This window comes from Dipteris shenzhenensis, chromosome 16, assembly GCF_047967505.1.
Source record: "Dipteris shenzhenensis isolate YYH24624 ecotype China chromosome 16, Dip_SZ_1.0, whole genome shotgun sequence".
Classification (NCBI taxonomy): domain Eukaryota; kingdom Viridiplantae; phylum Streptophyta; class Polypodiopsida; order Gleicheniales; family Dipteridaceae; genus Dipteris; species Dipteris shenzhenensis.
In genome coordinates, this window is record NC_141611.1 from 35,011,405 (window position 1) to 35,083,493 (window position 72,089).

At 43.6% G+C, this 72,089-nt stretch overlaps 1 protein-coding gene across 1 annotated transcript; it reads left to right on the forward strand.

Annotated features, from left to right (window-relative positions):
- The first annotated feature begins 12,689 nt into the window (after nt 1-12,689).
- On the forward strand, nt 12,690-48,992 carry LOC147892882 (large ribosomal subunit protein eL20z-like). The gene is made up of 5 exons (XM_087387235.1): nt 12,690-12,825; nt 13,520-13,610; nt 36,422-36,545; nt 40,210-40,327; nt 48,733-48,992. Exons 2-5 carry the CDS (start codon nt 13,568-13,570, stop codon nt 48,784-48,786), a joined length of 339 nt encoding a protein of 112 aa, XP_087243361.1. The 5' UTR covers nt 12,690-12,825; nt 13,520-13,567; the 3' UTR covers nt 48,787-48,992.
- The last annotated feature ends 23,097 nt before the right edge of the window (nt 48,993-72,089 follow it).

Genomic DNA, 72,089 nt, shown 5'->3' on the forward strand with positions numbered 1-72,089 from the left:
TCCTTATGGGAAAGGGAGTTTGGGATTACATCAGTGGTGAAACTGCAGAACCAGTTTTGGGTGCTGCTTCCACTCCTGCTGAATTGAAGGCCTTTAAAGAATGGCATGAAAAAGCCAAAAAATGCTTGTATTGGCTGTCTGTTAGCATTTCAGATTCTATGATTGTGCATATACAGGATGTAGAGACGCCTAAGGAGGCATGGGATACATTGGTGAAGCTGTATAGCACAAATACCAAAGCACGAAAGATGCAGCTAAAGCCGGAGTTGCACAATGTGCAAAGGAAAAATATGAATATAAATGAGTATTCCTTGAAGGTGAAAGGCCTTGTAGATTCTCTTGCCTCCATTGGAGGACCTGTTGATGATGAGGACTTAGTGTCCGTGACCTTGAATGGTCTTGGGAAAGATTATGCACAGTTTCGGACATCCATTGGAGTCCGTGAAACATTTCCTGATTTTTAGGAACTTATTGCTCTCTTGCTGAGTGAAGAGCAAAGGAATGGTGGTTCAGCCACCTCAACTTCTCAAGAGACTACTTTCTACTCGAATACAGGTAGAGGCAGGGGTAGAGGAAGAGGCCGTTTTGGTGGCCGTGCAGGAAATCAGAACCAACAGCAACAACAGGAAAACCAGTCCTATGGAGGAGGACGTGGTAGTTCTAGAGGCAGGGGGAGCCAAAGAGGCCGTGGTTCATGGCAAAGGAACCAGCAAGTAAATAGCAGCACAGAATGCTATTATTGTGGAAAGCTTGGACACAAGGAGAATACATGCTATAAAAAGCAGAATGACATCAAAAGTGGGAAGTTGCAGCAAAGCAACTATGCATCATCAAGTGGGCATGGTGACGACAGAAATGAGCACCTTTTTGTGATGTAGCATATGGTTAACTCCATGTCAGGAGATGCTGCAGCTTGCAATGATGTTTGGTATGTTGATTCAGGTGCCTCTAACCACATGACCAGTCATGGTGAGTGGTTTCATGATGTTAGAAATTTGGATAAGCCAGGTTATGTTGAAACAGACTGCACACCCAATTACGCAGGTTGGTAAAGTGCCATTGGCTATGCAGGATGGCAAAACGAAGTACTTGGCAGATGTACTTCATGTTCCAAAAATCACTAAGAACCTGGTTTCAATTGACCAGATGGTTGAGCAAGGTCTGCAGGTTAGATTTAATCCTGATGGATGCTTTGTTGAGGACTTGAAAAATAAGTGCCGCTTGGTTGCAAAAGGCAACAAAAATGGCAGAATGTTCACCTTGGATGTTGATATGCCTGAGGTGAAAGCTGCTATGTTTGCGCATGGGAGAGGTGTCATTGTAGATATTGAGATATGGCACAAGCGCATCGGGCACGTGACTATACAAAGGCTGAAATCTATGCAAACGAAAAACATTGTTGCAGGTTTGCCTAAATTCAGAGTTGAGGGAATGCAAAAGGTATGTGAAGCATGCCAAATGGGTAAGCAGGCCAGACATGCATTTCCCAAAAATGCTAAGGTGAGCAGAAGACCTTTGGAAGTGATCCATTCAGATGTTTGGACAACCAAAGCTGCTTCTATTGGTGGATGCCATTACTATGTGACGTTTATTGATGACTACACTAGGAAGGTGTGGATTTATTTTATGAAGCACAAAAGTGAAGTTTTCAGCCATTTCAAGGCTTTTAAGGCCATGGTTGAAAAAGAGAAAGGTGTGCATATTAAAGTGCTAAGATCTGATGGAGGGGGAGAGTACTTTTCAGAAGAATTTTGTGAATATCTGAAAGAACAGGGAATTTAAAGGAAGTACTCATGCAGGTCTACCCCACAGCAGAATGGGGTTGCAGAAAGGAAGAACAGGCATATTGCAGAAGTAGGACGGGCGATCCTAAATGAGAAAAACATGCCTGATTATTTTTGGGCTGAAGCAGTAGCAACTGCTGTTTATATTATGAACAGAACCCCCACTACAGCTGTCCATGGCATGACGCCTGAAGAAATGTATACAAGCCAAAAACCAGATATTTCTCACTTGAAGGTATTTGGTTGCATAGCTTATGTTCATGTTCCTGATGAGAAGAGAACAAAGCTGGATCCAAAGGCAGAAAAATGCATCTTTATTGGATATGCTCTGCATCAGAAAGGGTATCGCTGTTATAACCCTTCCACCCGCAAAATGCAAGTGAGCAGAGATGTTGTTTTTGATGAAATGAGCAGCTGGTATGCACCAACTGTTATGGTAGGAGATGCAGATGCAGGAAATGGGAATGCTGCAATAAATGCAGAGCAGCAATCTCAAGCCTTGAGTGGACCCAGAGAGTCCTCTACTAGTGGATCTAATGCATGGACAGGGAGATTGAGATCTAGTGAATCGTCACATGGCAGTCCTGATAGTGTTGTGCAGATATCACATAAGGGAAAAGAAAAAGTAGACAATGCTCCAGTGTTTGATGTGTCTGCTGGTAGCTCTCATGTTGATGGAGAGTCAAGTGGCTCTGAAATGAGCCTTGATGAGGAACTTGGGATTCCTTCTGTTGTTACACCTGGTGCAAGGAAAAGCAGGCATGATTTAAAGACTCCTGCAACTGATCCAGCTGTACGGAGGTCCACTCGTATTAAGTATCCACTTGACAAGCTGAGATATGATGGGTATATAGCACATCACTATGCTTATATGGTCAAGGTTCTAGAGGAGCCAGAGCCCACATGTTTTGAGGATGCAGCAGGGCATAAAAATTGGGAAGCAGCTATGGATGAAGAGATGGCTGCCTTGGATGCAAACCACACTTGGGATTTGATGCCTTTGCCTCATGATAAGAAGGCTATTGGCTGCAAGTGGGTTTACAAAGTAAAGCACAATGCTGATGGGTCTGTTAGCAGGTACAAGGCAAGATTGGTTGCCAAAGGTTTTGCGCAGACATATGGAATTGACTATGAGGAAACTTTCAGCCCAGTTGCAAGGATGGCAACCGTGAGAGCAGTAATTGCTATGGCTGCTGCAAAGGTATGGTCTTTGCATCAGATGGATGTGAAAAATGCCTTCTTGCATGGTGATTTGCAGGAAGAGGTTTATATGATGCAGCCAGAAGGTTATGAGGATAATTCACACCCCGATTTTGTATGCAGGTTGCGCAAAGCCTTGTATGGCTTAAAACAGGCGCCAAGGGCATGGTCAGACAAGATAGGGCAATATCTTGTCACTATTGGATTTCAGATTTCCAATTCAGATTTTTCACTTTATGTGAAAAGGACAAACAGAGGGATTGTGCTTATAGTCATCTATGTTGATGACTTGATTATTACAGGTGATAGTGATGCAGACATTAATGAAGTGAAGCTGCTGTTGAAGCAGAAATTTGAGATGAAGGATTTGGGAGAGCTGCGTTACTTCTTGGGCATTGAGGTTATTAGATCCCCGAGTGGGATATGGCTGTTGCAAAGGCAATACGGTTTGGACATGCTGTCCAAATATGGGATGACAGGCTGTAAGCCTATCTCTATTCCATTGGAGCAGAATGTGAAGCTCAATGCAGAGACAGGTGAGCTTCTTGAAGATATTACTATGTACAGGCGCATAGTAGGTAGCTTGATTTACATGACTATAACTAGACCAGATTTGAGCTATGCTGTGGGGCTGGTGAGTCAGTTTATGCAGGCACCGAGGAAGCCACATTTGGATGCGGCTAGGCGCATATTGCGGTATGTGAAGTCCACATTGCATTATGGACTGTTTTATGAAGCTGGGTGTGCATTACAGGTACATGGATACACAGATGCTGACTGGGCTGGTAGTGTCTCAGACAGGAGATCTACTAGTGGTTTTATGTTTTCCCTTGGGAGTGGTGCCATCAGTTGGAGCAGCAAGAAGCAGCCAACAGTTGCCTTGTCGAGCACAGAGGCTGAGTACAGGGGTGCAGCAATGGCTGCATGTGAGGTAGCTTGGTTACGGAAGCTACTTGCAGATATGGGACAGTCAATTCATGCAGCAGTTGTCATTCATTGTGACAACATTAGCAGCATCATGCTTGCTAATAACCCAGTTTATCATGCTAGAACGAAGCACATTGAGGTGCATTATCACTTTGTGAGAGAGAAGGTTCTAACTGGTGAGATTGATCTTGTCTATGTCAGCACTGAGGAGCAGGTGGCTGATATTTTTATGAAGGCATTGGGTACCGAGAAGCTTCGCAGATTTAGGAGCTTGCTTGGTGTACGTGAGATGGATTTGAGCTTGAGGGGGAGTGTTGAGATATCAAGCTCTACTCCCGATATATCTCCTGGATGACTATCATTTATGTCACCGCCTATGTTAGTTGTACTCGTGGTGTAGGTAGACTACCACGTATGTTTTTGGTTTGGGTTCACATATGAACCACGTATTCTAGGGTTTGACATATAGGGTATTTCCCTCTTCTATTGTATTGTTGTTGTGTGCAAAAGTGAAGAAAGGCTTCACCCTCCAACCGTGTGTCCTGTCTCTTTTGTGTGTTGTGAAGAAAGCTGCACTTGAGTCTCCTATCTCTCTCCCTTATTCTTTACATCATGTATCTCTAACTATTGATAAAACTAACTCTAAAACCTTTGCAAATTATAAATTTATGATCATCATGACAAGAACGTGAATCAATACTTATCAAATAGATGTATGATTATCATGACAAGAACATGAATTAATAATAATTCTCATTTAAAAAATCATTACTATAATAATGATGTTATTTATTATAGATGCAATAACTAAATATCCCTGGAGGGAGAAGCGATGGTGATGGTAGTGCAGTAGATGGCAGCCACTTGTTAGGAGACCACCTCCACTATACCCCTTCTCCTAAGTTTCAGGCTCTTAAAGCCCACTATGAATCATAGACAGAGGACAAAGATGAGCTCATCTTTGGCCAGCATAGTCATGCCACTTCATTTAGGATTCTACAACTAGGGGGGCAAGGGGTACTACCTTTCTCCCTATTTGATGATGATCTACCATTGGTTGACAAATATGCTTTCCCCGCTCTTGCAAAAGACAAAGCCCAATAAGATTTTGCCTCAATCTCTTTCAAAGATGACACCTTGCCTCTGTTGGCAAAACGGATACAAGTCATTAGGATTTCAAGGTGGAAGAGGAGGGCATTCATGCCCCACTTACTCATTCATGACTCACAACGAGGGGCTTCTTTTTTATCCCCCGAGGATCGTGTGCTCCTTCTTGCCCTATCTATCTAGATGGGCCCCTGGTTGAGGGAGTTTTACACCACTTTATCTCTCATCAATGAAATGGAGGGGAAGACCATGCCATGCATAGAATATGATAAGCCCGTAGCAGATGCCCATGATCCAAGCTCCAATAGAGCCGTTGTTGCAAGTGAAAGAATTCGCAAGCAACAATGGTGACAATAGAGACATAAATAATGGGAATGGAGGAGTTCAAAACAAAATCAAAAATGATGGAGGAAGTCTAGTAGATGAAGATCATGGAAATCCTCAGTAGACCAAGATCAGCAAGGATGTACCCACCTCTAGCTTGTAAGAAATGTATGGCCAGAAGCAAGGATGACCAAGGAGCAAGAAGAGACGAGAACAACTACTAAAAGAGCACACAAAGTTTCAGGTGAGGGTGAGGGTGCACAACTTAATTCAAGTAAGAGTATCATGGCCTTCTTGGATGACAAAACTACTGACAAATTCATTGAATTATCTTAGCACCCATGCTCTGGCAATTCATCTTCCTAGGGTCCACCTTCTTATGGATTATCTAGAAACCTTGATTAGAACCAATTGGGTTAGAAGGGCATGAATGTTATCAATGTAAGATCTTGAAGAAAGCTTTTTTCTTTTTATTTTTGAAAGACCAAAAGTGGCTACTAGAGCCTTACAGTATGGGCTCTAGACAATAAGGCACCAGTCTCTGTACTTGAAATGGTGGTCTCAGGATTTCTCTCCCAATGCACCCAAATACACTAGAATTCCACTGTAGGTTGAACTCCCAGATTCACCTTTGTCCCTATGTAATCAATTTCCTTTCTTATGTTTTGGGTTAGGGGAAGGTCTTGGAGTTGAACAAGAGAACTTTATTAACCTCAGGGGAATCCTTAGATCTACATTAAGCTTGATATTGCAGAGGATCTTCCCAAACCCCTTGTCAGAAACAAGAATGGGGGCCTCTACAGGTAATAGCCCCCTTGCTGTATAAGAATCTAAATAATGCATGCTTCCTTTGTGGTCTTTCTAGCCATGTGGTTAATAGATGTCCCTCAAAGAGGAGCAAGCCCAAGAAGGCAGCTGCTCTTGCACCCAAGCAGCCCACTCCTATAGAAAGGTGGATACCCAAGGCTCTAGCAAATATTGAGAAACCAAGATAGGAGGTGGTCCCTCCCTCTAATAGCAATGTCACTTCAGAAAAGAAAAAAGAGGTTGTAACCACTTCCTTTGCTTCCAAAAAATCTTTTGAAGATTTAATGGATAGGAGATTGAGGAATGGATTAAAGAGAATCAAGGAATTGAGGATGATGTTATGGTTGAAGTAGGATGGTCTAAGGAGTTTGAGGAAGATGTTAAGAGAGAAGATGCAATGGAAGGACACAGGTTTAAATGATGAGGAATCATAACATGAGTAGCCAAAGAGTAATGCTGGCATTAAGAATTTCACTGTTCAAGGTAAGGCCTTTACGACTGTGCAAAACAAAAGAAGGAAATCTCAAGCAAAGGTAGTTTCCCCTCAGGTAAATAGCACTAAACGTAGGGCTAAAAAGGGGCACAAAAACAATGCCAAATAAAACTTTGTTTTTCTTGACTCTTAATGTTAGGGGGCTTATTGATCCTAGTAGGGGTGATGAAATAGCTCACGTGCTTAGAGCTAAATCCTTCTCTCCTACTTTTCTAGCATTTCAAGAGGTTAAGATTTATGGTTACAGTTTAGAGAGTAGACTTATAACTATTGACAGAAGGAGAAATTGGTATTTCACTTCTCATGATGAAGGGCAGGGGGCACTACCAATAGGGGTTCTATCACACTACAATGCAGGTGTACTTCAGTTTGTAGCTGATGCCTAGATAGATGGATAATGGTCAAATGCTCAATGAAGGACCATGACTTTTCAGTTCTCTCTCTATATGCCCCAAACTCTGTTGCAAAGTATTCTCTTGATGTTTTAGAAGGCAATTTCTTTGCCCTTGGAGACTTCAAAATGGTAGAAAGGAAAAGAGACAAATGGCTAGAAAAGGTAACAGTGGATAAGAGTATCTAAACTAGAGTCATGGGAAGAGTTTAAAGAACATATTCAGCTATTAGAGACACTGATTTAGAGGGTGACTTTACCTGGTGTAATGGTCAAGTTTGTGAATTTAGAAGGGAGGCTAGACTTGATAGATTCTATGTCACCCAGGTGCTCTTAAGTAGCATGAGCTCCTTGTGAAAACTCAGGCACACTCTTCTTTCACAATGTCAGATCACAAGCCTGTTTCTCTCCATTGTGATTTTAGTTTTGGCCAAAGGTGCTCATCCTAGACCCAAAGCTAATTACTTTAAAGAGTGTTTAGTGCAAGGTTAAAACAATTTGGGATGAGGCCTTCTATGAAAATAGGCCTGTCTTAGAATCATGGGCATTGGCTATAGTAAATACTAAGAATATTCTTAAGAAATCCAGGAAGGACAGGTAAAAAATCAAAGCTTAGAAGATGAATAAAATACAATACCATATAAAGAAACTAGAGATGATAGCCAGAGAAGAAGACTCTTTGACATAGGTTCACTTATAAAACCAAAAAATGACCTTAAAAGACAAGAGCAAATAATACTAAAGGACACTAAGGTGCTTTAGAGATTGGTGGGTAGGCAAGTTGGATAGACTAACCAAGGAAACCTTCAAGCTGATAAAAAGAAAGAGGTCTAATGAAGAAGTCCCTCTAATTGAGAGAGCTGACAACACATTAGCTAACCAACAAGGAAGAAAACATCAATATTATATAGAGCCACTTCCAATCTCTGCTTTCCTCTACTATAGTACCAAATGAGGAGGTGTAGAGGGCTAGATATCTCTGCTATGCTGTGAGAGAGAACACTATGCAGAGTTTTGATATGGTCTTTCTAGAGAGACCTCTAGGCTCTCTCCTTGGAAGAACTTAAAGAGGCTACTTCTATCATGATGGGAAAAACCTTGGAGAGGATGGAGCCTACTGAGTTTTATAAAACATTTTGGGAGGTGCTTAGGCCTTATATTCTCCTCCTCTGGCAAGAAAGTGTCAAGAATAAAGCCATACTAACCCATATCAATGGAGGGGTTATCAAGCTCATTCTGAAAGAAGGGCCTAAGGATGAACTTAGGAATTGGAGACCCCTCGCTATGCTTAGCTGTAGTTATGAAATCTTTTCCAAGGCTTTAACTCTTAAAGTTCAAAAGAAGATGAATGATTGGACCTTGTAGGAACAAAAAGAATTTATTAAGGGCAAACACCATTATCATTATATGGGAAAGCTGTGGATATGCCAAAGAGACTAAACATGACATATGTTTCCTTAAGGTAGATTTTGATAAGGCCATGGGACTTTCATATTTAGTCTCTAGAAGATATGGGGATGGGACTTCTTTTTGTCTCTTATTTGGACGCTCTTGCTAACTAATGCTTTAGCCAAAATCTGTATCAATGGTGAAATGAGCCAACCTTTTCCTTCAAAGATGTCTCAATCAAACAAGGATGTCCTTTAGCTCCCTTGCTTTTTGCAATTGCAACAGATGCTCTACGGTGGCTGCTTAAATACCAAGTCAAGGAAAGGGGACTTGGAGGCATAGAGTTAGCCTCTAGCAAGCATTTAATATGTCAACAATTTGCATATGAAACCACCCTCACACCTAGAAATACAACACAATATGTGGAATACACTATGAAATGTCTTGACATTTTTTGCAAGGCTTCTGGATCTAAGATCAATCACACCAAGGCTGGTTATTCTACTCTCCATGGGGGTGAACAGGAAATTGTTAAGGGGCTTGAATGCTATAGTATTAGCAAGGGAACCATTTTCAAATTTCTTAGAATCCCTATTGGCTTTGATATTTCTATGAAACAAAGGTCGGACTGGTTTATGGACTAACTCCAAAAGAAGTTAGATAAATGGAGGAGCTTTCAAGCCAATCTTGTAGGTAGAAGGTTGGTGCTCAACCATTGCATTCATCCTATTTCAATTTTCTACCTGTCCTATTGGGCCCCTCTAAAATTGGCCTTGACAAATTCATTGAGACTTGTAGATCCTTTTTCTAGAGAGGTAACACTAGAATCTCCAAGGTGAGATGGTCCTATTGCACCAACTCTAAGGAAGAATGGGGTATAGGAGTGGCTGATATAGCCATAGCTGCCATACAATTATCTACAACTTGGGTAATGAACCGCAAATGTGATTGGGCTCGACTACTCTTATATGAAACTAGTTAGACCTATCAAGGCCCCCAAGTGGAAGAATTATCCCACTCTCTCAGCCCCTATGCAATCCAGAACCCTACAAAAAAAAGGGAGTCCCCTTTGGCAATCCATTTGGAAGGCATTTGAGGAAATCAAGGCCTATATGCTATTCTCTAAAAAGGAAAGGGGGCTTTATGGATATTGATTCTATTTGGGTATCCACTATTTTTAGAAGTGATGAGGGGGTCTTACTGGCTAGCACCATGTTAAAGAAAGGGCTTCCAACTTGGGGACAACTATGGAATAGGGAACATATTAGATGGAAGGGAATTTGCTTTAAACAATCAATTCCAAACTTTAGTGCTAAATAGATTGGGGTGTTGACAAGGTGGTGGAAGGGAGGCACTTTCTTCATTTATTGCAGAGAATTCAGTTGGATGGGCAGCTCAATCTTTTTCCAATTCACTCCTTCTTCTGACATTGCTGATATTTTCAGAACTCTTAATTCAAGATAGTCAAATGGAAATAAAGATTTAGAAAACTATGGAATACCAAGATACCAAAGAAAATACCTTGTTTAACTTGGCTCATTATTCACAGAGATGTGTGGACTAATGCAAAAGGACTTAATATAGGGAGAGGAGATGGAAGATGCAGGAGGTGTATTGGGTCAATTGAAGACATTTTCCACCTCTTCATTGCTTGCACCCATGCTAGAAAAGTTTGGAAATGCTTTTAGATAGCAATAGGGGAGTTGATAAATTGGGAAGCCATTCTACTAGGAGATGCCTTCAGGACAGAACAAGAGATTTGGATGCAAATCAGAGCACATGAATTGCGGTTCATCTGGATCTCCAGAAATAATTTTCAAATTAATGATGTTGTAACTGATGCCATTTTATGTCTTGGTGGGACAATGAAAAAGAAGATTTGATTTGTAGATAAATGCTTACAACAATGAACACACTAAGCTCTTGGCTACATGATGGGGATCCTTCTTTTGCTCATAAGAATGATAATTTGATAAAGTTGTCTGATTTTACTCTTGTGGTTCATAAGATGGTCATGGTACTTTGGGTATGCTTCCAATAGGATTGATCATGTCACTCTTTTCCTCCTATGAAGGGGAGGCCTAAGATGTATAAAGCATTTATAATATCGATATAAATATCTATTTTTTGGCCCAAAAAAATAAAAAAACAACCATTCATATGGATGCATAACTGTGATTGCTAAATATTCAAAAGACGTTTCTTAGTATGAAAGACACGCAAGGTTAAATTAAGTAAACAATAGGTGTTATTCTTATATTTTTAAGTGATATTTGAACGTCAACATCTCATTTGATACTCTTACTATTTGTGATGGGAGATTGGAATTTGGGCCACACATGGAAGTTAATAAAATGACACGATAGATATCAAGGAGTACTAAGATTATGTAGGACATAACTATATTACATAAGGGTACATGAAAAGCTTTTCAAGCTCTTCATGTAACACATGAGGGGACATTAAGATCTTTTGAAGCTCACAAACCTATGGACATGATTTATGCTTGCATATTTATGAGTTCTTTCAAATACATGCTTCTCTCCTTTGCGTACTTAGAATGCCATAACATGAAACTACTTCATTCTTATCATATTTATGAGTTCTTTTATACACATTCTTTTCTCCTTTGCCTATTCTCCTATTAGTCCATGCACATGCAAGTTCTTGTAAGAGTTAGAGTTTTATTTGCTATCCTCGTTTTATATTATTACAAAGTTCGTGTAAGAGTTGGAGTTTATCTTCTATCCCTCTTTTATGTTGAGTAGCTATAATGATAGGGGAGTTAATGGACATGAAGCTTGAATTGCAATAAGTACAACCATTGTTGGTTATGCATTCTTAGATGATATTAAGCTTGAATTGCAATAAATACACACCATTGTTGCTTGGGAAGCTTGTTCCCTTTAAGAGTCCAAAACCAGGTATAGAGAAGATTGTGGCTTAAAATGAAGCTATTGTGATAAGAGTCCCTGCTTGGTAAAAAAGTGAATGTTCCTTAAAGCATTGGTGCATTATTGGTGTGCATTTAATGTTTTACAAGTGCAAATTATAGATTGTCTATAATTGCAAGGGCATGCTAGGCCTTTTGTAACTTTATGCATATGAATGAAAAAGAAAGATCAATAAACAAGGGGTCTTGCCATATATTCAGTAAAAAGGGGTGGATATGGGAGGCATTGCTCGTTGAGTGACTAGCAAGGGGCCCTAGTATTTGATCATATTGAAACCTTAGGATGGAACTTGCATAGAAGTGATGTGTTGTGTAAACAAAGGGTGTAATTGGTGACCAAAGGTTGGAGTAGATACACGGAGTTTTTCATTTAAATTATCTTCAGGGAAACCATCAAGTTGGTGCACCTTATCAAATGTGTTGAGAAATGGAACTTGAAACCTCTTTTGATTTTATAGAATTTAATTACCACCTTTCGATTGGCCAACTAGAGAGTAGGGCTCTTTGAGTAAGGCTCAGAATACATTCTTTTGGACCCACATTCTTTGTTGGCTTCTAGGAAAAAACAAGAAGTATAGCAAAGCCTTTATAATGGGAGGGGCCTCTAAGAGAGTTCAAATTTCATTGTTGAAGAGATTGACATAGGAAGGGTTGAGTGGGAAACGAGCAAATGACTATGAGAGTGGAAGAAACGACGATGATTCGGGTGGGTGATGGAGACGTGTAAGCAATGATGGGGATGTGTATGTAACCTGCTATTGGTGAGAGGTGGGATGTGGAGACGCAAGAGAAAGTCACAACTTACAAGGAGAAGATCTAAAGATATAATGCAATGAAAAACAAGGGGAATGATAATAAATCATTCATAAGGTCTGCCTGAGATCCAAATAGCGAAAGAGGGTGGAGATGATGAATTGAAAGCGAAGAGAGAGAGAGCGAGAGAGAGCGAGAGGGAGAGAGAGAGACTCTAAAAACGGGGAGGATTTCTAGAGGGAAAAATAGCAAGTGGACCAATAAAAAATCGAGATTCTTTTTGAAAATAAAAAATGGAGATTTTTGAAGTCTTCTTGAATCGCCTTAACTTAATTAGACCTACCCATGGATTCTTTGCAAAAAAATTAGACCTACAAAAAATTTGGAGAAAATCTATGGGAAGATATTTATTAACCCGAAGTTTATTTAATTGAGAATGATAAAATGCACAAAATCATGAGGGGCCGGAATAGGCGGTTTTGTGGTGAAAGTCAAAACCGCTTATTAGGGGGTTATAGTGCTTCCGTTGCGTGCCAGCTCTTCTTTGTAAAAATCTTCTTCTTTTTCATCTTCTTCTTCTTCATCTTTCGTGTTTGTGTCTGTTTCTGTTTTTCAAGCTTCCCATCCGCCATAGCCATCCATTTCCCTGGTTTCTCGAGTCCTCTGGCGCCTCTCCAGCCTTGGCGTTCATCCCGAGGTCAGCTCCTCCCCTTTCTTGCTTTCATTGCCCCTACATATCTCGCAATTTCTCGCAATTTCTCCCTCTCTTCCCCGCCGGCCGCCCCGCTTTTGGCTTCTCGCTTCTTCACTCCCTCGTCGCTTTGCCTCCTTTTGCTTCCTCTTTGGCATCCATCTCATGCTGTATTGTGACTTCTGAACACACAGGCCCATCTCTTGAATTTGGAGTCGCTTTTAGAACTTGTTATCGGTATCCCCTTGCCTTGCCAACCCCCCATTAGCTTCCCCTCTATTTGCCGACGTTTTGCTCGTGCAGATTGTTTCATTGGAGAAGCAATAATGTTGTGACTTCTTTGTAATCTTCAGTTTGTGGGAAGTACGGAATGCTAAGTACAATTTTTCAGTTATCCGCTTCAATCGATACCGATCTTCCAATTTAATCTTCGACTCTAGATTACCTCATCCATTTTGTTGTTAAAAACTTGCCGAGGTATCATAGTCTGCGGTGAGTTTTAAACGTTTAATTTTGGTTAACCGAACTACGGACGACGTACGTTTGTAATCTCGAATTTAGTCCCTTTACCTGTGGATAGCGAACGACACTCGACGGGCTTCGTAGATCACGCTGGATTAATCGTCAATGCTTTGAAACCAGACTGAATGCAGTTCAACGTATTGATTTTTGATAAACTTGTCTTTGTGCGTCGTCTCAGATATCGATCCGCAAAATGATGTGATCAGAAGCTTCGAACATGTAAAGCATGAGATCTGTTAAGCACGAAACCAGCATGGTGAAAGCAAAAGGTATCTGATCAAAGCTGTGTTGATAGTCCTAAAACGCCGTTTTCTTCTTAGTCCAAAGGGTTAATTGTTGGAACGAATTGCGGAAGTTCCATGCTTTTGCACAAGCGTTTGAATTTCGTCATTGTGCTTTTGAAATGTTTTTGTACTTTGGTTCTTCCTTTTTGCTGTCGAAGTCTTTGTTGTTTGGTTGGGATTTCAAAATTTAGTAAGCAGTGGGTTTATCCAAGAGATTATGGAATCTTTCGAACCCAGATGGCAGCTTGTGCCTGGGTATTGAAGACTGAAAAAGCGTAGTAAGTGTAGCTTTGCGTACTAGGTTATTATTTTCCTCATTGACTCATAATTTTGTCTAATGTCGCTTACAAATTCCCTCCTTTTCTTTGTTCTATAAAAGTTTTAATTTGTAAGATTGGATATATTCTAGTGTGATTAAGTTCTCTTGCAGCTCAGTCGTGAGATTGCTTTGTACGATCTCCAGCCGCACTGGACACGCTGAACTGTCTTGGTAGGGCTGATTAGATTAGGTGACGTTTGGAACCAGTCGCTAGGATGCAAACCTAAGCACTGATAAAGGAATTAGGCTGAGCGCTGAACTGTCCGGCTACCGCTGATCCGACCAGTGAAAATCGGAACCAGCCTCAAAGATGCACCTATAGTAAGAAATATCGGCATAGGGAATATCTGGCTGACTAACAAAAGGAACAACGTTGATGGTTTGTTCCTCCTAGTTATCGAGACACAAAATCATCACATCGAGATCGCAAGCCATAGAAAGGAGCACTGTAGAGAGAAGGGCCTGTTGAGATCAATGCATAAGTTGTCTGTACCGATTTGGTAGTAATGCAATTCCTATTCACTCTTGCATACCACGTAACATTTGACTTTTGTTTTATTGGGGTTTCAAAGCCGCAGTCCAGGCTATGTTGCTTTTGGAGGTCATTGAATTAGCAAGGTTTTGATCTGCATTAACTCCTTTCCAGAAAGAGCACAATATGGAATCCAGCAGGTAAGTATAGTCCACATGTTTCCAAACCTTTTCAGCTGATCTAGATCTTTTACGCTAAAAGAGAGTGCGTTAGTACATGGCCTTTGGGACCTAGTGTGGTAAATTAGGTTACAAATTGGGTCTTTAGAAACCCAGTATAGATGCTTACGCTTGGGCACTGATGATGACATAAGCATTGCTTTGCTTGCTAGGTATGTCTACGTTTTGCTTTTCAAAATTTTTAGTTAGCTCATTTTTCTTCTCGTACGCTCTTTTTTTCTGCACTACTTCCAAGGTGGTTCCTTCTCATTTTTCTTGGCTGCACCTCTCTCAGCTTCTTGCTCACCTTTTCAACTCACTATCAGCGCCGCGGCTCTCCTCCATTGCTGTGCAAATGTGCCGACACTGTTGTACTACTTATGGCCCCTTTTGTAGCATACACTGTACATTGGGTGCTATGTGCAGCATGATCAGTGGCTAGGTTCAACCTTGGCTGTGATTTGCTGCAAGCCATTGCCACCAGGCTAGAGTTGCTGGACAGGGTTGTAGCAAGAAGGTTCTTTCTCCCCCACATGTTCATCTCACTGAGAAAAGCAGAGCTTGCACTAGTAGCAGATGTCCAATATGCCCGCCTAGTACCACTTATGGCCTAGTGACTTGACTAGATATCTCTAAGCTCAATACACGTCCAATTGTCTTCTATTTCTAGTTCAGACTCAGTGTTATTAGGTCCTTGGGGGTGTCAAGTTCACTTACAAGCAGGTTTGATTCATGATCTATAGGCCAGACCTTAATAAACCTGTGTCTGTCTGTCTGTCTGTCTGTCTGTGTGTGTGTGTGTGTGTCTCTCTCTCTTTCCTATATAAGACTACAATGCAAATATTTGATTGTGGAGCTTGTGGAGCCACAAATTGTATTAACAAGGATGGCATAGTTAGTCTAGGACTTATCTTGGGGTGCTTCTTGCACAAAATCACAGTTACATTGGAAACGTTGTCATGAAATTGCTTGGTTCAAATTATGCATTGTGATGTTGCTATAAGGCTATCTAGAGCTCGCAGGTCATGTGTCTAGCCTTTAGTCTTGCGTCTCTGAGGATTGGGCTTTTCCTCCCAAGTCCTGGGCTGCTCACTGATGTAGGCCTTCTTGAAAAGAAATCGTTGTCATGAAATTGCTTGGTTCAAATTATGCATTGTGATGTTGCTATAAGGCTATCTAGAGCTCGCAGGTCATGTGTCTAGCCTTTAGTCTTGCGTCTCTGAGGATTGGGCTTTTCCTCCCAAGTCCTGGGCTGCTCACTGATGTAGGCCTTCTTGAAAAGAAATCGGTGAGCTTTTGCGATCAGGATTCTTGTCTGGTTGCGAGCCTTGTGTAATGGAGGGAAAAGTTAGTGAGGCTCTGAGTAGGGGTCCTTTCAACAATGATAGAGAGTGTGAGGGAGAGATAGAGTAGGGAGTAGAGAGACACACTCACAGTAGTCACACACCAGTGGGTGGGGATAAAGGAATGAGTGGTACCTCCCCAAGTACACACAAGTATATATATATAGATAAGACTAGGGTCACTAAGTACCTAAGTACAATGTGTACTTAGTGTACTTAGTAGTACTAGATTAATACTGTTACAAGGGTGGCCAGTGCCTTTACCCCAACAACCTCCCACTTAAAGGCAGTGTGCCCATAAGAGAGAGTAAAAGAAAAACAGCAATATACATCAGCATGTACAGGACCAGTTGGTCTGCTTATCCTATACCCATAAGCCGTCTGCAGTGTGCAAACCGCTCAGCAGCCAATCCTTTTGTCAACAGATCTGCTGGATTGTCATCAGTGTGAACTTTCACAAGCTGAAGTTGCTTGTTCTCAAGCACCTCCCTGATAAAATGATACTTCACGTCGATGTGCTTCGTCTTTGCATGAAAAACAGGATTTCGTGCCAACTGTATGGCACTCTGACTGTCACAATGCAACAATGGAGTATCACTAGAGTAGCCCAAATCTGCCACTAGCCGAGATAGCCATATAGCTTCCTTGCACGCCTCAGTGGCTGCAATATATTCAGCTTCTGTAGTAGACAAAGCAACGCATTGCTGCATTCTAGATACCCACGACACTGCACCTCCAGTGAAAGTGAAAACATAGCCGGTAGTAGACTTCCGGGTATCAGGGTGACCGGCATAATCAGAGTCTGTATAACCCTGCACTTTTGCATCTTGACTGCCGAAACATATACACAAATCCTGTGTACCCTTTAGGTATCTCATGACACCTTTCACTGCATTCCAATGCTTCTTGCCAGGTTTAGCCATGTATCTGCTAACCACTCCCACTGCAAACGCAATATCGGGCCTGGTTGCAACCATAGCATACATGAGACTGCCACAAGCTGATGCATACGGAATCTTTGACATCTCAGCTCTCTCAGCATCTGTCTGAGGGCTGTCCAAAGCGCTGATTTTCACATAAGGAGGTAATGGAGTACCAATACTCTTCCCCCCCTCCATGTGAAATCTCTGCAAGACCTTGCCAATGTATTCCTTCTGAGACAAGTATAGCAACCGCTTTTCCCTATCCCGAAGTATGCGCATACCCAATATATGGTTGGCATCACCAAGATCCTTCATATCAAAGGCTTGGTGCAAGCTCTTTTTCAAGGCATTCATTTCCTTATGAGATTTTCCAGCAATTAACATGTCATCCACATACAAAATGAGGATAAGTAAACTGCCATCGGAAGCTTTCTTGGTATATAAGCAGTGATCAATGTCACTTCTCGTGTAACCCTGGGTTCGCATGAATGTATCAAACTTATGATACCATTCCCTGGGTGCCTGCTTTAGACCATAAAGACTTTTCTTCAGTCTGCATACAAGCTTCTCTTTGCCCTTCACTGTAAAACCCTCTGGCTGCTGCATAAAAATCTCCTCATGTAAATCACCATGAAGAAATGCTGTTTTGACATCCATTTGGATCAAATCCATATCTGCATGTGCAACCAATGCTAATACAGTTCTGAGTGTTGTCATCTTGACAACGGGAGAGAATATCTCCTCAAAGTCAACACCATATTCCTGCTTGAACCCTTTGGCAACCAGTCTGGCTTTATGCCTTGGCTTTTCACCAGGTGTGACTTTAAGTCTATAAACCCATTTGCATGGCAGTACCTTCTTACCAGGAGGCAAGGGTACCAATTCCCAAGTGCCATTCTTGTGAAGACTGTCCATTTCAGACTTCATAGCAAGATCCCATTGAACCTTGTCTACCCTCTGCCTAGCCTCTTTGTAGCATGAAGGCTCTCCACAATCAGTGAGCATCAAATAATCAATGCCTGGAACAAATCTTTCAGGCTGCCGCGTCTGTCTGGTTGACCTTCGAACCCAAAGACCATCATCTTGAGCTGGCTGTCCAGCCTGGTCATCACCCAGATAAGGTGGCTGTTCCATGATTCCTGGCTGCATTTGCATGTCAGGAAGATTACCTAACTGTGCCTCATCCATTGGGATGTTTTCTGCCATAACTGGCTGTCCATTAGGATCTGCTGCAGCATCATTTAATGGCTGATTATGCTGCTGTTGTGGCTGATTTACAGCCTGTCTGTGTTGCCCATGATGCCTGTCATCATCAATAGTTACTTTTAAAGGTTCCTGCTGTACAACAGGTTCCTTGAACATGATGGTTTCATCAAACACGACATCATTGCTGCGTATAAGTTTTCTGTTCTTGGGATCCCAAATCCTGTAGCCCATCTCACCTTTGTCACCGTAACCTAGGAATATGCATTTAAGAGACTTTGGATCCAGTTTAGTTCTGTCCTCCCTGCGTACATGCACATACGCGACACAACCAAAGACCCGTAGGTGTTTGTAAGACGGAGGCTTGCCCGTCCATGCTTGTTCAGGCACACCACCACATAGTCTCTTGTTTGGTGACCTGTTAATAAGGTGCACAGCTGTCTTTACAGCTTCAGCCCAAAATGTGTGGGGCAATGCAGCATGTGACAACATGGATCTGACTTTCTCTTGAATGGTTCTGAACATTTTTTCAGCTGTACCATTCTGTGGAGGATCATATGGTGCAGACAAAACCCTTTGGATACCCTTTGCCTCACAGAATTCTTGAAATTCTTTGGACAAGTACTCTCCACCATTGTCAGATCGTAAGGCTTTCAGTTTTTTGCCTGTCTCATTTTCAACCAGTGCAACAAACTTAGTGAAAGCCTTGAACGTATCACTCTTCTTTCTGAGAGTGTAAACCCACACTTTGCGGGTGGCGTCATCTATGAATGACAGTAAGTACTTTGAACCTCCTAAAGAGAGTGTAGGCATCTCACACACATCTGTATGTACTAGCTCCAAGAGCTGTAATTTCTGATTTGACCTTCTCTTATGAGGTATTTGTACTTGACGACCGTAGAGACAAAATTCACATTTCTGCAAATCTGAATATTTTAGACTCGGCAAGTAACCAAAATGAGCCAATTGCTCCATTCCCTTAATACTCATATGGCCAAGCCGGCTATGCCACAATGAAATCTTTGGCAGCTCGGTGGCATTTACATCAGAATGCGGACAATGTCCAGCATGAAGTGAGTACAAAGTATCAACCTTAGGACCCCTGGCAATAGCCATTGCCCCTTTGCTGATTTTCCATTTCTGACTTCCAAAGGTGGTATGATAACCATCGTCATCCAACAACCCTGTGGAAATCAAGTTTTTCTTCACCTCAGGAACATGCCTGACCCCTTTGAGCATTAACTGCCGGCCATTTTCAAGCACAAGTCTGACATCACCTATACCAATGATAGAACATGCATGGTTATCACCAAGAAAGACAACTCCCTTCTGCCCTCCTGTATATCTGACAAACAGATTTCTGTAGGATGTCACATGAAAGGAAGCACCTGAATCTATAATCCAGGAAAACATATTTGATCCATCACCAGCATGAAGTGTATGAGCCTCCAGTGAAGAGGTGAAACATATCTCATGTCCACTGTCACTGTCACTCACATAAGTAACATTCAGCTCTTCTTTTTCTTTGCCCTTAGATTTGCCTTGAGCCTTGCCTTCTTTGGCTCTCTGGTCATTCTTCTTTTGAAAACACTTTTTCTCAATATGTCCCTTCTTGCCACAATAGTTGCATACAAGATCACTCTTAGAACGGGACTTGCTCCTCTCTCTTTCTTTGTCTTTACCACGTGTTTTGGACCTGCTGCGTGCATTCAAAGCATTTGACTTCCCAATAGCATTGTTCTTTCTGTTCATCTCTTCTTGTAGAAGAGCACTTTCCACATCTGCAAATACCAGAATGGTTTTTGAGTTGCTGGTAGAAGTCCTGAATGTGTCCCATGACTCAGGTAGAGAACATAGGATGAGTGTAGCTTTCAGCTCATCATCGAGCTTCAACCCCTGGTTGATCACCTGGCTGAATATGCTGTTAAACTCAATAATATGAGTGGACATAGCTGTCCCCTCCTTCATTTGAAGACCAACAAGCTTTTTTAGCCAGTAAGCTTTTCCTGTGGCACTTTTCTTGGCATAAGTATCCTCAAGACGTTGCCACATCTCCCACGCAGTAGGTTCATCCCTGATGCCTACAACCAGTGAATCAATAACTGTAAGCATAATGGTCGACCTGGCCAAGCCATCCATCTTCTCCCACTGCTCATCAGTAATGTTGGAGGGCTTAACACCCTTCTCCTTTATAGGTTTGTACTGGTCCTTCTGCATCAACACATTGTAGCACTGTGTCCTCCATATGTCGTAGTTTTTAGCTCCTTCGAGCTTCTTTATCTGGAACAAGGACGACACGTCGCTGCTGGAACTCATGGTAAAGAAAATAGAGTTTGACTCCCTGTAGTCGTGCAATTTTTTTTTTTTCCGAAAAAAAACAGTTCTAATTATATTACTTCGAGAACAAGATACAAGAGGTCAGCTTATAGCTGACGGGCTGCGTACACAAACCGGACGCAGCCCAAAAGGTAGCATAATAAATCATACTCTCACGGAGGAATATGCTGAGTGTGAATGAACAGCCATCGGGGTGGTGAGTAGTGCCACCGAAGGCCCTGCGTAGTCTGCTCGAAGAAGAGGCTCTGTGAATCCCAAGCCTGGAGGAAGCGTCTCCGCTTCTCCTGACCAGCCCGGGAGTCTCCCTGAATCTGGTCCCACTGGCCTCTGAGGGTATGAATAATCTCACTCCAAATCTCCGCCATGATCTGGGCAGTCGATAAGGAGGTGCCACCGAGGATCTGCGCGCAGCGCGAGGTCCAGATGTGCCATCCTGTAATGCTGCTGATAATCTCCCAGACTGGCTGCCTCTCCCGAACTCCTGTATCAGCCTCTGCTAGGTGCTGTGGGATACCCTCGAGCGGCCCCCACGTCCCCTGTGTGATAAGGAAAGTGGGGTCCTGCTGGCATGCCTCGAACAAGTGATGAAGACCAGGTGCGGTGCTGCACCAACAGAACGCGCCCCAAGTGATCACTCCTAGCTCTGGTGCTGCACGAGTAAGAAGCCCGAAAGTCCACCTCCACACTTCCTGGGCGCGCATGCAGCTCCACAGGCAGTGTTTTGGTGACTCCTCATCCGCATGGCAAATCTGACAGCAACCGTCCTGGCCTATCTGCCTCAACCAGCTCCCCACTGGAAGACCTTTGTGGGTAAGAAGCCACAGGAAGTACGAGATCTTCCGCGGCCGCCAGCTCTCCCACAAGGCCTTCCAGAAAGCCTGCAAAAAGAACCTGGAGATACCCTGTGCGTACCAGCTAGGACGCTGGGTGGGGGGGCGGCTCTGCATCCTCCCGAGAATTCGCCTGCCCAGAGTCGTGCTGTAAGCGAAGAAGGAAGTCTGCCCCTGTCCTGTCACAATCTCTGGCCACCACCACTCTCCTGGGTCCCACTCAAGCTCTGACAAGGCCCGCCCCTCCCAGAGCCAAAGACGCCAAAGCTGCAACTGGTCCTGCTCGATACTAGGGTCGGTATGCCAGACCTTCCCCAGAAGGCCTACGACCCTAACCCTCTGCCACGGTAGTAGGGGGTCAATGAGCGCATCCTCTCTCCTGAGTCGTCCGTCCCCTGAAACCGCGAAGAAGGCGATAGAGGAGTCATCCAAACGTCCTGCGACCACCAGTGGGATGCCACGGGGGGTGAACTGTCCCAGCCAGTGGGTGTCTCCAGGCATGAGGACCTGAGGCTCAGGTGGAGCCAACCAAGCGGCTGGGATCGCTCCGTCGATCTCCGTGCGTCTCGCCTGGACTCCGCGTGCACCTCCCGCTGCGTCTGCCAGATCGGCCATCTCCAGATGTCTGTACGTATCCCTCCAAACTCGAAGGGACTGGGCTGGCCCCCTCATCCAGCCGTCCCACCTGATATGTGATCTCTCCCCCAACTGAAGGCCCTCGGCGTCTCTGACCTGCCCATTCCAGACGAGCGGCTGGCGATCGATCTCCTCCTGACAGCTGGGCTGGGACTGAATGAGACTGAGACGGAGCCGCCTCCAAACCATGAGGAGGCTACGAACGAGTGGGGAGCGGGGCTGAGTGAGCGGGGCGGAAGTGAAGATCCACCTGAAGGACGGTAGCCACTCTCCACCTCGGCGCGGGACACAAGAGCCGACTCCCTGCTGGAGTAACATCTTCCACGTCTGCCCCCCTGGGGTCAAACCGCGGATGATAAGCTTGCCTAACAAGGCCTGACTCTGAAGCTCTGGATCAATGACCCCCAGACCCCCCTCCGCCTGCGGAAGAATGACTGTCTGCCAAGCAACCCTGGCTCTGGTATCTGTCTGCCCATCCTCCCCAGACCAAAGAAAGTTCCGAACCAACCTCCTGAGCTGTGCCACGCTGGATCTCGAGAAGCACCAACAGGAAGCCACATACCAAGCCGTGGCTAGAAGGACCTGGTTAACTACTAAAGCACGACCTGCAAGGGACAGCTTAGCAGTGCTCCAGAAAGCCAGCTTCCGTCGGAGGGAATCTAGCACCGGGAGAAACTGCTGAGCTGGCGTAATGTCTAGGCCAACCTGGAAGCCAAGGTATCTAGCTGTCTGACCACGTGGAATCCATCTGAAGCCCAGGAATCGCCCCCACTGAGAACACGCCCCCGGGTCTGTGAGAAAACCAACTGATTTGTTCCAGTTGATTTTCGCACCAGCGGCCGAGCAGAAAACCTCCAGGGCCATCCGCACCCTCTCTAGCATCCTCTCATCGTCCTGGACATAAAGGGCTGTATCATCTGCGTACTCTGAGTCCAGAAGCTCCGTGTCCTCCCGGAGTGGAAGGCGAACACCCCTGAGCCCTGTGGACCTCGCCCGAAGGTAGTAAGTCATGGCCTCGGCGAAGAAGAGAAACAGATAAGGAGCCAGGGGACAACCCTGACGTACTGATCTCTCCAAGCTGAAACGCTCACCCATCCTGCCTCCAATGATGACTCTGCTAGACGCTGTCCTGTACAAAGCTGAGATACCCTGAATCCAGCCTGCCGGGAAACCTAGCCGCTCCAGAGTCCCCTCCAAAAAGGACCAATCCACGCGATCGTAGGCCTTCTCGAAGTCGAGAAGTAAAATGGCAAGGTGTGAACCGCTGTACTGAGCCCACTCCGCCGCCTCTGAAAAGGTGAAGACATTATCCAGGATACTGCGGTCCTGGACAAAGCCTGTCTGAGTGTCATGGACGAGGTCTGGGAGTAGAGGTCGAACTCTGGCACTGATCATCTTGGCGAGGATTTTGTAGGCAGTGGTAAGGAGAGTGATCGGACGCCACTGGCGGATCTCCTGTCTATCTCCTCCCTTCGGGATGAGGCAAATCAGTCCCGAGGAGAGGCTCTCTGGCATCTGACCGCTGCTGAAAATCCCCTGCAGAGCTGCAAGGAGGGGCTGATGGATCTGGTCCCAGAAGGAGGTGAAGAAAGCTCGGGATAGCCCATCCTCACCTGGGCATTTCTGCCCATCAATAGCCATCAAGGCCTCCAACATCTCATCCGCGGTGAACGGCGCCAACAAAGACGCCTGCATGCTGGGCTGGACCAGGGATGGAATGTGCCTCCACACCTCCTCACGGTCACGACTAGCACGAGGGGCAAGTGGCTCCTGCTGGAAGAGGGTCCTGTAGAAGTCAGTGGCCAACCCCATGACCTCCCCCGGGTCCGTAACAATGTGACCATCCGCTGTCCTGAGACTCCGTAGCTGATCACCTGCAGCTCTCTGGCCGTGTGTCCTGAAGAACTCCCTGCACATCCGGTCACCCTTCCGGGCCCAGAAGGAGAGAGAGGCGTGATAGGAGAACTCGGAGCGACGCTGGAGGGTCTCCTCCAAGAGGGCTCTGGCTCGAAGGGCCTGGATCCGAAGCTCCTCCGAGCCCGGGGAAGACTGCTGAAGTCGCTGAATGGAGGCGAGGTCCCTCCGAAGAGCTCTCTCTCTGCCCCACCAATCCTGTCGAACCTGTAGGGCTGCGAGCTGGCAGATCTGGCTGGACTCCTGCAGAGCCTGCGCGACCGAGTCTACCAGATCCATGCCCTCCCCCCAGTCTCTGTCCCAAAGACTGCAAATGCTGCTACGGACGTCCACCCTCGAGAAGATGGAATCGGGAATCCTGCATGATCGGGGGGGGAGAGTCTGGGCTGCCGAATCTAATGAGAGGAGCACAGGCGCATGGTCGGATAGTGTCGTCCCTGGAACAATGCCCGCCTGGCCACCTCTGCTGATGGCCCAATCACTGACATAAAACCTATCAAGCCGCTCCAGGAGTCTGCCTCCTTCCCTGCGGAAGCCCCAAGAGAAGTCCAGGCTCCCGTGCCAACGCCGGAAGGACGGGTCTCTCCAACTGTCCCTCCCTCCTGTCGCGAAGATGAAAGAGTCCCAAGCTGACTGCTCTGCCTGAGCCATACCTGTGAACTCCGGATCTCTACCCTGCTGGTCCTCCAAGGTCTCCAGGTTGTTGAAGTCTCCTCCAACAATCCAGGAATCCATGTCTGGAAGAATCCCTGTAAGTGTCCTCCAAAAGGTGGCTCTGCATCTGAGGTCTGTGGGAGCATAAATGTTGAGGATTCCTATCTTGGATCCCTCCAAATTCAGGCCTACCCAAAGGGCTCGGCCTGGGATCAACGTGCCGTGACCGAAAACTGACTGAGCTAACTGCTCGCACACGGAGGTACAGACCCCCCCGCTCCTCCCCTGTGCGCCGATCGAAGGCTCCCAATAAGTGTAGGAGCGTCCAGGGAGAACCTTCCCGCAGCTACGGGCATGAGCCGCAGAAAGCTTGTGCTCGTGGAGCAGCAGTACATCCAATCGACCAATCACTGCAGGCTGAAGTTCCTGACGCAAAATGAGCTTCCTGGGACCACGGGTACTCGAAGAGTGAAACCCGTTCACATTCCAGGAAACGAGGTGTAGGCTCATGGAGAGGGATGGGGGGCTGCGAACAGCTGTCTGCTCGCAGAAGAAGTCGAAGAAGAATCAGACAGATCGGAGTGGAGGCGCTGCCGCTTGTGAGAAGGTTTGGAGGGGGAGACGGGGTCGTCCTGCCCGTTCTTCAAAACCTTCAGCAAAGGCGAGAGGCCCCTAGTGCCATGAACAAATGCTTTCTCGAGCCAGCTCGAGATCTCTGAAGCAGTCATCCCGTAGAAGGTTCGGAGTTTCTGTTGGGACCAAGCTCTGACATCCTGGGGAAGAGGCCATGCCAGGGGGGGTCTGAGGATCACGATCAATCGGAAACGTTTGGCAGCGCAACGCCACCGCAAGCGCACATCGCCCTCGGACCACTGAGTCTCGAGGAGCTGCCCACCGGACGGGCCTATCCAGGAGCAAATCTGGGCGTGTGTCTGCTCTCTGAGAGCCTCCCACACCGAGTCGTCTGTCCAGGTCTCGGTGCCATCGCTGAGGAACGTGAAGGCGAAGCTAGGGCCATCCCTGGGAGCCAAGGCACCAATCCTCCCATCCGCCCCTTTGCGGAGCATGAAGATACTAATGTCGAGATAAGCCGGGAAGGTCCCAAGGTCGGCCACATCCAGGTAGTCCCAGGGGCCAGATCTGTAAAAGTCTCGAGGGAGCTCTCTCTCCTGGAGCTGAGACCCAGCTGAGTCTGCCTCTGAGGGGCTAGCGGGAAGGGAAACCTGCTCCACTGGTGGTACAGACACCAGGTGTCCTGCAAGCGGGGGAGGAAGGGGAGGAGGCTGCGGGATAGGCGACTCGGGCTCCACGGAGGCGACTGGCGGAGAAGGTGGAGGAGGTGGAGCGGAGGCTGCACTCGGCTGGGAAGGCGACGGTGCAGCTAACTCTGTAGGAGGGGCGAGGGGAGCAGGGGGGGGAGGGGGATGGGGATGCATCTGGAACTGGGGCTGAGAGGGAGGGGGAGGGGGAGGGGACTGAGGAAAAGGAGGCGGGGGCTGAAACTGCGGGGCGGGCGAAGGGGGGGGAAACTGGGGAAACCGGGGAGAAGGCGGGGGGGTGGGGGAGAGGAGGATCTGAGGCTGTGGAGGGCGGGCTGCCGTCGAAGAAGAGGCTCTCCCAGGTCCCTGGGGCATCTGCCTGTCAGGCCTGTGGAGTGCTGCTGCAGGAATGGTGACCTCTGCCTCCTTGCCTTTATCCGAAATCTTCTTATTCTTTCCTCTTTTCCTTCGAACCTCGGTCCAACCGCCCACTACCTCTGGCCCAGGCTCCGACTGCCTCGGCTCCTCCTGACGTGGCTGTCCGGGGGGGGGAGGTGGGGGCGGAGGGGGCGGGGGCGGGGAGGGTCGAGACGAGCTGGCAAAGCGTGGACAAGCAGCCGCCAAGTGCCCAAAGCCATGGCACCGCAGGCACTGACCTGGCTGTCCGGTGACTATCATGCTCTGGGTGATACTGTCGGCACCTGTAACGATCTCGATCACTGCAGGGAGAGTCGCAGGATCCGCCACAGCCACACGGACTCGGGGAGCTCCTGCCGTGGTCACCGCATCGGCAAAGGTGTCGTGCATAACCCAGCCAAAATGGGAGCCCAAGTCCCTGACAATCGGCCGCAGCTCAGTAGCAAGCCCTGGAAAAACGAGTGTCACTGGGTGGCGAGGTATACGGAACCGAGTATCGAAATCCGCTGCGCTGAAACCACGGTACCACGGGACTATCATGATGATCTTCCCATCCACCGATGTGGGGGAACCGGCAACCAGATTGCTCGCAGCTTTCTCACTGGAGAGTTTGAGCCAGAAGATGCCCCTTCCCATAAGGGCCACCTCCTCAATGTGGCCATCCTCTAGCAAGAGAGTGGACTGGAGCCAGTCCCTGATGGTAGACCTGGAGGGGGAGTGTCCAATGACTCTACCGTAAACAGAGGTATGAGCAAAGTCTCTGGCTACCGCCTGAACACGGGATGATTGTTGCTCTGTTAGGATAACGCGGTAGGCATCTGGAGAGGGAGGGTCCGACTGGGCCTCCGGATCCGGGCTGGGGGCCGCCATACCGCCAAGACTAACTGCAAGCTTCCGATGAAGAAAAACAGGCTGCCACCCAAGAAGGGGATGAAGCGGCGGTGGAGCCTGGGGGTGAGGCGGGCGAGGCGAAATGAAGGGTCGGAGGGGTCGAAGCTGAGGGCGGGGCGAAGGCTGCGGGGTGCGGGGAGTACGGAAGGGGCGAGAGGGCGGGGGGGGGGGTGAAGTTGGAATGGCGGGGGTGGAGAGGTGAAGCGGGGGGGCGAGGGGAGCGGAATGAGGCGGAGGCGGGTGAAGCGAGGGGTGAAGGAGCAGCGAGGGGGCGGGTTGGAGCGGGGTGGATGGCGAGGGAGCAGCGAGGGGCGGAATGGCGGAGGCGGGGCGAGGGCGAGGCGGGCTGGGGAGAGAGAGAGAGAGAGAGAGAGAGAGAGAGAGAGAAAAAAAAAAAAAAAAAAAAAACGAGGCGAGGCGACGCGGGATGGAGCGCGCGGTTAGAGCGGCGGCGAGGGGGGGTTAGAGCGGAGGCGGTTATAGCGGCAGCGAGGGGGGGGGTTAGAGCGGGGGCGAGGGGCGGGGTGGAGCGAGGGGGCGGGATGGAGCGGAGGTAAGGGGGCGGGATGGAGCGAGGGGGCGGGTTGGAGCGAGGGGGGGAGGGGCGAGGGGCGGGTTGGAGCGAGGGGGCGGATTGGAGCGAGGGGGCGAGGGGCGGTTGGAGCGAGGGGGCGGGAAGGAGCGGAGGCAAGGGGGCGGGATGGAGCGAGGGGGCGGGATGGAGCGAGGGGGCGGCTGGAGCGGAGGTGAGGCGAGGGGTAGCGGGAGGGGTGGAGGTGGTCGCAGCGAGGGGGGGGGGGGGGAGCGAGGGGGGAGGTAGGGGCTAACGGCGAGGGGGGGAGGGGAAGCTCGCAGGAGCGCTTACTGTAGTCGTGCAATTAAGCACTAGTTACTCCAATTAAGCACTAGTTTGATAGAGAGTGTGAGGGAGAGATAGAGTAGGGAGTAGAGAGACACACTCACAGTAGTCACACACCAGTGGGTGGGGATAAAGGAATGAGTGGTACCTCCCCAAGTACACACAAGTATATATATATAGATAAGACTAGGGTCACTAAGTACCTAAGTACAATGTGTACTTAGTGTACTTAGTAGTACTAGATTAATACTGTTACAAGGGTGGCCAGTGCCTTTACCCCAACAAACAAGAGAGGCAAAAAAGGAGGATGTGGGGGAGGATCCCACCTCTCCCTCTCTCCTAATGTACTCAAGAGAAATCATCCATTGTTGCAGGAGATTTGTGGAGATTGTTAGATTCTATGATGCATCTTCAGAGGACCCAAGTTTACCATGAATCAGCCGCAGCCCAGGAATAATTGTCCCTGGGACTTGCCTTGCTAGCGAGGTTGGCTTGGGCAGAAAGAGAGTTTTGATAAGTTTGGGCATGATCTTGACACAGGTTTCTATTTTAGATCTCTTGTCCTAGTACTAGTTGTGATTTCAAAATTCAAAATTCATTTTGAGAAACCTGGTGTTCTGTGCCTGAAGGGGAGAATTGATTTACTTGTGCTTTTTCAAGTCTCATATGGTTCCTTTATTTGAGATAACTGTTCTGCAAATCAGTTCAGCTCTTAAAACTGTAACTTCAGGCAAAGGATCACTGAATATAGCAAAAAAGCAAAGTTAAATGTGGCCAAAAGCCATATACAGCCTTGCATGCATCCCAATGAACTAATAGATGATGCACAGGTTCTCCTCAAGCTGTTGCTTGCACTTTAGCATAAAAGGCAAGCTGCTATTCTTGGAATTTCTCACGACAGGACTGCAAAGCTGCTCCATCTGGCTGTGATATGTCAAATATGATGGATCATGCCCCACTTGTGAGCATAGTTACCAGCTGAAACGGAAACAGCCCCCGCCAAAACGGAAACGGAAGAAACGGCAATATGATACAATTTATGTATAAAAATTTATTGTTTATACATGTAACATAATATAATTATCAATAGAGTGCAAATCATACATAATACAATTATCTATACTTGAAGCTTCAAGCATCAATGCATCATTCATGCCTCTATGATTCTAAATTCTTGAATGATGCTTCAATAATCTAAAATCAACATGTATCATGACTAACAAGTTTGGCATTACAAGAATCTGAAATTTAGAAGTTTGAAGTACTTTAAACTTAGCACACAAGTTGAAACTTGAAACTTGAAACTTGAAAGCATCCGATGTCCAGACTCCATAGATGATCATGATTCATGATCCACAAATTTCATGATCATGACTCATGAGTCATGCAAGACTCAAAATTAAAGCACCCATGGATGATATAAAAAAAAGCAGCTGCCACCTGGCACCAAGGTCAAAAGTATACTAGGTAGTAAGTATTGTATCTACTATCATAAAAAAAGAAATAACATAGTGTAGGAATCAAGATGCATCATGCAGATGATCAGTAGTGATGTGCCTTGGTCCTTGTCACTTGACTACGACCGTACAGACTACAGTGCTAGCCTACTCCTAGTCATGACACTTCAGATGCATCATGCATGCAGCCTTCCTTGTCACTTGACTACGACTGTACAGACTACAGTGCTAGCCTACTCCTAGTCATGACACTTCAGATGCATCATGCATGCAGCCTGCATAGCCTACTCGTAGTCATGACACTTCAGATGCAGCATGCATGCAGCCTGCATAGCCTACTCCTAGTCATGACTAGGAGTAGGCTATGCAGGCTGCATGCATGCTGCATCTGAAGTGTCATGACTAGGAGTAGGCTAGCACTGTAGTTTGTACAGTCGTAGTCAAGTGACAAGGACCAAGGCACATCACTACTGATCATCTACATCATCCATGGACTCCTCGTCATTGTCATCCTCTGCCTCCTCAGATGAGCTTGAGGCATCTGTGTCACTGTCTGAAGAAGAATCATCAACATCAGGATCAGGACCATCGGGTGCAACTGAAGTACTAGCACCATCTCCAAATGGTTGAGTGTATGATCGTGTGTGGTGTGCTGGTGCTGACAGCTCCTCATACAACATGGTGTATATGTCCAGCTCCTCCCGTGGGAGCCAGGCGGCGAAATCGCGATTTTGGGAGTCTAGGGCAAAAACAGGTTTTACGAAACGGCGTTTCTTCAACCGTTTCCGTTTCCTGCCACGAAACGGCCGTTTCGTGCAACTATGCTTGTGAGCCCCAAATGAGGAGTCCCGTGGGATTGGCACCATGGGATCCTTTTTGGGATTAGTTAGGGGCTTTATAGGCAATGCGTGCAGCTCACATATTCTGGACCGAGTCTACAAGTTTCTGCAACATGGCTGACCACCATTGGGTAGCATATGATATGCTAGGTTGCCACTATATGGGCATTAAGAGAGCTCCTTTATGGAGGGTTGGAAGGCCTGGAGAAGAGTTTTATATAGGTAGGCTTGGGCCTGCCTACACCTGACTAGAGGACTTACATATGGCTGCCTATGGTTAGTTGTCTAGAGCAATGATTGGCAGATATGGTTGACCTGGAGCAGCTGCTCAGACCGCTTTAGGCCTGGATTCTTCTGTTAGCCCAATTTAAGGTCTGGTTGGTGAGCAAGAGGTGGAGGGCAGACAGGCCTTTCCTCACTCTCGAGTCTCTATGGCTCACTTCCTGGAGTACATTGAAGCCTGAAAGGCACGTGCAAGGATGGAGTATGCAATGATAGGAGCAGGCATTTGTCCATAGCCCAGGTGTTTGTGCAGTCATGAGGCTGACAGTAGGTCAGCAACTGGGCTGCCCACATGGAGTTTCTTGGTAAGAGAGAATGATAATTTCACAGCCCATCTTACTTTGTTATCTCCACATACATATTTGTGTGCATATGTTGGAGTGGGATTTGTGAGTAGAAAGGATTGGTGGGAACCAAACATTTTGCTGCATGGATAGTGAGAGGTGTGCTTTCCTATTTTCTGACATGGTATTAGAGCCTAGAGGTTATACTCAAGCATTGTAGGCATGACCTCCTTACTGAGGTCTACCAAGAGCAATGACCATCTCCTTGATGGGCTTCTTGACTTGTGACAAACCCCCAAAGATTCTTTGCAACTAACAAATCTTCACCATAAAACTCCACAAGGAATAATTGGTGGCATCCGATCTGTCCTCTGGGGCCAAAACCCCAAACATATCTCCCGGATTCTGATTCCGATTCTGATGCACAAACTTCCCTCGAATTCCTCTCTTGTTGCCTGACCAAGAATCCACATCATGGCGATTGAAGAATATGGGCCAACTTGCTCCCTAAGCAATCCGACAAACACTTCTTAGCAACCATATGTGCTGCCCTACCCTCTGGATGGCCAACTCCTAGGCAACTATATGTAGGCCCCTAAATGAATCAAAGGCAGGCCCAAGCATGCAATGTACAAACCTCTTCTCCAAGCCTTCCAACCCTCCATGACTTGGCCATCTTCCTTCCCACATGACAGCCATGTTTTATTGCCCATATGGTGGATCACATGCTACTCAATGGTGGACAGCCATGAGGCAATCTCTTGTGGACTCTGACCGCTGCATGCATTGCGTGTCTAGCACATTCATCAGTCCCCTAACTAATCCGATGTAGGATCCCATGGTGTCAATCCCCATTGCACTCCTATTAATCTCTGAAACCCTCTATTACGTTCCAAATAGAATGTAGCATAACCTCGGATGGGTCGGTGACAAGAAGTCGTTAGAGAGACCAATGTATATAAATGTAAGTAGTGATGTTGTATATAAAGGGATTGGTCAAGGATTTAGCTATCAAGGTCTTTGATAACCGGGATCCAAGATGATTAGAAGGCTTTGAGTACTTCAAGCACAATAATATGGGTTGATTCGTTCGCCATGCACGTAGGGCTAAGTGCCTAGGGGCAAGCATGCAGTTAATGAATTAGGTAGAGATCCAAAAGGGCTAACGTGATTACATGCATGGGGCAAGGGCCAGCATCTTGCAAAGGCTGGGAATAGTAAGGGCCTTTTTAGGCATTTGTTTACATGGTGCAGTGACAATCTAGAAGATTATTTTACAATTAACTATGAGAAAAACCCAAGCTAGGTGGGTGTGCAACAAAAGTGTATGATTGAATGCAAATCTTGATAGGAAAATATTTTCTCAAGCACTAGTGTGTATTCTGCATAAGTCAAAGAAATTTAAACTGTAACAATTTTGGAATTAGAGCTAGGACGTGATTCGGATCATAGTGTCCTTCAGTGGTAGATAGAGCTTGGTAATGGCATATTACGATAAACAGGTTGGGGGACAGTTGAGTGTGGGAATTCAGCCTAAGAGTTTGTCATGGAATTTGTTAGGGTTTGGCAGGGTATGGGGATGACAACTTTTACCAAAGGAAATCTTGAATAGGTTATGATGTTAATCAATTGAAGGGGTTGATAATGTACATAGGGGACGCTAGCAATGTTGCGTCAAGGTTTATTTTGAGTCATTGCAGTGGTGAATATCTGGTGGATGACAAGTGGAAGCAAATGGGTGGTTAATATGTCAGTACACGCAAATGAGAGGTGAGCAGAGATGTTGGTTCACATAGGTGAAGCGTGAGTATTGATAGACATAGAGACCATAGGGGCAAACATTGTTCCCAACAGTGCGATACGCTTTAAGCAAGTAGCAAGCTATGCTCAAAAAGTTTTTGAAGGGTGAGGGCCAATAAGGTTATGCGTCACCTGCAATTATTGAGAACACTGACAAAAGTGCCAACAGATCCCTGTCTAGGAGCGTTGACATGCATATCATGAATGGACAAAAAAAGGTATCTTGATCGTCCCTATGAGTAGACGGACTTTCGTTAGTTTAAATCAGTTCTAATGACATGCAATTAAACGTGCCACTGAAGGATTAGGCCAGGGAGCGTTCTTTTTCTTGTTATAGTTTGTTTAAGCTATTTGCAGATTGGATTTGAGTTTGTGGCATTTTCAGCTTTGTAAATTTGCCTGGTGTTTCCCTAGTCTAGGGGAAAACAGCTCGGTTTTATTTTAGCAGAATTGTTTTAAAAAAACAAACAAACAACAAAATCAACACAAGAAAAGTTAAAAACCGGGTGAATATGGAAGGCAATGACTGCTTCAAAGAGACACTTCTCGTGTGAACCCCGTAGTATCGGCAGGTCGGCATATACAGCAGGTATCGTGCCCCATGGCATGAGAACCAGCTCATCGAATGGTATGATTGGAAATTTCGAGGATGCCTTAAAATAGTTAATGGCACAGCAGTTCATACTCTGGCAGAAATAATTACCCAACGCTGTTCTTACCCTGACAGGTAGTTCCTCTCATGAGAGAAAAGGAAAAGAAATTATGGAACCTAAGTTCAGTATTCATACAACTGAAAGGCAGTAAAGTAATGTGGAGCAAACCATAGGCTTGAGATATATGCAAGTAGAATAGCTGATAGAAACTTGCATATCGTTGAGGCATGGCTTCACAAATGGGACACGTGTTTGCCATTTGTGAAGTTCGTAATGATAGATAAGCCACACACATGTTCACGGAAGCTGTAGATAGGTGGTGGATGATGCAGCAAAAGATAATATGGCTTCAGGAAACAGTTTCTACCTCCTGGTTAAGCTTCTAGAGTGTGGGATGATTATTGGTATCTCAGGCAAAGGAGTTTATATACTAATAATTCTGAGAAATAGTGGTGAAAGTTCTTGAGCCTTTATCAAAGTCTATTGAAGTGAAAGATTATATATTTGCAAGGGGCAAGACAAGTGATTTTGCACGCCTTGGAACTTAGTCGAAAAAATTGACTATTTAAAGAAAGCTTTTTACATTTAATATATGAAAGGGAAGAAAATGTGGCTGCAAATGCCTTGTCAAGAGTGGGCCTGCACATTATCTTTGTATCCACTGTATACCCAGAATTTGGGGGCAGCGGTCATATTTTCAGACTAATACATTCCCTCATGTCAAGATCATACTGGCTTTAAATTGCACGATGTGGTTCTGGGACAAAGTTTATGTGGTTCAGAGTTCTAGACTTGTAATATAGAATTTCGGTGTTGAGTGAGCATAAAGTTCCAGCTGGATTGTTGCAGCCATTACCCATTTCAGAAGGCAAATGGACACACATAGCTATGGACTTCACACTAGGCTGTCTTCTATGGACAGACGATGGGACAACATCTATGTGTTGGGTGATAGGCACATGAAAGAAGCCCATTTCATCCCTACCAAGACACACCATCTCAGATTACTTGGCAGCTCATCGATCTTGTTTTCAAGCATAATGGATTTCCTTAAGCAATTGTCAGTGATAGAGATCCGAAGTACGAATTATTTACAGCAGTGGCTACCATACTTACTCTCAACCAACATATCATCCTGAGAGTGATGGCTAGTCTGAGAGGGTGAATAAATGGGCAGAGGAATACTTGAGGCGCTTTTGTCGTGACAATAAGAGGTCTTGGGGATAAATGGCTTAGACTTGCTGAATTTTGCTACAATTTTGCCCGTTTGAAGCGCAAAGTAAGGATGCCTTCCCCAATTTCAGACGTGGCTGTGAAAAATCAGCAAGCACAAGATGATTTGGAAAAAATGGAGGCTCTTTTGCAATTCGCCAAAAAGAATATGCAAAGGGCCCAAGCCATGCAGAAGAAGCATGTGGATACAGTAAGAGGTACATGGTTTTCAAAGGAGGGGATTTTATACACCTATTGCTTTACAAAAATTGATATGCCTCCCTGAAGGGTAACACCAACACTAAGCTAGCTCATAGATACTATGGCCCTTATAGGACCATCCATAGTGTTGGGAAATAGCTTTTCAATTGGAGCTGCCGTTCTTCTCTAGGATCCACAATATGTTCCATGTGTTATTATTCTAACCACACGTGGGCCAGAGCGTGCATGTTCTCTTAGAGCTGCCATCTATGGATAAGGAGGGCTACATTCTCTACATCCTTGAGCACATTGTGGGTTTCAGAGACCGAGTACTTTGTAATAAGGTATGCATTGAGTGCCACATCAAGAGGAAGGGATTACCAGGAGAATGAACAATTGTGGCAGCCAGGGAGCATCATACAGGAGCATCCCCATTTTTTACCAGGAGGATGAACAATCGTGGCATCCAGGGAGTATCGTGCGCCTCTCTTATCTAATCTACGGCCCCTTTTTCTTCCTTGACATCCATCGAGGGGCAGACCCCCCTCTTGCCGCTCTTCTCCTCTCTCTCTCTCTCTCTCTCTCTTTCTCTTAATGACAAGAAGCAAGATTCAAAAGAAAACCAATAAGCTGAGAGGTACCAAGGTACAGATCTTAGAGGAGCTCTCTCCAACTTAGCTCAAGATAAAAGCCACAGAATTGACGAAAGTGAAAAGAAGAAAAATGGGCTGTTTACGGAGATGGAAAAACACTAATCAGACTTCAAATCTAAACTCAAAAACTCTAGTCTAAACTAACGTAATACATGATGATTATCTCTTATAGTAGATCATGGCTAATCTATAATAACTCCGTAGGCCTCTTGAAGACGGTAATATGTATATCTTTCTTTCGTTCTCTCCCTTCTACTTTCAATCCCGCTTCCTACATCTGTCCCCTTCCACCTTTTCTATAAACAAATATGTTTTACCATAGGATGCAAATGGCAAAATATGTGCAATCACTTTCTGGGGGTTTGGGCTACTGATGTTGTTTGTATGAGCTGTTAAATTAAGAAATATATTTAGTTCTCTCCTTCATGATCTAGGCCTTACTCTCCCTTCTCTTGCAACTTTTGTGCATTTTCCATAGTAGCACAATCTTTCTGGAGGGAAAAATGATTATATATTATTCTTAATTGAATGCTTGAATCGTTACGTGCATGACTTGAGCAATGCTCCTTGGTAATCATGTAATGACTATAACATTAATATTTTTAAACATTAATGCTCCTTGGTAATCATGTAATGACTATAACATTAATATCAAATATTGCAGATTAAAGATAACACACCATCAAAACATGAAAATTCAATTGCTTTTGGCATCTTTAGGATCATCAAACAGGAAATGAAAAATCAAGTGCCAAGCTCAAATATTTACACTCTCTTTTATGTATTATATACCTAAGAAATTTCGGAACCTTTCGATACCCAGATGGTATCTTATGCTTGTCACTAACAAGGAGCTCCTTTTAGTTTGGTTTTGTGTTCTCTTGTAAATCCTTCTCTCTCATTGTCTCTCTTCTTTTCAAATCTGTGTGTGAGTGTCTGTTTTCTTTTTTTTAAAAGAATATTGTTTCTAAAGAAACATTTCTATTTGTAAGATTGCATATACTCTATTTTTATGGAGGTAGATTTTTGGGCTCTAATTTAGGAAGGAATGTGCAATTCTTATTTTCTATGATTGGATCTTTTTCTTGGAGATAGTTATTCCTTTTAAGGATTGCATGTCTAATCGCTTGTTTTCACCAGATATACCAAGGTACAATGGCGACTATGTTCTGTTGGAAGAGGAAAAGGATCTTGAAACGTATCCATTTGATGGAATATTTGACCAACCACTTCCATGTTTTGGATGTGGCATTGGTTGGTTTTCGTAAGTATTTAATAAGATATATTGAATTGCATTATTGATATGTATTGCTGTTGTGAATGAGTGTGCATTTTGTTGCAAATAAGGTGCAATCTAGTTTGCATCTTTGCATTTGATTTCAGTGATCAAATAAAAGTGAATGGGGCCATACATTGTCATGGGTGAACCTTTTGAGATTGATTGGATTGAACATAATGAATTTGGGGTTGGTGCATGGTTTCATTGTATTGGTTCTTTCATAGGTTGGACTCAACATTAGCATTCTTATCTATTGTAAAGAAGGGGCAAAACAAGGCTAAGTCAGTGGGGGATCAGCACTAAGGGAGATTAGCTAATTAGGAGGATTACAATGAAGGGAATAAAAGCCCCACATCCTCTCATTTGTGAATTACCTATTGATTCGACTCCTTATCATGACATACAGTTTGACCACACACTCAAGCCTGGATACTTTGCTCGCCTCTCCGACTCATAGATCAAGTACCGCTCTTAGAGGATTGGGCAGCCTTGATCACAAGATCTTTCCATGAAGCCACCCTACACACGTTCCCATACACTACTTGATCCACGCGTCCACCTCTCGTTTCGGTACCCTACAATAGCTGGCACGATGACGAGTGTAAGGCATCATGCCAACAGCTCTGACTCGAAGCCAAGCATCATCTTTCGAGAACGATACGTGAGTATCATTGTCTGGTTCACTGGAAGAAGCAGGCATTCGTCCTCCAGAAGGAAGAGGAGTTACTAGCCATTCTATTCAGTAAGAACTTTAAAAACTTGTGGTGAAGGTTCCTCGAACGGAGAGCTTCTTTTCCCCTCATAGACACCGAAACTTGGCACTCCTACGCACGCACATTGTACGACGTTCCTGGTAGGCCAGCACTTGACTTCTCACAAATATTGTGCTCGACTTCTTGCACGCTTCTCACAGCCGATGGTGTCAAACACTCAGCCTGGAAGCTTCACAGCGGCCGAGCGAAGGTCATGAGGGGCTACGGATGGAATTCATTGCATATGGGATAGATGCCCTGGTCCCGATCCTAGCAAAGCTCTTCAATGAAGTAGTTTGCATAGGCTTCCCACACACTTGGACCCTTAACACCATCACGCCCATACTCAAGGCACGAGATCCCATGAGTCCGGAAAACTATAGGACCATTATGATTGGACATGTTATGTCCAAGATCTATGCATCAGTACTTGACGTTGAGGTTCCTTAGTTGCAGAGCTGCGGGGATTCAGAGCCATGGGGTAGGCAGGCTTCCAGGTAGATCACAGGGCTATGGACCACATATGCACACTCAGAAGATCATTGAGGATGCCAAGACATGGAGACAAAGGGTATATTGTTGCTTTGTTGATTTCGCAAGGCCTTTGATAGAGTACTAAGAGCGAGCCTCACCCAGCGCCTACAAGAGTTGGAATACGATTAGATCATCTAGACAGTCATGGCATTGTATGGGAGAGAGTCTCAGGTAGGGTTCGGACAGGTACATGATGGTCATGAGCAACATTGGGGTCAAACAAGGGTTCAAAGCGACTTTGTTTGGCCTCTTACATAGATGAGCTAGAGACTTTTATCGAAACCTTGGGAGGGACTGGTTGCTCTCTCGCCAGATCATTGCTTTAGATACTTCTATACGCAGATGATGTACTTTGTCTCTAATAGGTCAGCTCCCAACAAGGGCTCTCATACATCCTTGCAGGTCAAACCAAAGAGTCAAAGAGGAGAGGCTTGGTCTGAGGGTCTTGGAAGGAAAACACTGTCGCTCGAGTCTGGCCTACATACTTGCGGGTCGAATGAGAGAGTCAAAGAGGAGAGACTTAGTCTGAGGATCCTGGAAGTGAGAGTGGAAACACTATTGCTCGAGTTTGGCCAGCGCGGTGTATCCCTTGTTCAGTTGGGTCTATAGTGTTGGTCACATCGTAAAGATCGGGCTGGAGAACAGGATTGCCATGACGTGTAGGATGCAACCACCTCCATTGTAACCCATCCAAGGTAAAATCTTCTCTATGCATCGCTGCTCTAGATGTGTTGAAGATCGTGACCTTGGTTTAACCAATGTTGACCTTCAAGTCATGTGCCTCACAAAAAGTATTTAGTGCCTTCGGGTGTCTTACAACCGGATTGATTCTCCTCCAGAGCACTGAATTGCTTAATCACAGTGAACACTTTTGGTTTTTTCTTAATTGCAAAGACCTATGTAAATCTTGATAAGGCCTCCAAGAGGTTACGTCCTCATGGGACCACAAACCTCACAATGAACTAGTTGCAATTTCTTTGTAGCCCAGGTGGCACCATCTTAAGGGAATGAGAACTTAAGCATTTTCCCAAGAATACACCCCACATACATGCATTTTCCCAAGACATCATTGTCAGTGACAAAGTTGGGCCCAAGTCCCATGGAAACCAAAAGATTTTTAACCTTAAAACTCCACAGTGCCATCCAACCTTTCATTTCAGCTTTAGACTTTTAAAAACACTCCTAGAAAACTCAAAACTGAAATACATTTTTAGAAGGGGGGCCTGAAGCTTGAGAGAAGGGGGAGAGAGTGGAGAGAAGGGGTGGAGAGAAGGGCGAGAGAAGGGGGAGAGGTGGAGAGAAGGGGTGGAGAGAAGGGGGAGAAAAGGGGTCTGAGAGAGTAGAAGGGAGTGAAGAGAAGGGGCTGAGAGGAGAGGGGCCTTGGAAGGACTGGAGTAGTGTAGGAGCTGCAGGGTGGGAGAAATGGAGCCAGCTGAAGCAAACCTGCTCTGCAAAATGGTCAAAAACAGCCGCCGTTTGGGATTGTGACCAGGCTGCTTGCAACCCTAAATCCAGAAAGCCAGTTTTGGGTCAGAATGCGTTTCGGGAACACCGAAGCGGCGTTCCCTGGTAACACTCTGCCTGGGAACGTTCTGGCTGAAAACCAGGTGTTCCCTATGTCTCTTCTGGCCAGAACGGCATTCCAGACGTTCAACCAGGTGTTCCCTATGTCTCTTCTGGCCAGAATGGCATTCCAGACGTTCTGGATGTAGGAACGCTGTTCCGCAGTAACCATGCTGTAGAGGTGCTGGCTCGCAGAAACCAGCAAAAATAGCTCGAAATGAGCTACAAATCACCCCTAGATTGAGGCGTCCAGCTCCAAAACTAAGGTGCCTTGCTGTAGGAAGTCTCTAGGAGCATTCCAAGTGACATAAAACCAGGCAGCTCATGAAAATCAAGTTTGTCTCACGACAGAAATCGTCTCCAAGGGCTGGGAGCTAAGAGGAGTTGCATGGGAGCAAGGGGCAACCTGGCTCTGATATCAAATGTGAGAGTTTGTGGACGTGCAAAGCTAAAAAACGTGGAGCTCTACTGAAATGGGATTGCAAGAATAATCAAGAAGGGAATGTCAACATGACAAAACCCTAAAACCCTAGGGTGATTCAAAATTGATTGTACCACTAGCTCGATCACTAATTGTGGCAAGGGGGAAAAAACCTTATAAAGGGAAAAAGTCAAGGAGTCATGGTTGTTTACAAAAAAGATTTAAAAAAGGTTGTTTGGCGATTGTGTAGTCAAAATGAATGACTTCACCAATACACGAAGAAGAATTGGGGCTCAAACTTGCAATGCCTCATCTTACTTTGTTTATAAAACGTTTGGATCAAATGAAAATAACTTTTCCGACCGTGTTGTGATTGCAGATTTCTGTTGGGCATTATATTTCCCTTAGCATGGTTCTATGGAACAGTGTTATATCTTACAAACTACTATCGATCGGATCTACGAGAGCGGGCAGGGCTTGCCGCGTGTGCTGTTGCTGTAAGTCGGATTGTGTGGTTTCAAATATTTTTCAATTCCACTCTTTTGCTTCAGGCTTGGAAGTGAATAAAGAGCGTTTTTTACATTTGTTTGAAGAGTTTATACATTTGGGTGATAGTTAAATTGAAGAAGAGAGGTATTCTAGAGAAACGAGCTGTGAAGAAAATAAGTGCAAGGAAGAAACACACTAGATGGCATCAGAATCCTAATCCTAGAAACTTTAAAAAAGTGATAACATGGAAGGAATGTTAGAATTAGACTTTGTTGTCATGTCTTAGCTTTTACCTATCGGGCTTATGACTAATTGGACTCAGGTTTGGACTTAGGTTTGTGTGGGCCTAGAAGGGCTATATAAGCTCATCTCGCTCCCATTGTACCTCACGTTTTGATGTTGATCTCCTAGTTTAATCTATATCTCTCTCCTGCTCTCTCTCTCTCTCTCTGTCTCTCTCTCTCTCTCTTTGCGCTTCAACTTTAGCCTCGGTTCTGGTGTCATGATCAGCATTATCACCATCCTCCTTGTCCCCTCCTACTGTGATGACAGTACCACTGGCATTGACATTAATATTGACCTCTACATCGATGTCGACCTCAGTGATAGCCTCGACATGCCCCCTTAGTCCACTGTATGCCTCCTCTTAGTATGCCTCCGTTCTGTCATCCCTATCCCTTAGCCAGCCACCTTTCCCCTCCACAGTCGGACTCACCTACATTCATGGTGTTTCCCCACTGTCAATCTACTGCCCCTACGTCCATACCTTCAATCGCTTAGCCCCCATTTATGCCATATCCATACGGGTGATGTCAAGCTCAATCAACTCTACCTAAGGCTTGGGAGCAAATCATCATGGAGGGTCACCGCCTCTATATGCGAGAGATGGAATATGACTGGCTCATACACATCCTTGGTGAGGAGATACTGTAGTTTCGTAAGGAGGTGGCAGCCATAGCGACTACCCCGAGTAGTGGCCAATAGCAGAGGCATAGATAGCCACCATGAAGCCTGCTAGTGCAAAGAGGTGCATCCTTGTATAGTAGAGAGACATTGCCCACAAGGAGGGAAAGTGGGCCATGGTTCGAGATGGGCAGCTCTTGATAGGCCCTCAATGGGCGTCTGGTATCTCTCCTACATAGGGGCGCGGGGTGTATGAGACTCAAAGGGCTGAGACCGTGACTTTCACTCTTGAAACTGAAATGGTATCATATGGTCGAATCCAGGGAATTTCTTAGAGTCCCAAACAAGATGAGATATAGCCTTTTACAAAGAGACCCATCGACACATGTGGGAGGCAACATACCAAGATGAGACTCGGGAGAGAGATGGAGTGCATGGATCGGGAGGAGTGGCAATACTACACAGAGCATCTCTCATCAGGATGATCTACATTGAGATATCTGTGGATTCAGGTTGGCGCCCCTCTCGATAAGACCTCTTCATCACAGTTTGTTACTCCCCTCGGAGACCTCACATTTTTTCTCGAGACCTACACGAGGAGGTTGAGACTTCACGATACACAACCCTACACTTGGACGTAATGGATTTCTCGAGCCGCAAGGAAGTTCTCCTTGTTGGGGACTTCAACACGAGGTTGGGCACATCTCAATATCGCTTTTGGACTTCAACTCTATGTATTGTGAAGGGTTGATTTAGATGAGGTAAGTATGTCCTGAGTTTTTGCAATTAGACGAGCCCGAGTCAAATCTTATGGGCATGCATTCTTAGACATCAACAGGATACAAGATCTTGGCATTTATAATGTTCTGGATCGATGGCCCTCCTCGGATGGTTTCACTTGTTTTTCACATGGGAGGGGGGGCTTTTGTGTAGTTGACTATCTCATGGGATCCCCTACCTCCACATCGTAAATCTCTAATTTCTCTAGCTACCTATCCTTTAGTATAACCGATCCCCAACTTATGATGCACAACATGGCACTGTCCACACACACTACATATCATGACATACACTTTGATCATAGCCTTTCACCTGAGTACTTCACACACCTTTCCACTCTACTCACGTTTATCAATGACATAATGCTCCTCAAGGATCAAGTTGCCTTGATCGCAACCCTCTCCATGGGGCTGGCCTAGATACTTTCACACATATCATCCCTTCCACTCGTCCACCTCCTCTTGGCACAATAGCTGGTATGATGATGATGTGTAAGGCTCTATGCCAACCTAGATTCGACACTTCTGAGTGAGGTAGAGATGATATGCAAGTATTGTCGTTTGGTCTGTTGGAAGAAGCAGGCTTGTGTACAAGGAGGAGTTAATAAACGTTCTGTTTAGTAACAACTCTAAGGACTTTCAGCGGAAGGTTCTTGAGCAACGATCCCCATCTCCTCTTACAGACACCACATTATGGCACTCCTACAGAGGCACACACGCATGCTCGTTGTATAACATTCCTCACCAGCCATCAATTGACCTCTCGCACTTATCCGAGCCTACTTCTTGCACTCTTTTCAGAGCTGGTGATGTCAAATGCAGAGCTTTGACGCTTCATAACAGCTGAGCTAAAGATCATGAGGGGATACATAGTGAATTCATTGCATATGGAATAAAAACTATGAGTCTGATCTTTGCAAAGCTTTTCTATGAAGGGGTTTGCTTTGGGTCTTCTCACGCTTGGACTCTTAACATTATCACTCCCATTCACAAGGCAAGGGATCGTATGAGCCGAGTAAACTATATGACAACTATGATTGGGCATGTCATGTCTAAGAATCTATGCATTAGTGCTCGACACAGAGGTTAGCCGATTGGAAGAGCTCCAAGGCCTAAGGCCGAGGGACATGTGGTCTTTTGGTGCGAGTCACGCGACTGTAGATCACATACTATCCTTGGAGGTATCATTGAGGAGGCTAGAGCATGGAGACAGAGGGTTTATTGCTGCTTTGTGGATTTTGGCAAAGTTTTGACACAGTTCCAAGAACTCGCCTCATCAGACATTTGTTGGAGTTGAGGTATGGTTAGGAGATCATCTGGTTAGCCAGGGCACTCTATGAGAGGCTCTCAAGCAAGGTTCAAGCAGGTGCAAGATGGACAAAGGAATCATGAGCACTATTGGGGTGAAACAAGATTACGCATTATCACCAAACTTGTTCGGCCTCTACAAAGATGGGCTTGATACTTTCATTGAGATATTAGGGAGGAGCTAGGCTATTCTCTTGCCGGCTCCTTGATTCAAATCCTCCTACATGCAGACAATGTGGTTCGGCTCTCATTCTCAGCAGAGGGCTTGCAGCGACACTTGGATGCACTTCATACCTTCTAGGATACACAAGGCTAACCATGGGATCTCAGGAAGCGATGAAAAGGGAGCATTTCACATTGGACATATTACTGGTAGAGGTAATCACATCCTATACATACTTAGGGGTTCTTTTCTAGAGCCCGATGCGGGAGAGGCTTTAGGTTCTCTTGTTGCCATGGATGATCCGCAGTAAGCTGTCAGACCCGCATCAAATAGGTTTGGCTGAGTTTAGAACATTACCACTACAGCTTGATGCACGATTGCAAGTTATTAGATACCTCTATTGAGTCAAGGATTACGGCTCTTATACCTTAGGCCGATGTAGGCTACCATGGCTTGCCCTATCTTCATCCATGACCTTGATAGCTGAGGGTGATCAGAGGTGTTGATACGCACGTACATGAAAATGGTTTAAGAGTCAGGGGCTTCGCATCGACATATTAACTTTCTTCAGTATAGCATTGAGCGCAACTTCTGTTTTGCTCACATATCACAAGGTCAACTAGGTTATTCGGGAGGATCTCTTACAGCTACATACATTCAGGACCTGGTTGGCAACTAGTGAGCTTCTTGAGAAGATAAGCTTTGTTAGAAACATGGTGGAGAGAGTGGGAGAGAAGGTTAGGGTGTGAGCTCAGATCTTCAAGTTCCCTTAGTTGGAGGCACATTTTGAATTCCAGTCTCAGAGTCCTTGTCAGCACTTTCGTATCCTATATTCAGTGTTTGACACCTACATCTCGGATTCTGTGTTAGCACCTGGGTGTTGGATTCCACGTCTAGCACCCATATCTCGGATTTCACATCTAGTACCTAATCCTTGATTTTGTGTCATCACTTAGATTCTAGATTCCACAACTTTGGTGCATATTTGTGATCCCAGAACATGCATATCATACTCTCAATGAATTCTTCTCGGCACTCAAATTCAGATCTACCCGATAAGGGTTTAACGACATAGATATTGCACAATGTAATGACACATCCTCAGATTTTCAAGTTCCCTTAGTTGGAGGCACTTTTTTGAATTCCAGTCTCAGAGTCCATGTTGGCACTTCCGGATCCTAGATTCAGTGTTTGACAACTAGATCTTGGATTGTGTGTCATCACCTGGGTGTTGGATTCCACGTTTGGCACCCATATCTTGAATTTCACATCTACTACCTAATCCTTGATTTTGTGTCATCACTCAAATTCTAGATTCCACTACTTTGGTGCATATTTGTGATTCCAAAACATGCATAGCATACTCTCAATGAGTTCTTCTCGGCACTCAAATTCAGATCTACCCGATAAGGGTTTAACGACATAGATCTTGCACAATGTAATGACACATCCTCACATAGTGCTATAAAAAAATTTAATTGGTAGGTTTGGTAATATTTAGTCTTATGGAGATTTATTTTTTGTCACCTCAGCATACATGAGAGTTCTATAAGAATTTCCGTCCAAAAGGTGGCCAGCTGTTGTGCTTCAATGATTTATCATTGGAGGGTGCGTATGCCCTAGGAGCTACCTTATCAAATAGTTCTATAAAAAATTTTGATTTGTAAGATTGGATTTATTCTAGTCTTATGGAGGTATATATTGATGATGCCTTCATACCCAGGACAACATTGTCAGATTGTTGTAGGTGCAAATGCCAAAGAATCTTGTTGTGATGAATACTCAAATGAAACTAGTACAGCACAAATGATGGAAATGAATAGCAGTAACATATACTACTCAAGATGATGCTTTGGTAGTTCAACATACTAATAGGAGAAATACCTATCAAGTTGTGTTTTTGTTCTTAGTGCTTGTGTAAATACGGCACACCTAGTCTATTTTGTATTATTTTGATGAGATCACTAGAAGAAGAAGAAGCTTCCTTCCTCTCTCTGGAGTGTCTTATTCAAATGCGCACGTGTCTGATGGGCATGATACTTTGCACGTGCATGAATCCCATGTATGTTGAGGTGTGTTCAAAGTATCATGCTGATCGGATATGGTTTGCATGCGCGGGAACACATTACACCATGTTCTACACCATGCACAATGATAAAAAAACATGTTCTGGGGTGTCTTATTCGAACGCGCTAGTGTCCGATCGACAAAGGTATTTTACATGTGTGTCAAACCCATCTATTTTGAGGTGTGTGCAAATTATCATGTACGTCGGATACAGTTTGCATGGTCCAAATTGCATTAGACCATGTATTTTACAAGTATGATGCACAGCCGTCGAAAATACGATCCGGGGTGTGTTATTTAAATGTGCACATATGTGATGGCCACAATACTTTGCATATGCATCAATATAATTTAAAAAATTCACTCAACTAGCCCCCTTGAAAGTTTGGTACATTTAGTTATGCCTATAGTAACCCCATGTGCTTCCTTCCTGCCATAGTAACCCCATGTGCTTCCTTCCTGCCAACAAGTGTGCCTACCTACAGTCTCCCCTGTGGAGAAATAAGGGAGAATTGTGTAGAATTGGAGAGTCACTTACAATTGCAATTGCTAGGCTACGAAAACTATAGATCTATCACAAGACGTAAGTTGTGAGTTTAAGGGAGACTATAGCCTAGAGCTATCATTAAAGGTCGGAACTGCCATAGATCATCACCATCTCCAAAAGTCTCAAACAATCAAGATTGGCTCATCCAGCTCTTTATATAAAGTGAAGAGCTATACTTGAAAGGTTGTGTGCTGTGTGCCCCAGAGAGTATGTGTGTGAACAGGTTTCTATCCCTTGTGAAGGGTGTGACCCTGTTTAAGAGGGTGTACATTATAATGCTATAAATAGAAGAGTCCGCCTCATGTGTGTGCGCTCGCGTGTGTGTCAATGGGTGATCTGCCTTCGGTCCATTTAGAAGTTTTCTTTCATTGCTTTTAGTTTTTCTGTACTAGCTGCTTTTCACCGGAGTAGCTATGAATTTTTTTTTCACCTTCCTCTAGTTTATGAGTGGTAGCTGTTTCACTTTGAGACAGCTATGAATGTACATTTTTCTTAATGAAAAGTTCTTTACAAAAAAAAAGTGTGCGTGTGCGATTTCACAAAAAAAAAGCGTGTGTGTGCATGCGTGTGTGTGAGAGAGAGAGAGAGAGAGAGAGAGAGAGATGTATTAACGTCTTTGGGAGGCCTTGGGGGCCTACGAGACAAAGTACAATCACAAGTGACTGGTGCAAGGGGTTCGCTAAGACCCTTGCAGAATTCTAAGGAAAACTCAAAGAAAATATGATAACAACGTGTCGACTCGTATAATGGCGGGGGGGGGGGCATTGTTTCCGAGACCTTTGTATCCGGCATGCCATGTCAAGAGTGACCCCTCGGCTCTAGCGCTCACCTCTGAGAAAGGTTGTGATAGACTGGACCTCCATAGTGCATGGTCTAGCTACTTTTTGCTTTGCCACTCCATGAGTCCACTCTACCCTCATCTTATCTATCTCCTCCTCCTCAACTTTGCTGTGTCATGGGGCTGACTCAAAGTCGTAGAAATCTGTGACCTGTCTCTGGGCTGCATCTATCTCTGGCTAGGGTAGGGCCGTAGGCTGCCTGATCTGTCTGAGAAGAGTCTCTCTATGCGGTCTCATCTCCATCAGATAGAGACCGACATAGACCTGATCTTGGAGATGGATCAAGCAAGAGAGTGGTCCAGTCCCTTCCAGTATAGGCAGTGGTACCGTCCTCGAATCTCATAGTATGCCGGACATATGCATAAAGAGTGCTGTTGGGTCTCCACCTCTCCTAGTGTGCAAAAGCCTGCACATCCATTGCTCTCTCGGTATCCTGACAGCTCTGCTTGCCTCTATCCCCTACTGGTAGGATGAGACTCTCATTTGCCTGACAACAATCCTCAACGAGTGTGAGATGCATCTGTTCTCTAGGTATGAGTGTGTGATGATCACTCCATCCTCTGAGATCTTAAGGAAATGGTCTTGATAGAACTGGATCTTGGTGGGGAACTCCTGGTCCCCTCCCAAGTCCGTGTCGTGTGAAGCTGTAGTAGATCCAGTCGTGTGATACGGTTGATCTCATCCTCTGGGATCACGGAAGATGGGGCATCCAGGCTTTACTAAAATGGCGGGAGTCAATCCGTATGGATCCCCTGGCTTTCAAACTATCTGGAAATACATCCATACCAAGCTGTGCTAACCCCTTTGTCTGCAAGTTGTCGTGATGACTCTAGTGCCAATCTCGGCAATCTCCAGCTAGGTAAAGTCCAAATCCTGTGAATATATGTCACTTTCTGGAAGATAGCATCAATCTGGAGATGCGTTAGGGCGAACTTTGCTTGTATAATCTGATGAGGGATTGAGGGCTTACTTTGGATCATCCAGGAGCCCATAATCACTTGTAGTTGCTCAAACCTCTTCCAATATGTTGCCGAGAGGTCACCTCCCCAAAAGGGTGCTGCATACATGGCTGTCGGTTTCACGAGTGTACTAAAAAGCCATCCCTTCGTATGAGGGTCATGGAAGTGCTGCTCCTAAGGTATGTGTAGGACTGCACAATCTCTACGGGTTGATGAAGCACTGCCTGTGAAGTGTTGAAATCAGGCCTGTTGGAAGAAGCAGTAGGCCTTAGGGGGAGCCTGGTTCAGGCACTGCTTGAGTAGCCCCTAGTAGGGCCTTGGGGGGTCACGCCATATGCATGCAGGTGGTTATGACAGGTGCACGGAGCCAAGAATCCTTGACGGGTGCACAAGGTAGTAGAGGGTGCAGTGACGGGGTTAGCAGCAGCAGGAAAGTGCCGTGACGGTGGTAGCAGGGTGCCGTGACAGGTGTAGAGGGTTGGGGGCTGCGGGGGCTGAGGAAGGGAGCTAGGGGGCTGAGGGGCTGAGAGAGAGAGAGAGAGAGAGAGAGAGAGAGAGAGAGAGTTTATTAAAGTCTTCGGAAGACGGATGGGTCTATGAGACTGAGAAACCTAATACACGCAAGCTGAATGGGTGGAGCTACTATCCGAGCATCAGTACCCATACAAAAAGCTACAGAGAGAGAGAGAGAGAGAGAGAGAGAGAGAGAGAAGGCATATTGCATTTTTAAAGGCACCTGCAGGCTGTGGTCTTCTGCTCATTCTTCTGATTTCATGCCTTTCTAGTTCCTGTTATACTAATTCTAATTTGTATGTTAACTTTGGTTTAATATTCTATTGTCTCTGCAGGCCCTTATTTGTACAGTCATATTGGTCATTGTTCTTTTGGTCGTGCTGTTGTAAAAGTAATACATAATACCTCTGGCCTGGCAATAAAATTCCCTCACTGTAGAGTTGCAGCACAAGATACAAAGGAGCTGTCTAGTGCATCTTCTGTAACAACAGAAATATTGTGTGAGGTTTTCAGTTCTGACCAGTGTATGGACTTATTGCAGACAAACTGAAAAGGGGTTTAGTTATAAGAACCAGGTGCATGATCCGACGACTTTCTTCTTCACAGGAATGCTTTGACCGTTAGTGTGACAATATCTGCTGTGATATAGCATGACTAGCAGCAATATTGAAGCCTAACAGGATATGTATATCTAAAAAGTTTGTTAAAAGGTGTCGCCCAGTATATTTATAAATCCTTTCTGGTTCAAGCATTGAGAGAGCTTATTTTTCCGGCTTTTGTTTTTTTTGGGCCTATTTTCTGGGAAAAACCCACTTTTTGGTCTCCTATCAAATTGTTAATTAAAATTGGCCTGCTGAATTACAACAAAATACATTAACTCCATAGCTCCAACTCTATGCTTGCAACACAAACTGACTGCTTCTTTTTACAGTGGAAGACTTGCATAACAGGAGAGGGAGAGAGAAGGAGAGGGTATAATCCACAACCACAATACTGGGTTTAGGTGCACTGCTGTCCTTGGTAGTGAGTACTTCCGTATTCCTTTGAAACTACAATGTTGTAGCTGCTGTCAAGTGATCTTAGTATGCCTTTTATGGAGGAAATCCTCCCTTTCTTGCTAAATGTAGCCGAGCAACGACTGACCGTGACCCATTTGGCTGCTTCTTTAGCCAACGTGTTTTGGGGTCCCTTGGGCATAATACATGGGAAGAAAGGCCCTTGGGGAATCTCTTGGCTCTAGTGTTCCTATGGGGTGCCATTCGGTGGGTTGAGTTTCTATGAAATAGCAATCATGACCACTTTTATTGGATAATCTCAGCTAGTCTGGCTCAGCCTTTCGGTTGCATACAAATACTGTCTTGGAGTGATTTTCACCTAACCAATGGCTTGATTATAATGAAGTTGTACATGATGGGCGGCCTTATGTGCTATACTCCTGAAGTCCAAATGGAGCTGGAGCTGGGGGCATGTGTTGGTGATAGATGTGGCTGTAATTACAGCTTCTCAAAAGAAAATTTGCCTTGCCATTCTCTAAGTCTCGTGTTCTTTCTTCCACAACCATCATTTTGTTGTGAAGTACGAGGCTATTCGAACAATTACATGGTAAAGAGATTTCATTGCATGGTTGCTTGCATTTCTTACTCCATGTTGAATGTTGTAAGCCAATCTAGGATAAAGATATTGTTGAAGAAACGATTTTCCTTAGAATTTCTTTTTGTTGTTTGTCCAAGTGACAAACCTTATCCTTCACTAACCGTAGTTAGTGAACTAATTATGGTTAGGAAAAAATCCTCTAAATGAGGGAAAAGTGCCTTTAATCCAGTTATTGACTTTACATTGGTCACTGCCTAGAATTTATCAATAATTCTAACATCCCCTTGCAGTGCCAATGTCATGTACAAGGAAATGATCAATCACCAAAAGGAGATAAGTTCAGGGCATTGCGAAATGCCTCAAACTTCTCACGTGGAAGTGCTTTGGTGAAGATGTCTGCAACATTGTCATGTGTTGACACATAGATCATATTGATCTCTCTTGCATGCAACTTCTCTCTGATATAGTGATAGTGAATCTCAATGTGCTTCGTGCGAGCATGAAACACATGATTCTTTGCCATTGCTATAGCACTTTGACTATTAGTGAGAATCGGAGGACTCTCTAATGTAAGATGAAGATCAGCAAGCAAACGACGCAGCCAAACACATTCAACTGTCATTGTGAAAGTTGCTATGTACTCAGCTTCACATGAGGAAGTAGCCACACAGATTGTTTCTTGCTCAATCAAGAAATGCAAGCTTTGCCAAAAAAGAAACAATTATCACTTGTGGATTGTTTAGTGTCATAGTCTCCAGTCCAATTTGAATCACTGCAAGCATGCATCTGTAAGTCACCCCCTTGGGAAACATCAAGCCATAAGACTTTGTGTCTTGCAAGTAACAGAAGACGCGTTTTACAGCCTGTCGGCTGTGTTGTCTTTGGATTGTGCATATACTTGCTCACTTGAGATACTGCAAACTGAAGATTAGGTCTTGTATTGCATAAATATATGAGACATCCAATCGCTTGACTGTAGGGTGAGGAGTAGCTATAGGCTTGCAATCTTGCATCCTGAATCTAATTAAGCTGAAAAAGACCTCGATACAAAGTGCCAGACAACATTAAAGCATAGTCATTCTCTGTCTCCGACTGCGCACTTATCATAAAAAATAACCTGAAATCCTCCTTTATTGAGTGAGGATACTGTAAGCAAATTCTTCTTTATCCCTGGCACATAAAGAACATATGAAATTCTGAAATTTGTGCCATCAGTGGATGTGAGAATAATGTCTCCTACTCCATACATTGAATAAGAAAAATTATTCGCACCAGTCATCTTTTTGGTAGGTGGAAGATGTAGAGATACAAATAGACTCTTCTTGAAAGTGATGTGCTTTGAAGCACCACTGTCAAAATACCAAGTATGAAGTGTCATCGACAGTAAGAGAGCATGCATCCTTTGAAGGATCATAATTGCAAGTCAAGAAAGCACATGGGTCATCATTAGTGGATGTAGCAACTGAACTACCCACTGAAAAATATGAAGTGCAAGACAGAAAGGCATAGTGCTCTTTCACAAAGTTGGTTGCAACATCTCCTCCATCACGAGTGTGGAGCTGATGCATCTGACACAGCCATACCGGAATCCCTTTTCTTCTCTTTGGCTATGTGCTTCTTGCATTCACCAATATAATGACCTGACTTCTTGTAATAATGACAGATGCCGTTCTTTTTCTGCTTATTTGTATTACCCTTTGCCTTATAAGAGGGCTATCTTGAATCAGCTTTATGTTGATTTGTGGGTTGATTGGCTTGTGGCTTTTACTGCCCTTTACCCTTAGGTTTGAACTTGGAGAGCATAGCATGCTCGCTAGTCGGGTTGCCATATTTTGGTGTGTTTGCTCCTCTTGCAATAGAAGTCCTACCATCTCGTGAAAAGAGAGAGGATTGCTGTCCCCCCTTAATGACAAATTCAGCGAGGTGTGGAAACCAAGATAGGACTCAGGAAGAGAGTTCAGAGTGGTGGTGATCATCTTTGAATCTGGAATGACTTCATTAATATTTAGCAATTGTTCCCTTAAGTCTTGAAGCTTTGTGAGGTGAGAATTCATGGAATCTCCCTCATCCATATGCGTATGGGAAAGCTCTCTCTTCAGAAAAGAAACTCTAGCATCATTTCTTGCTGCAAACATACTCTCTAGTATCTCCTAAGCTGCCATAGATGTCTTGCATGACCGAATATGAGGTATAATGAACCTCTTGACAGAAAGAGAAATTACTAAAAGAGCTTGTGCATCTCTAGAGTCCCATCTTTTCTGCTCTGCTGTGGGAGCTCTTGGAGCGGTTGCTCTAACTACTTGTGCTACATTTGTACCTCTACCTTTGCCTCGAGTTGTAGGAGTGATAAGTGTAGTCGCTGTATCTGGTCTTGCTTCATCTCCACTGACATAATCCCAAAGATGTCGACCAACCAAGATATTGTGAACGATGAAACTCCACAAGGAGTAGCTGGTGCCATCCAACTTATCCTCCTGTGTGAGAACTCCGAACACCTCATTGGGGTTGTTATGAGCCATTTTCACGAGATAATCTCAAAAATTACAGCAAACTAACCAAGTAAAATCCCTTCTTGGGATGTAAAATGCACAAGTAAAATCTGCAAAGAAAAATCTACCCACAGTGACAAATACTGTCACAGCCTATCAAAGGCTCAGAATGCACTTCAATTATCCTGCAAATGCTCTCCAATGTCATTCAAAATTGCCTGCAATAGTCTCAAAGTGCTTGTACATTGCCAAATTGCATCAGAATGCCAAAAGCCCCAATTTCTTCAGGGAAATTGCATCCCCAAGAGGGCAAATTGCTTGAAAGCCCCCAAAATGTAAGAAATCGCAGTGTAAAGGAAAAAGCCCCAAATTTTAGTAAGAAATTGCAACTTGAAAAGGGACAAATTGTCTGAAAGCCCCAATTTGCAATTTATTTGCAAAAGAATCAAATTCTGTTGCCAATGTGTGCAAATGAGTACACCCACAATCTCAAAATGTACCTATTTGAACCCATAGCCAAACAATGGCTCAAAAAGCACCAGAGTAAAATATCTGCAAAAAATTTCCAAATGCTTAAATGTGACTCAAACTGAGTCCAAAAAGCTTGCAAAGCTCCCAAATTGCTCTGCCACTGCCAAATTGTAATCCAATTGCAAAAGCCCCAATTTTTGGAGTGAAATTGAGCAGAAATTGGGGCAAATCTATGAAAAGTTTCAAATTTGACATAGTGTCCAATACACAAAATGTGTCTAGATCTACCCACAAGATGGTTTGCAAAGCAAAAATTTGTATGGAACAATATCTGTATGGACAACCTGTTGACTGGTGCTGTTGGTAGTTTGTACGGACGGAGAGTTGGGCTCTGTGCCACAGGTTGTATGGTGCCGTACACTTATACGGATGGTTGTATGGACATGCGCAGTATGAAAATGGCTAGCTATTGGTGTACGAACAGTCGACGCCTATTGTACAATTCGATGTACAGACAGGCACACGTACGGACAGTAGGTCATGGCACTTGGAGCAGGGACGGAATGGCTTCACAGTAATCGTGTGTAGGTATGAAATCTGTACGTCTGTACGGATAGAGCTATTGCATGTGCGATGCTGTTGTATGGAGATGATGAAGCTGGAGGTAGGATCAGTGAGCTGGGAGCAGCTCGGGCCGGGAGCAGGGAGTTGGGAGCAAGATGCAGGAGATAGGAGCTTAACAAGGCTGTGATACCAAATGATAGAAATGGGAGAGAGAGCAGGAAGCAAGAAAGAGAGAGCAGAACGTCAAATATGCAATAGAATGAAGTAGAACAATACAAAGGGGGGATAAGTTTTTGTTTAAGTGACAAACCTTATCCTTCACTAACCATAGTTAGTGAACTAATTGTGGTTAGGGAAAAAAACCTCTAAATGAGGAAAAAGTGCCCCTAACCCACTTATTGACTTTACATTGGTCACTGCCTAGAATTTATCAATAATTCTAACAAGTTCTATATTATGATTCCTACACGCAAGTGCTAGATACAATTTCTACATACAGTTCTTATATGCAACTTAAACTCCTACATGTAACTTCTATATGTGCATCGTAGATGCATGTTCTATATGTAGAGAGAGTTTTACAATTCCTACATGCAAAGAGGGAAGCTCTCCAACTTGTATAAATATCCTATAATGGAATGAAGCCCACACTCTTTGAGACATTGTGTTGAATTCTATTTTGATGTTCTATGCAATTGTCCCCAGGTGTTCATGCTCTCTTGCATTTCATCCCTAAAAGCATGTCGTAACCTTGTATCCTCCTTCCCTCTTCTTCAATCTTACAACTCCTCTCCCTCTCCTCCTCCATTCTCTCCTCTCTCTCTCTCTCACCCCCATGCTCTTATACCTTCCTTCTCTCCCACTCGTATGCTTTCCTTAAACCCTTACCCTCTTAAGATTAATTCCTCAACCCTTGACCTCCACGATGATCTATGAGGGAGATGAGTTCTTGACCATGTACTTTATTCTTAACTTTGGATCCTCCTTCTAACCTTGAACCTGCTTCTAAATCTTGGAACCCCTTTTGAACCATGGAACCTCCTTCTGACCCTGAAGTTCCTTTTGAACCATGGATCCTCTTCTAACCCTTAAAATCTCCAATGGAGGTGAAAACCTTCATTACCTCAACCATGTTGATGAATGTTCCTTTCACACAAGCATGCATGATGTTTGCTTTCCACACTTGAGCTTCCGGGAGGCCTAAATATTTGCTTCACCCAACTAATTATTTCGGGCCTATAGCTATCTTTATACTATAAATGATGACACGGATATTTCAGTAGGTGACAAAACAACTCGGAACCTTGCACACCCTGCTCATCCTACGGAAGCCGTGGGATAGAGCCTACATAGATGTAGGAAGACTAAGCTAGAATCTTCAATATAGGGTAACGGCTTTTTCTTGTTTTTTCATGTATTTATCATGCTTGGTGCGATTCTCTCTTTTATTACTAAAAGCACGATATATGGATGATGGAATGACAAATCATGCAAGATTGAGACAAGATCATGAAGGATTCATTGGTTTCTTGCTAAAGGTGAAAGAATCAATGATGCCTTAATGGTTGATCAAGGGCTCTAAGTAGATGTATCCTTCACAAGAGAATAAAGTTCCCTTAACGTGGGGGTTTCCTTCATTTGGGTCCCATATCCTCTACCATGAGTAATTATTTTGCTACATAAGTTTCACGAGTTTCCTTTTATGTTGCTAGTATATGTCATTGTAACTGTTAACGATTAATTAAGCAATGGGCTAATGAGTAACTAAAATTTTCCATATTCATGATAATTCATATAATCCACATGGGTTAAGTTTAAGAAATGAAGTTTGGATTCATGTGTACCTTTGTCCCTACTTGGTAACACACTCTTATAATAAAAATGATCTCGTTTTAGTAGCTTGGAATCAATCTCCTCAATCTTAATGCCTAGAATTCTCAATCATACCTGGAGGTATGTTTGGTCTCCTTTGCTATATAATAGATGAATAACTTCTCTAGGAATAAACCCCTAATCCTTAAACCTTGACCTTGCAAAGATTCCAAAAGAATCCTTCCATGTTGGTTCGAGCTTCATTGTTCTCTTCATCAGGACTCATAAAGATTATAACTTTACATGGATGTTCCCTTTAAAACTTTAATAAGCTAGATGCAATACTTTGTTATCTCATAAAAGGTCCATATCATCAAATATGTTTTCCTAGAAAACCCCAAGTTCCATCTCCACATATATTATAACTAACTCTTTCACTTATTGAGCTACATCCTCCTAGTTACCTTCAATAGCACTCTTAACAATGTATACCACAAGAAGGTTGAAATCCCTGGTGACCTAATGGCCTTGACAAAGTTGTGCGCCTTTAAGTATTCCATACTCTCTTATACAAGTCTTAAAAACACTCCTTGACATGCAACCCCTTCATTCTAGGGTGAGAGTTGTGATGCCATGAGCACATAAATAGAGGCAAAGGTATGAGTAAAGGTATGCATGTTGCCACATGGCATGGATGTATTATCGCACATGTGAGTAAAAAAATGCAAATATGTATCCATTCCTATAAAATAGAGGCAGAGCTACGAGTGAAGATATTCATGCTCACATGGCATGGTATTATCCCACATGTGAGAAAGAAAATGCAAATATGTATCCATTCCTATAAACTCATAGGTTCATTTCAAGCAATGCCATCAAGTAAGCTTTGAAGTCTCTTTATGAGTACAAGTCTCAATCTTGTAACCTATTTGAACTTGAGTCTATGGAAAGTCTATGCTTATGTAGTTTATCTCTTCATGTTTGCAAATAGGTTGCATTCACCTTAGATTAGTGTTGTCATTAGTATAGGATTAGTGTCCATTAAGGTAGTCCTCTCATTAGTAGGAGAGTTCGATCCGTGCTTTTACATTGTATCATAGCTTGGGTCTAGATTTCCTAGGTTAGTTTTAGATTGAGATTGAGAGTTCTTGAGTGATTCGTGAGTGGTTTTCATTCACCTCCATTCATTTTGTTCATCCTTTTCTCTATGTGAGAGAGGTTGACATGCAAGAACTTGAAGCCAAGTGCAATGCTCTAAAAAACAAGAAAGTATAATGGGAAAAGAGCAAAGAGGAGAGGTTTCTTTCCATTTCGTTTCATTGAGAGCTATTATCCTCCTTGTGAGATTCTTTATTTCTGTTGAGATAGAGAGAGGCCTCTCATATGATGAGATAGAGCTTTGTTTAAGAGTGTACTCTCTATGAGAAAAAGAGAGTATCCTATCCTATCGAGAGATAAAGGAGAGCCTACTACTCTATTGCAACACTTTAGCAACACAGTGACAACAAAGTCTACAACACCAAGTTTGAGATAAATAACAAAATGATAGTCACAATGAATTGTTGTATGTTGCTTTCCTAGTGTATTTCCTAGTGTATGCTAACAGTAAAGCTCTAGGCAAATCTGCTTCTAAAGTTTTCTTGTGTGAGTAGACATAACAACGCTTTGCACACGGAGTAGCAATGTAAAAAGTTTTCCTATCCCGATGTTTCTTGACACAATAATCAAATGCAAAAATTTGAGGAGATTCATATTTTTAGCATGATGAAATGCTGCTCAGAGTTGATTTTTCACTATATGGCATAATGCCTATTGTTGGGCATGAACTTCTATGCATGTTGTTGAGGTTGGTGGATTTCTTTTGATGTTGATGGGAATTCATTTCCTTACCAAGGTCAAAAGCGTCATTGTTGTTTACATATTGCTACTTGCTCAAGAATGTGGATGCAATTGGTGTACTAATTGACAGGGTTGGATAAGAAGAGACTTTGTTGAAGTCTTTGTAGTTGTTTTTTATCTCATCTTTGTTATGGTTGTACATGTCATGCCATGTGTAGAAGTCAAGAGTCAAGCAATGTTCTGACGTGCAGAAAACATGCAAAAAAGGCAAGTATAGCAGGCATACCTCTCTGTAATGCTTTTCAAAATCTTTTCTTTTCTTGTAGTTGTTGAACCGTATTATCTTCACTTATTTTCTTGTTTTGTCCTTTGAGTTTAAGTTTGTGAGTAGGCTAGCAAATGATGTGAGGCACATTTGATGGAACTACGTTTAGCGTTTTGTGTATTTATTGATAATGTCATGGAAGAAAATATCGATGCTCATTTGGTCCACTTTTTCCAATTGCATGCATCATTTCAATAGCAAGGTTTGTTCTCGGCTGTGTTTGTGTTGATATACACAAATTCTATGGTTGCACTTGTGAGAGGAAGAAATTATGACAGGTAAACAGCTTGTTGTGCACTTATTCGTTGTGTATTCAAATTGTGTTGTTGGACACGTTCTTATCTACTCATTGGCAAGTGCGTTGGCTTGGAGGCTTTGCATGAGGGCTTATTTCATTGCTTCTATTGTCACTTTGTCAATCTTGGTAATGTATGATGTGTATTAAGCAGCAGCTCCATGTGGGTTCAAGACAAATTGAACATCAGTGTTTGCCACCCATAGTCTTAAAAAATTTGGGTTGAAGTTATCTATGAGCATATGCCTTTTCAAAAATATTGTTGGTTGTGAGATGCTTATGCGGAGAGCCTGTATGTAGTTCCCATTTTTCTCTATTCTAGCCCAACAATGAGTTACACTGGAATGTTTTGTTAGATTTTTGGCCAATCAAGCCCTAATCTGATAAATAATTTATCAAAATCAAGTGACAACATTGTATGCTCTTGTAAGAATGTAGTGATATACTTGAAGTTGTTTTTGAGAGTAGTAGACATTGTTGTCACTTCCATAGGGAGCAAGATTTGAGTGTTGCACATCGGTGGATGCAAAAAGCCACACATGCAGCGTTTGCCTCTTCTCTTACAAGTCTTCCTGCACTGGTGTGTTGTAAGTCCTTGTACAATAGTTCAAGCTTTGAGATATTTCTTGAGATAAATTGGTCAATGTAATGTTCTATCTCATTGTTTGTGGACTTACTATGATATGATGTGTCCTCCACCCATAGCAATCCACGATCGTGTTGGCTCCCCTGATTTTGGAACTCCGTTAATAAAGAATAAGTCAAAAATTTTTCCAGATATAGTATTGCCATTTCTTTAGCAAGGTTTTGATGGATTTCAATCGTTGGACATAGTACCGTGTAATCATGGTTGGATTTGAGCGAATGAGATTACAGATATGCACAGGTGTGCTACGTGGGGCTCCATCACCTAGTGTGGGTTGCAAAGCACCCAACCAATTGATCAGTGGCTCCCACAACCTTTCAACACTAGAAAAATTCATGAAGAAATTTGGCTGGCCTTATGGCCTAATCATGGCGAAGATGTCTTATTTGAGGCATTGCTTGTAGAGAAGAACGCTATATGTGGGTCTCAAACCAAACTCAGCTAACTAAGGTGGCATACTTACTGAGCCATGAACTAGAGTACATAAGGATAGCTGTCATCCAACTATTATTCATGGGTGGTGTACCAACCGCATCTGCAGCTAACAAGTCGGTGACATAAATGCACAATGGTCACCTTGGCATATCACGAGTGGAGCTCGAAATCTCAACAAGAGGTGGATACAATAGCAAAAGGGTTTGAACGCAATGTTTGAAAGACCAAAGGGTGGGAGGTTCAATTATTAAGAAGTCAAAATTATTGGTGGGAGGTTTAATTGATGAAGAAATCAAAATCACTAGTGAGTAGGTTTAGGAGGTATTTTCTACAATGGAAGGGAATGCAAAAGATCATTGAAGAGTCTCTTCATATGATAAGGAGAGCTTGTAATGGACAAAGCCTCAATCCAATAATATTTGAGAAACAAAAGTGTAAGATAAATTTTTGTGAGGACGTCTCACAGTTTGAGCTTGGGATCATAAGGGGAAAAAGGATACTAGTTCTTGAGAAGTAGCTAGCTAGCCATAAAGAGAAGTTGATTATGAATATTGAGTATTTGAGACAATTTAGATCACACACAGGTTGAGTTAAGATATTTTGAGTCCAAAAAGAGGGATTCATGGCTCATTAATCACCAGCTATAGCAAAGCCAAAGGGAGCATCAATTGCCAACGCAGTGTTGGCAATTGAGAATAAGAAGGTGAGTAGTTTGATTGAGGAACTTCAAAAGACCAAGAGCACGTGTGCTCCTCTCTATGCTGAGTTGGATCTGATTTGCTCTGAGAGAGACAAATTGAAGTCTAGGATAGAGGCACTAAAATAGCTACATTAGTAGCCTTTCACTTTTTTTTGGGTGCATAAAAAGTGTAAGTTTATATTATAATCATAATATTTGTACAATATTTTCCTTATCATACAAAACTCTCTCCAAGGAGAAGATTTTGATAACAGACAAATTATCAGCAGGATTAGTCTCATCAAGTGGTTCATCTTTAACCGAGAAGAGGGAGGGGATAATTTGGGATTGCAGGTTTTGATGAGCATTTTGCACCTGTTGAAGATCTTGTGGTAATCCTTAGTTTCCTCCTATAACTGAGATAATTCAACATTATTTTTTTTAAAAAGAAAAAAAAAGGATTTTTATTATAAATAGTTCATATGATATACATTTATGATCCACAAAAAATAGTTATATCCGTAGGTCTGTGCATCTTAAGTCATCCAAAAGAAAGTTCGCTAGCTGACTCAGTCTGAGTCAGAGTCAGTCTCATAATTGATGGATCCCTTGAAGTGGCATTCTTGATTGAAGTTCTGGTAGTGCTCCAGCTTGTGGTTCTTGATCTCCGTAAAGAACTACACAAGGTTGTTGTCATATATCCTCAAAGCCTACTAACCATTTAGAAAAAAGATATTTTGCATTAGTAAGCTTATCGTTGAATTGAAATTCATTTCTAGAAATCCACACAAACCATAATGCATGTGCCTAAACGAGTGCCCAACATGAGTGTTTGGCTTTAGATGCATCCCCAGGCAGAATTTCTTTCCAATTGATTGGCTCACCTAGTTGTATCTGCACTTTCTTCTAGATTTTCCTAGCTGATGGGCATGCTACAAATAGGTGAAATACGTCTTCCTGCGCTCCCTGACAACATCAGAATTTGCCGTCCCCTTTTCCAATCTTGAGGCCTCTTGTATTTGTCCAAACAGATTTTAGCATAACCAACTAGAGCAAGGTTGACATCTTCTTCGGAATAGATTTGGCCTAATATAATAGAATAACTGCTTCCAGCAAAGCATAGAGTCGGAGGTGTTCCACTGGGAATTTAATACAAGGATCATATCTTCAATAGAATCAAAAGGTGTAGGAATCGGGAGCAAATGAGAGGAGTGCATCTAGCTAAACTCTAATGCATAGTTAAGCATGCATAGTTAAGCACTGAGCCCCCCTTCCACTGTATGTCGCCTTCCCAAAGAACTACTCTATCATAGCATCTTGATTGGTCAGTCTAAATTCTCTCTGAATCTCAAGCAAGGTATTCCATCTGATATGGTCTCTTTGCCACAGCTGGCCCCAAGATTGGATGCCCTTGTTGAATAAGAAGCAGGCTCTAATAAAATTAGTATTGCTAAGTAAAGCATTTTTGTGCATTACTAATGCCCAAATACAGTCCATTTCATAAAAGAACCTTTTTCGAAGAAGCACAGTTGTGTTTTAATTGATTCTAGTGCTCTCCACAAGGATTTCCATAAATCACCACCCTTGGTTGAGCAGGGTTCTGGACAGAACACTACAAAAAACATTGGGTAATTCTTCCATCTCTTTGCCCTAACCGGCCAAATGAGCTTGAAGTTTTAGGCGAGGAGTGTAGCCCAATCCAATTTTGGATTAAGAAGAACTTTGAAGATCCATGTCGTAGCCCATTTTACTGCTGCTTGTTTTATGCCAATCACTCCCAGCCTCCTTCACTCTTGGGTCGAGTGCAGAAGTCCCATCTCACCTTGGAAATTCTGTTATATCCCCCCCATAGAAAGGATCTACATTTGGCGATAAGTTTATCTAGTCCATCTTGACTTGGATGCCAGCAAGACAAGTAAAAGATAGTTATGGGATACATGCAATGATTTAGTACCATCCTTCTTCCCACCAGGTTTGATTGAAATCCTCTCCACTTTTCCAGCTTTGTGCTAAACTTGTTAAGTAGCTAGTCCCATCGATATTTCATTGATACCTCAAAGCCCATGGGTATGCCAAGTAGTCTGAAAACAGTGCCTTTTTGGATTAGTTTGATAGCCCAAATGATTGAGCTCAGCTTGAGCTTTTCCACTGAGTGTGCACAATAACCTATTTCGTTATGATTGATGAGTGAGCCAGAAGCTAGACGATATGTTTCCAGACATTCCATAACTTCACTCACATCATGAGTGGAGTTTCTAGGCATAAGATTGGTGTCGTCCACAAATTGCTGCATCACCATTTGCTTGCCATTAGGCAACTCAATTCCTTTTACTGAGCCCTCAGAAGTTTTTTCTATGAGCAACTAGCCCAACGCATCTGCAGCATATAGGAGGGGGGCGATGGGGCAGCCTTGCCTAATGGATCTTTTCAATTAGAAAGGTGAAGACATCTCACCATTGATGCACACCTTGACTGAGGCATTGGAAAGCAACAATTTGATCATGGCAGCGATGAAATTAGGTCTTAGAACCATGTCTTTCATGGATTGCATAAGAAACTCCCATTCAAGCCTATCATAGGCTTTATCAAAGTCTATTTTGATGAAGCAAATGTCTTGCCTAGACTCCCTAGTGTGCTTGCAGCCTTCCCAAATATTAACAATAGCCTCTAGGAGGTGTCTCCCTTTTATGAATCCCTTCTGTTCCTGTAAAATCCATCTGTCCATCTTGTGGTGGATTCTTAGTGCTATTGCCTTGGCAAAGATTTTGTAACTACAGTTAAGCATCATCAGAGGTCTCCAGTTCTTTATTAAATCTCTTCTTCCATCCTTTGAATTAAGTTTAACTATTCCATTGTTTAGGTCATCAGGGAGAGAAGAGGTGGAGATACTTTCTTGCCATACCTCCAGAAGTCTAGGGCCTACTATCCACTCCCAAAAGACCTTGTAGAATTCAATGGGTAAGCTGTCTTCTCTAGGGGTGCCATCTTTCATGGCCATCATTGCTTCCTTAAGTTCACCTAGGGTAAGAGGAGCTTCCAAGATCTGATAATCAAGACCTATGAGAACCCTTTGTCTTACAGCTTGGCATCTAAGTCTTGCATGAAATACTCTATCATCTATCTGTATCATTTTCGACAAAAGGTTCTTAAAGTGTTCGCAAATGTACTCTCTGCTTTCAGGGTTCGATTGTGGCCAACTGTTTGGACTGACTTCAAAAAGTGGAATTTCCTCGAACGTTCTCTTCCTATGTATAATCTTGAAAGTTTCTTTGGTGGGCCTATCAAGCTTACTAGCCCACCATCTTCTGGTGTATAGTTTGGCTGATGAATATCTTATGCTTTCCAGTCTGGCTAGTCCACTCTTAGCAAGGTAAAGCTTTACCTATGCTTGAGTTTCATCACTACATATCTAGGCTTTAAGAGCATTGAACCTCTTCTAGACAGTGACTATTCTTTGTCATCAAACTTTATCTCTGAGATTTCTGGCCTGCTTGAGAACTTCATGTGCTTTAAGGACATTCCTAATCCAAAAGTCAGTCGTCGTCTGACTCAGTAATGAGTCTAGGAGCAATCCAAAGCTCCTTCACTTTATCTTGTACAGAGTCCCTAGTTGGAAAAGGTTAGTATCAACAGCCTTAAACCAGAATATGGCTCTTGCACCTGACCCAAAGTCACACTGAAGGAAAAGTGGTTTGTGATCAGAGAATATAAAAGTGGAATAGACTGTAATTTTTAGATTAGAAGTATGCCCATCTATACACGACAATACTCAAACCACTGACTAGGTAGACTCTTCGTCAGCATATCTGCAGGGTTATCATCTGTATGAACCTTGACAAGCTCTATGCGCTTGTCCTCAAGTACCTCCCTGATGAAATGGTACTTGACCTCAATGTGTTTGGTCTTTGCATGAAAGACCGGATTCTGTGCTAGCTGAATAGCACTCATGGAATCACTTTGCAATGTCGATACACCTGTATGAATCCCCAAATCTCTCATTAGCCGATCAAGCCATATAGCCTCCTTGCAACCCTCTATGGCTGCAACATACTCAGCGTCTATGGTAGACAAAGCAATGCACTTCTGTGCGCGAGACATCCACGACACTGCACCACCTGCAAAGGTGAACACATAATCAGAAGTGGATCTCCTACTATCCACATGCCCTGCATAGTCTGAATCTATGTACCCAAGTACATGCATGTCTCCTCTACCAAAGCAGATGCACATCTCCTTGGTACCCTTCATGTACCTCATGATGCACGTAACTGCCTCCCAATGCCTCTTTCCTGGATTAGCCATATACCGGCTAACAACTCCCACTGCAAATGCAATGTCTGGTCTAGTAGCTATCATAGCATACATAAGACTCCCAACTGCTGATGCATAAGGAACCTTGGCCATCATGGCCCTCTCCTCTTCTGATTTGGGACTATCTGTATGACTCAGTTTCACATATGGAGGCAATGGAGTACTCACTGCCTTCCCCCCCTTCTATTGAAACGCTGCAATACTTTTGTAACATACTCTTTTTGTGAAAGCCAAAGGAGTTTCCTACTCCGATCACGCGTGATGCGCATACATCATGGCTGCATATGATCTTCTTTGCTTCTAGATCCCAGAGACGATAGCCCATCTCTCCACTTTCACCATAACCCAGAAAGATGCATTTCCTAGACTTAGGATCTAGCTTCTTTCGAAGCTCTTTTGGCACATGTGCATATGCCTCACACCCAAATATACGCAAATGAGAGTAAGAGGGCTTCTTGCCACTCCACGCCTCTTCAGGAATACCACCATCCAAACTCTTACTAGGTGATCTATTGATCACATGCACTGCAGTCTTCATTGCCTCAGCCCAAAAACCACCAAAAAGACTTGCATTGGAAAGCATGCATTGCAACCTTTCTTGAATGGTACGGTTCATCTTTTTTGCAATTGGATTTTGCTCTGGAGTACGAGGGGATGTGAGCTCCCTCTTAATCCCACGTGTATCACAAAAATGCTGAAAGTCATGAGAAAGATACTCTCCACCATTGTCAATACGTAGGCATTTAAGCGTTCTACTTCACTGATTCTCAACCAAGGCCAGCCATTTCTGAAATACCTGGAACATTTCACTCTTCCGAGCTATAGCATAAGCCCACACTTTCCTAGTTGCATCATCAATTAATGTCACATAGTATTCAGCCCCACCTAATGACCGTGTAGGCATGGGACCACATACGTCTGAATGCACCAAATCAAGCTTTTCAAACTCTTTCTTTCCCCTTCTTTTATGGGCTGATTTAGTTTGCTTCCCATAGAGACAATGCTCACAAAATTCAAAATCAGAGAAACTCAAATGCGGTACATAACCCAAACGGCATAAGAGTTTTATTCCATTCTGGCTCATGTGCCCCAACCTGCAATGCCACAAAGAAGTGCTTGGCTGCTCGGTCCTATGAGAAATGGGATGTAGTAGTTGGAGCTTTTTGTTACAAAAAACATCCAAGAGAGGGCACAATTATGAATTTTTACATAAGAGTCCTCAAACATTTGTGTACTCTCATCTAGTAAGAGCTATTAAGTTCCAGATACAACTTGTGCCACAATGAAACAAGGGCAAGTGTGTCTTCAAATTGGATTTAAACATGCATGAGCACATCTTGGGATGTCTTGGAGTAGTGGACGAGGATGACTAAGATAGTACTAAGAAAATGTAGTCTCATTGCGAGGAAACAATATTTCACTTATCGTGGAAAATGGAAAATGTATTTGAGACTACGCTTCTTTTTGTAAATCCCAAACGATAAATCCCACGATTGTTTTTCGTATATTATTGCAACAACATGATCAAATACCCCTGATACATGTAAGGGATACAAAGTCCCACACTTGGCACCCCTGGCCAAAAGCATAGAGCCCTTTTGAATTTTCCAACTCTGAAAGCCAAAAGTGGTGTGAAAACCAGCATCATCTAGCTGACCCACTGAAATAAGACTCTTGGTCAGCTTAGGCACATGTCTCACATGTTTCAAAACAAATGCAGACCCATTTGCAAAAGAAAACTTTATGTCACCTGCTCCCACTATGTCACATGCATAGTCATTTCCAAGATGCACACAACCTGTCTTTCCACTGTCATAAGTGGAGAACCATTCCCAATGAGGAGTAACATGGAATGAAGCACCAAAATCCAAAATCCAATCCTGGGAATATGCATCATCTGAAGTGGTAAGCAACTCTGCAGATAAACTAGACATGAAGAGAACGTCATTGTCACTATCATGTGTGACTGCATTGATCTCCTCGATCTTCACTTTTCCTTTGTCCTCCCTTGGACTCTCTTCCTTTTGATTTGCACCCCAATTTGCATTCTTTTCCTTATCCCTTTGCTCTCTTTTCAGCTTGTAGCAATCCTTTTTCATATGGCCCTTCTTGCCACAATGGTAACACTCAATGTTCCGTGCCCTGGATTTGCTACGAGACTTCCCTCTTTCTTGGGACTTCCCCCTGAACTGTGATCTGCCCCTTTGCACATTTAAGGCTGCATCCTGCTTGTTGCCATCCATAGACTTTCGTCTAATCTCCTCGGTCAACAAGCTACCCACAACATCATCAAATTTCAGTACTCCACCAGGTGCAAAGTTACTGACAGCTGTATGGAAGGTATCCCATGAGGATGGCAATGAACATAAGAGAAATATTGCCTTAGTCTTTGCATCAAAATTCATTTTCTGAGCCTGAAGCTGGCTGAAAATAATATTGAATTCATTCAAGTGAGAAGCAATGGAGATGCCTTCCTTCATTTGCAGCTCAAACAACCTCTTCATGAGGTAAACTTTATTAGAGGCAGTTTCCTTCTCATAAGTGGCACACAGTTTCTTCCACAAATCTTCCATAGTCTGCTCATTTACTACTGTGAAATAAACTAACTCTGCAAGATGAAGTCTAATAGTAGACTTTGCTAATGCATCCAACTCATTCCAATCATCCTCAGACATATTTGCAGGCTTAGCTTCAATCCCTACCAAGGGTTTAATCTACTTCTTTTGAATAAGCACATCCCTTATCTGTTCTTTGCACAAAGAAAAGTTTGTTCCATCAAACTTTTTAATGTTGAAAAACTCTTTTTCAGACATGGAAGAGGATGCCATAATGCAAATAAAACAAAATCCCAAATGCTAGTGCATACAAGAGAGAGTCACACCGAATACCAAGTGCACCCAAATGTGTATGCCACAATAAAGTGAAATCTGGCCCAAAAGAAAATGCCAACTGCAATGGCAATCCAAAATGCCAATAAGTGCCAAATGACTCAAGCATAAACATCATCCACTAGCATATACATCAATAATATCTCATCCAAGAGAGCATAACACTATCAGTGCATCACTTGCAATGTGTCAAAGCTGTCCCTCAGCATAAAATAGCATCCATGTGCAAAGCGTCCATAAAAAATAGCATCCCACAAGGCAATTCGGGCCTATCAATGCATCCAATAAGGACCGCAATGCATCCAAATAGCCTACAAATCATCCACTGCAACCCAATGCACACCACGAATGAGCGCACACTACTCAAACTGCAACCAGAGTGATGTGCATAAGGTATGCTCAAGAAATCATAGTCTCATGGTAATGACCGCTGCTGGAAATAGAACTTGAGATGCCTCAAAACATGGGCGCTATTGCATAATCAGAATCAGCAAGAAAATTTGCAAATATCTCTCTTCTACCAGAACTCCAAAATCCCAACCGATGAGTGAGAAATGGGAGTCAATACTTATCCACTGCCATGTGGCATAAATCTAAGGTTTCAAAACCTTAGAATGAAAAATGCATAACAGAGAGACGAAATCGAATACACAGAGATCTATAACTCTAAAAATCCTCCACCGAATCGCGCAAGAACTGACAGGTAGGGGTTTTTGGGCGTCCGAAATGCAATGGGATAGACGGTTTTGGAAATTGTGGTCTCAATCACTGGGACCAACACATGGACTGAAAAACGTTTTTGGAAACAGAGCTGCTTGTAAACTCCACCGGAGTACGAATGATGAGCAACATAGAGGTTTTAGGACTTCCTGAGTCCACCGGAACTGACAGATCTGCAAATGGTTGCTCCAAACTTGAGTTCCAACACCCGGGCAAAAAACGCAGAAATTGACACAGTGAGCCAGAAATCCAATGAAATGATCCCAGATTCAAGAATGAAGGTGTTTCCAAGCTCTTGAAGTGAAGTGGACACCAAAAGCAAGCAATAGTTGCCTCTACAAGTCAATACGGAGTCTTTGTCATCGAACGGAACAGGGAAAAGCTCAAAAAACGACTTTTTGTTTGAAAACTCTTAACAGGCTCTCAAAACCACTTTGCAAAACCAAAGTCGCTTTTCCAAAGGTTCCTCCAAGGTCTCTGCACACTTGTATGCAAGTAAAGTCACCCACAAAGCTTCCCACAGAGCTTCTCCTTCCTCCCACAGAGCTGCTAAGCTTCAAGCATTCACGCACGCTCAGCTAGATCACTCGGGCTTTGATACTAGTTGAGAGTGATCTCAACGGAAGCAAGAACGGAAGAAGGAGAGAGAGAGAGATAGAAAGCCACAAGTTTTGGTGGGTGTAAAACCACCCTAATCTTCTTTTTTCATTTATTTATATATGTGTTTGAGTATTGTACATAACCGGGGTAAAGGCACAATGACCTTTAACCCCCACATGTTTCCTTCAATGTCATGGAAGACATAATAGAATATTATCAAAAGAAAAGGACTATAACACAAATGGAATCCAAATTGATAAGAAGCTATAGTAGTGATCAAGAGTATCATAGTGGCATGCTCACAGGTATTGAGGACATTATAGTAATAGATGTTGATGTAGAAAAGGTTTCTTGTGTTGCAAGTGACTCAAATATACTCACTAGTATAGAAGACTTGTCTTGTGTTACAAGTGACTCGAACAAGCTCACTGGTATAAAAGACTTGTCCTATGTTGCAAGTGACTCGAACATGTAAGAAAACAATACAATGTCTGTGCTAAATAAATAACAAGATCTCATATGCAAGAGAGAAAACAGATAGTATGGAGAAATAAAATTTTGATTATTGTAAAACTGATACAATAGATGGCACTGCCTCCCAACCGTCGTGCGCTCCTGTGAGAGAAGCTTTGATGGCATGCTGAAAACAGTAGAGGACGGAGGCTGGATGCTAAGGAATTAGGGTTGTTGTAGCTAGTGATGAAATGGGCTTCATGGGCTTGCTCTTATATAGCCACCACTATTAGTTGGTTAGACCCAATTGGGTGACTGACCCAGTCTGCCCAAAACAGTCGACTGGGGGTCGGTCCCAAAATAGGCCACCGACCACATGATAGAACCGTTCTCCAGGATCATCTGAGGCTCCAAACGAGACCTGCAACCCAAGAATGGGCTGCCCCGAGAAATGCTCCGTCTACCCTCAGTGCGGTCAGTCATGGGATGCCTTCCCGTACTTGCATGTAGCCTAGTTGGCAGTGTGCCAACTCCGTCTAGCCCTCAGGCCACACATGGCCCCCATCTGGTGTCCAAACCAAGACCTACTGGATAACCGAGCTACTCAAATGCCTTCTCCTCATATGGGGGGCTTACAAGTAGAGTTAGTTGGTTCTTGCATAGTTACACGAGAGTGGAGCATTGATATCTAACAGAACAGGCTCACTGATATAGAAGACTTGGTCCTGTGTAGCAAGTGACTCGAACAGGCTCACTGGTATAGAAGACTTGTCTTGTGTTGCAAGTGACTCAAATATGCTTACTGATATAGAAGACTTGTCTTGTGTTGAGAATAATAATATGGGACCACAAAGAAAAATACATGCAAAGATCGATGGGATAAGTGATGCAATAATAGGAATTGATGATATTAGTGACAATGATCATGATGTTACCACTCGAACACAGGGCAAAAGGGGCAGAGAATCTGAGACTTGTCATGTTGTTCGTAATATTGTTGCTAGCATGCAAAGAATATAGATGGGAGAATCTTGAGTTATGAAGGAGAAAGAGTTCAACCACAAAATTCAAGAGGCATTGGCAACAAATTGACATCAATGAACATGTCTACCAGATTGCCATTTCCAAGATATTATAAGGTATCAAATAATTCTCAAGCCCACACAGCATTTGATTATAGAGATGAAGGTTCAAGGGAAATGGATTTGAGGTCTGATGGGCTTACAACTAGAAAACACAAGACACTATTTACAAAAAGAAAGTATGTGAGTGTGAAGAGGCAAAGAATCATGGTATCAATTCCAAAATCAAAGAGACATGTAAGGTTATCCGAGGAGAATATGGAAAGGATGCTTATGCGAGTTTGTTGCAAGAGACTTTGCATCATAAAAGTTGGGAAAGATGATTGTGCAGCCATACGCCTTGGTATTTGGAGTAAGACAGTGCCTAATAAACATAACTATCTTCTTCAAGAGTTTTCATGCTTTCTTCATCAAGGCACTAATCAAGATTTGAGCACAAGGCATTGTAAACCTAGATTGAGACCCATGGTTAATGGTAGACCCATTTGCAATCGAGGATATCAATGGTTAATTGGACTATCACATGGCACATACTGGACCATCTGGGCAGAGGTGAAAGAAAAATTGGTTCATACAATTCATGGAAATACCTACAAGCTTAAATGCCATGGAAGCACTATAAATGCAACCGTAACATTAAAGGAAGTTCTCAAAGACCATGCATTACCACAGCCTCATCTTTAACAAGCAATGCTAGATGGACGTGTCGAATGTCAACATCTTCCTTTGGGAATGACAAAGAAGGTCATCCTAGAAATTGTCAATAAAATTTTACAAGACAGAGACGAGAGCATGATTTCATGGTCAACCTTGTACAAAATTTGGCATATAGATTTTTGCCATGTCAAGACACCATCAAAGCAAAGGATGTCAAAATATAAGACATGTGATGAATTAAAAAATGCCATTGAACATAGTAAATGTGAGTAGCAGCGAGGAAGATATATTAAATGGCGATCAATCCATTTACGTCATGTGTAGGATGCTCGAAAGTTGTATGCTTCTTGGAGAGAGGAAGCTACTTCACATGTCGATAAGTCCATGTGCATCACCATTGATGGCATGGATTAGAATACAACAACTTTGCCATGATATAGATGTATCCGGATCATTGGCATTGGAGGGCAAACGTGGACTAAAAACACACTTGTGTGGAGTATTAGTACACAGATACCGAATCTTTTGTGATGTATGGATTGATAGTTTGCATAACCATGATAGTAACCAAGTCGTTACATCAATCATAAAAGTAATAAGAAAGGTTAGGGATGCTTGTGGATGTTTACCTAACACATTGCGAATACAAGCTGATAATTGTTGGAGAGAGAACAAGAATAAATATATATTTGCTTTATGCTCTATGTTGGTTGGTTTGAAAATATTTAAAGAAGTGGAAGTTGGATTTCTTCTTGTCGGCCATACACATGAAGACATAGATCAAATCTGCAGTGTTATCTCTAGTGAGTTCAAGTCAATGGATGTTTTGACAATGGAGGATATGCTATTTCGAATTGGGAAAAAAATTGAAGGGTCTCACAAGGAAGAATCAGAAGTGGCTATCCTAGAGAGGATGGTGGATTGGAGAGCATTCATACAGCCACATTTACAAGCAGGAGATGATACCCTAATAGGTCACACAAATCCACACTACTTTCAATTTTACATGCATAACAATATTCTAGTGATACAATGGAAGCACTACTCAGTAGATGGAGATCATTTATGGAGTGAGTCATATGCTTTATTACAACGAATAATTCCATTGGAGGAAACTAGATTTGTTCTTGCAAAAAACAAATCACTTGACATAGATGAAATGAAAGGCTTGAAAGCCTTCATTAAACATCTTCAAAGTATGATGCAAAAATATCCAGTGCAATCAATTAAGAATTTGGAGACAATTAAATAAACTGAAGCACTTATCCAATCTTTAGAAAGACAAGAAAATTTAATGAGCATTGAATACTATGAATCCTTTTGGCTGGAACAAGCTAGGTCACCAAGTTTTCCTTTGGATATAAATATGTTCGTAGATATGGAGGAAGCAGAGGAATGCCTTTTACCTCGAAAATATTGTGGCAAGAACGGAGACAAAACCTTACCAGAGTTTATACCATCTAATGAGATTGAAGAGGGTCTATTTGTTGTAGTTTGGGCATTTGATCTAGGTTCAGAGTTGGATGACCAAGGTGGCCCAATTTGGGTTGCAAAGGTTACTAAGATAGAAAGGGATGACAAGGGAACTCCTATAACATTCATAGCTTTATGGTATGAACCAAAGCCATTGAAAAATCTCTCGAGAAAATATACAATAAAACAACTCTGTGAGGGATGCTTGTGAAAGAAACCTGAATGGGTTCCAAATAATGAGGGATTAACAGAGATGGAAGTGAGTAGCATTATTCATTGCTAGAAATCAACGACACGAAGTTTTAAAAAGAAGCATGGATACAATGTTGAAAAATGTATCACAATCCTTGATTCATGTCC

Coding starts and splice junctions, on each gene's coding strand:
- LOC147892882 (XM_087387235.1), top strand. CDS start 13,568: ATGAGATCTGTTAAGCACGAAACCAGCATGGTGAAAGCAAAAG. Junction 13,611..36,421: donor CAGCATGGTGAAAGCAAAAG/GTATCTGATCAA, acceptor TGTTTTCACCAG/ATATACCAAGGTACAATGGC. Junction 36,546..40,209: donor TGTGGCATTGGTTGGTTTTC/GTAAGTATTTAA, acceptor TTGTGATTGCAG/ATTTCTGTTGGGCATTATAT.